This window comes from Cervus canadensis, chromosome 29 (assembly GCF_019320065.1).
Source record: "Cervus canadensis isolate Bull #8, Minnesota chromosome 29, ASM1932006v1, whole genome shotgun sequence".
NCBI classification, from domain to species: Eukaryota; Metazoa; Chordata; class Mammalia; order Artiodactyla; family Cervidae; genus Cervus; species Cervus canadensis.
Genome location: NC_057414.1, coordinates 27,427,519 through 27,499,006, shown reverse-complemented (window position 1 = coordinate 27,499,006; position 71,488 = coordinate 27,427,519). Strand labels below are relative to the sequence as shown.

Below are 71,488 nucleotides of genomic sequence, written 5' to 3'. Positions count from 1 at the left end.
TCCCCAGGTCAAAGGTCACCAACAAAGGACCCAAACGTTAAGGCGATGCTCTCCTTAAGCCAAAATAGTGACTTGTCTTGATAGGAACTTTGTTTGTTTGTTTCGTTTTGGAGGTTTAATCTAAACATCTGCTGATAAGCCTCTCCTCTTCTCCAGGAGTCTCCTCTGCAGACTTGTTACCCAGCAAGGAGACCAGGGGTGGGGAGGGCAGGGAGCTAGCTCCTCACTCTCCTCGGCGACCGAGGGGACGGTGGAGAAAAAGCAGCTGGAACAGGGGACACAGAGAGCTCCTGCCAGATGGGAGACATGCCCACCTGCCCTGGGGGCAGAGGGACCTGCCTCAATCAGCCCCTGCAGGCCCCCGGGCTCAGAGTAGAGCAAGGAGGAGCTTGTTCCAAATTTCAAGAGGGTGAAACAGGCCTAGAGTGTCAGGTGAGATGTCCTTGGCCTCTTCACTGCACAGCCCAGGGGACGTCAGCCACAGAAGTATTCAAGGGACAAGGCGCTGCTCTCGAGAGCATGGTTACTTAACGTGTGCCCACTCATGGGGAGGAAGGACGAGGACAGTGAAGGAGGAGGAAGGGAAGAAGGAGGAAGGAAGGAAAGAAGGGACAGAGGAAGGGAGGAAGCGAAGATGGAAGGGAGGAAGGGACACATTTTCCCTGAATCTCTACTTTGTGTCAGGCCCTGGACTGGGTGGGACGTTCAGGTGGGCAAGGCAGAGAGGCCAGAGAGCAGGGCGGAGCAGGTCCGGGGGGCGGGAGAGGGAAGCCGCCAGAGGAGGGGCTGAGCCCCTTGAAAGCTGCTATTGTTTGAGGTCTCTGCTCAGAGAAGCCCCGAGTAAAAAGAGCTTGTTAGAGAGGGCCAGGCTGGAGACAAGCGGCTCTCAGAGAGCCAGTGAACCGTGCGAAATGACTTAAACTAACATCCCTGACTGCACTGGGCCGGGACCCAGGAGTCAGGACCGAGTGCTCATCAGAAATTCATAGAAGGTGCCCTGCAGCTCGGCTTTCTCTGGCCGCCTTGTTCATTGAGCGGTTTTTTCTTTCCAGTCCCGCGGCCCTGAAAGGGAGACGGGGGCTGCCTGATGGGGAAGATCAAGTGGCCTTTGAAAACCTCTCTCGGAGTTTATTAAACCCCGGGGCCAGGCAGGCTGGCCTGGAGGCCCAGCCAGGCCTGGCTCCGCCCCCCCGGCCTCCCCGTGGGGAACCTGGCCTGTTCTCATGTCCCCAGATCGGAGGGCCCGCGCCAGGGACTGGGAGAGGGTCCTGAAGGCCCTGGAGAGAACACACAAATCTTCTCTGTGGCATGAGAGAGGGGGCCTGAGACAGGTGGACGCCCTTTGCCCCCGAAAATGACACGGCCTTCTCTCCCCGGGCCCCACAGGACACCAAGGGCCTCAATGTGCTTGACACGATGCCAGACGTTGGACAGAAGCGAGGAGCAAAGCCGGCCGGGGGCTGTGAATGCGACCGCTCTGGAATCAACAGGCTGGAGACCCCAGGCAATGACCACAGGGCCCTGAGTCTCTGAGTCCGGGGTGGGAGGGTGGGAGCAGAACCAAGAGAGAGCCACGCTGGACCAGAGCAGCTCCTTTGACCTGTTTATATCCTGGCAGATTCCTGGTCCGATTTCTTTTGAAAAGATAGTTCACTTGATTTAAAACAAAAACCATCAGTCAAACCCCCTTCAACACCTTGTTTTCAACTTTTTTGTCTTGTTTCATTTGCTGTGCCCGCTTTCCATATCATTCCAAGGCTTCTTCTTCCTTCTTCCTAAGGAAAGGGAAGCGGGCATAGGAGATTGCTTTCTCCACCCCCACCCCCAGTAGGAGACTGCTGTATCCCAAGATGACTTTTGATTTGGAAACCAGTCTGTCTAGCCCACCCTCTTTAACAACAACAACAACAATTCTTTTTTTAGCTGAGCTTTGAGGCATGTGGTAGTTCCCTGACACGGATAGAACCCGTGCCCCCTGCACGGGAAGCACAGAATCTTCACCACTGGACCATCAGGGAAGTCCATCAGCCCTTTATACTTCCCCTTCAAACAAGTTCAAAGTCCTTTAGTTTTTCCTAAGCTCCTCAGTAACTGTAGAGGATAAACAGATGGGGGCAGTCTGAGGATATAGAGCTAGAGTTCAAAGTCATATATGGTAACTGTCCCTGGCTCTGAACAGTGCAAGTTATGAAAAATGGCTGTGTTTCCCCTGCACTGTGGGCCTCTTTCTCCAGGGCCCAGGGGGCTCACAGGCAAGTTTGAATCACTTCCCTCCCAAATTAAGGCCAACTCTCATCCCCTGTTGGCATTATGGGCCAGCACCTTGTCCTACAGGTCCTGGAGACCACAAAGGACATTGGTTTGGGCAGTGATGGTGGTGGTCCTTTTAGCTTAGCCTTCTTGGAGTCAGACACCAGCCAAATCTGGGTAGGCAGGGAGATTTAAGCTCATGTCCTGGCTCTTCCTGACTGGGAAGGTGGGTGTCTGCAACACTCTGTTTAGACTGATCCCAAGACTGTCATTGTTGTTATTTTTCTGAGTGTTGCTATTGACTTGTGACGTCTGCCAAGGGTTCAGGTTGGAGGAATGATAAAAATCGGTGCTGTTTCTCCCACTCCTGAACCAGATGAAAAGAGGTGAGACTTACAGTGCTTATGCTGACTATATTTTTTCTGAATAAGAAAAAATGAAGTTGAACAATCTGACAGCGAGCTGGGGTATTTGAATCTGGGAAATGTGCCTCAAAGCTCACCTGTGTGTTTACTGCATGCATGTTCCTTCACAGAATCAGAGTTCTTACAGCTGGTAGGGACTCCCAAGAGAAATTATACCTTAGTGGTTTGCAAACTACACTCATACAGGCTTGCAATGATAAGCCTTTCTTTCAGGGAAATCTTGCACAAAAGCATGAACAAATGCACAGATAACATGGAACTGTTCCGGTTGAGAAGGGGAGTGGGATGCAGGCCCTCCCAGCTGTGAGCATCGTCCCTCCCACGCCAGCCTCTTCCTATCCCCATCCTCTGTTGGCTTCCCAGAAACTCCTGGGAGCCCATCTGAAGCTACTAATCTACTCCTCCTCTCCGCTTTTAGGAGGGTATTTTAAAACACTTTTGCAGAGGTGGAAGAGCTGTGACTCAGGAGTCTGAGTTAAATTAGACTGAGTTGGTGCCGTTATCCTGGCAGCTGAGTCACGCTGACACACCTCCACACACACCATTGCCCCCACCTGCTTCCTCAAACTCTCCCCAGTCCCCTTGTCCCAAACCACCGCCTGCTTTTTTTCTTTCTAACCTCACAGGTCCGGGCTGCTCCCACGCCTTGCTGCGCCTGCCCTAACAACATGGCCACATGCCCTTCTCCATGCCCACAGCTCGATAGGGATCCCACGTCTTAGACCTCAGCCTGGGCTATGTCATGGTGCCATCCCTCTTCCCCATCACCTGCCCACCTCCCCTTACTCTGTAGGTCCAGTGTGTCCGACTCTTTGTGACCCCCTAGCCCACTAGGCTCCTCTGCCCACGGGATTTTCCAGGCAAGAATACTGGAGTGGGTTGCCATTTCCTCCTCCAGGGATCTTCCTTGCCCAAGGATCAAACCTGGGTCTCCTGCATTGCAGGCAGATTCTTTACTGTCTAAGCCTCCAGGGAAGCCCCTGTAGGTCCAGAGTCACCTCTGATTCCCTGCGTGTGTGATGAGGAGGAAGCAACGGCAGCCCAGGACTGCAGAGGATAAACCCTTTGCTGCTGAGCTGGGACCAGTGCCTGGCTCTGTGCCCACGGCTCGCTCGGTTCTTCCCCATCTCCTCCGTCTCCGAACCTGTCCCTGCCCTTCTGAACACTCACTTCCGGAGGCGCCACCTGGTTCTCTTCCCTCCTGTTCTGTGTCCGGTTCATTTCACTCCCGGAAATGCCCTTCTGTCTGAACTTTTCTTCTCTGTTTCATTTGAAGGGCCTTTCAGCAGCCACTTTCTTCCCGGGAGCTTCCCTGGGTTGAAGAAGAGTAGAGCTCTTTTCCCCTAATATTTCCACCCATTCATCCATACTTAGCGCAAAACCCACCGGCACATCGTCCCCGGGCATCACGCCAGGGTTAGTTAACTTTGTTCTTGGGCGCTTGGCTCTGGTGTCTTCCTGATTTATTCTGTGGTTCATGCGCCCTCCGCCTGTCTCCACATGGCTGTTTGACACCGTAGCCCACAGGCGGGCATTTCATACAGAGACCACAATGAGGAAAACAAATAGACCCTGTAGAAGGTGGCCTGTGTGGGCTGGGCTGGGCCCGACGCAGGGATGGGGTGGGATGAAGGGGAGACTTGCGGTTCAGGCTCTTCTTCCTTGCTGGGGAACTTGGGGACTGTGATAGCTTGACTCCCGGGTCCCACCCAAGTCTGCCCTCCTGGGTTGTGTCAGGGACCCCAGCTTTGCTGACAGAGGTCTCCTCACCTCCCCACGCTGTCCCTTCCCAAAAGACAGCCAGGGGCTGGCTGCAGTTCAGTGCCTGTCAACTAATTTGCCGGGACGGAAACATTAAACACTCCGAACACTGCTTATTGGAGCTGGGTAAACTCACACACCACAGTTTACTTTGCTGTCAGAAATCCCCTCACTTACCACAGAGCAGAACCCCTCGAGGATGGGGACCCCCTCCTTCCCCGCCCACCAGAGGAGACCCCGCCTCTCTCTTGCAGCCAGAGACCCTTCCGAGCTTCAGCTCCCAGTTGACCTCTTCTTTCTCCTCCTCACCCCAGTTCTCCTCCTCCTGTCTCTTTCCATCCAACCCTGGATCCTTCCTAATCCTCCTCCGGACTTGGCGTCTCTCTGCAGCCTAAGGTCAGGGGCTCTCACCCCTCAGAGCAGAGCAATGGGGCAAGGAAGGATGAGATCCAGGCATTTTTACAGGGACACGGAGGCATTGGGGTGCACCCCCCTTTCCTTCTTCATTCCACGCAGCCCTGGGCTATAAGCCCTCCATTTAGAAGGGGCAGGAGTTGAGATGGAGGTGCAGAACTGGAATATGAGGTCGGAGGGATGCACAGGCTCCTGGGTGGGTTCCCGGAGGAGTTTTGAGTTAGGAAGGAGGGTGTCCCTGATGCTGGATAGCTTTGCACTCGGATGGTAAAAAGTCTGCCTGCAGTGCAGGAGACGCAGGTTCGATCCCTGGGTTGGGAAGATCCCCTGGCAACCCACTCCAGTATTCTTGCCTAGAGAATCCCGTGGACAGGGGAGCCTGGTGGGCTACAGTCCACGGGGTCGCAGAGAGTCGGACACGACTGAGCGACTGACACACCCATAGATGTTCCTCGCCGTGACAGCTCCCGCTCCCCTGCTGCCCCCAGCACCCCCACCTCTCCGAAGGCATGTGCAGCCCCGCCAAGGTTTTCTCTTTGGCTCCACTTGGAAGTGCAAACCTTGTGGGCTTGAGATGAAACATATGCTGCTCTGGAATGTGGCTGTGAGCCAAGGGAATGCTCAGAGGCCCCTGCAGAATTTGCAGCCATCTGCCTGGGGCCGTGGTTGGGGCGGGGTGGGGGAGAGGAGGTTTGCGTAACAGACCATTAGGGGCCAGGATAGAGCGATGGAGGCTTTGGGCACCTTCGTTCTCTCCACTCCACTTATGACCACAGCCTCTTTCAACACTCGAGTGGATCTCAATGTACTGGATTTCCTTCCCTGGGGAGACCCAAAGCCAGGCTCGACCTCAGACGCCGAGGGCCAGGGCTGCTGACTCCCGAGTGAACAGGTGCTGATTAGCGTGGCATTTTGCATATTTTCTCTGAATGTAACTCATTTCCAGCCCAGAGGCGCAAACAACTGCCCTTGCCATCTTTCCGTGGGACCCATGTTTTCTTCTCTCCCTCTGGGATTCCTTGTGAATTGCCATCCCTGCCCTCTGCGGCTTTTGCTCACCCACTCCCTCAGCTCCCCCGGGCCTCACTGGGACCGCTGGAAAACCCCCTGTTAGAGGGGTCCTCGCCTGCCCTCTTGAGCGTGGTCAGAGAGCAAAAGTTCAGGACCTGTCCTTAGCTTCTCTGAAGCACAGAAATAAATGGGCTTGTTGAAGTGTGGGTTCCTCACCCTTCTCCGTGGGACGCCCTGCCTGGGTTTTCTTGGATGAGTGCGGGGCCAGGCTGGGAAGTTTCTGGCAGGGACAGGTCACCAGGGATGGGTGGTCTGTCCTGACAGATGTGGCTGGCAGGGACCCCACCAAAGTCATGGGTCACAGAGCTCCATTCTGGGAAATTGCTGGCAGTGGGGGGGTGGGAGGGGCTGGCGGGTGAAGGTAGGGAATTCTCAGGGGTTGGAAAGCGCCTTGAAGATGTTTAAACTCAACACTATAAATTTATTACTTTTTTTTTTTTTAAATGATGGTGAATCTAAGAGCCAGAAAAGTAGAAAGTATTAGTTACTCAGCTGTGTCTGACTCTTTGTGACCCTAAGGGCTGTAGCCTGCAAGGCTCCTCTGTCCATGGGCTTCTCCAGGCAGGAATACTGGAGTGGGTTGCCAAGCCCTCCTCCAGGGGATCTTCTTGAACCAGGGATGGAACTCAGGTCTCCTGCATTGCAGGCAGATTCTTTCCCGACTGAGCCACCAGGATGGCTACAAGAGCCAGAGGGTGAAGGTTATTTTTCCGAGGGCATTCTTTGGGTTAGGGGCTGAGCTAGAGTCGGAAGCGGGGCCCTGGACTCCTAGTCCAGCGCTGCTTTCCCAAGACACCACCCCTTTGAGCTCTCCATGAGAAATTTCACCCCATTCCCAGAGCTGTGGAGGTGAGAGTGTTTGCATAGGACTCCAGTTCCCAGCTTTTGAGATCTGCTCCTGAGTGGGGTGGATTCTCTGAGTATGAACGCCTCCCATCCCTTGATGAACCCCAGCGCCACATGGGGGTGAGACACACCTCCAGGAGGGACATGTCTGCTTCTCAGGGAGCAGTTTCCCACATTCACCCCCTGTTCCCTTGTATGGGTTGTGTCCATCGTGCTCCAATCTCTGCCACAGTGCCTTCGACAAGGAGTAGATGCCTGAGGTCAGCGGGGCACTGGCAGGACTTACAGCCACTCAGGTTTTCCTCTTGAAAATTTTGAAATAAAGGGCTTCCCTGGTGGCGCAATGGCAAAGAATCCACCTGCCAATGCAGGAGAAATGAGCTTGATCCCTGGTCCGGGAAGATCCCATGTGCTGCGGAGTGACTAAGCCCATGTGCCACAACTACTGACCTCGTGAGCTACAACCACTGAAGCCCATGCATGTAGAGCCTGGGCTCTGCAACAAGAGAAGACACCGCAATGAGAAGCCTGCGCACCCCAACCAAGAGTAGACCCGGGCTCACCGCAACTAGAGAAAGCCTTCGCAGCAGCGAAGACCCAGAGCAGCCAAAAATAAATAAATAATTTTTTTTTAAAGCTTGGAATAAAAAATCATAGACTCTTCAGCCATTTAGTTGTCGAGAGCTGGACTAAAACTTCCTTTTCAATGAGGACTTGAGCCAGGACCCCTAGGGTAAAACCATGAGCAAACCAAGTAACACACAGAAAAGTTTGGACAGGAGACTCTATAGCCCAGGAGGAGAACTATGAGGCCTGTTTCTTCACTTATTTGTCCTCCAATAGATTTTTTTGTCTGCGTAGCATGTAGGATCTTAGTATCCCCACCAAGGATCAAGCCCACATCCCCTGCAGTGGAAGTGTAGAGTCTTAACCACTGGACCGCCAGGGAAGTCCCTATCCACTTTTTGTATGTGAATGGGTTTCTGCCCCTCGTGACCCAAAGCACTTTGACCAGAAGGGATGAGAAAGGGAGTGTTTTAGCATAAAAGTCCCCAAACAAGCCTGACTCAAACAAGACTGGACCAGAGCTGCCAATGGGCAAGATACATTCCCACTCTGTCAAAGCAGAGATGGGACTCTGGGGGCAGAATTTAGGGACCACTGCTTTCCCATGCCATGTTACTAGAAAAAGAGAACTCAGTTACAGACCACAACTTACTCCTCCATCTTCCGTCAGAGAGAAAGCTCCTCTGCTGTGAGGACCCTCTGTATCCTGTTTCACCTCCTAGAGAGTGTTGGAATGAATGTAATTCTTCTTGGTGGAGAAATATCTACTGTATCCACAACTGTCACCCAGTATTACTCTAGTCTCCCAGGAGGCTCAGTGGTAAAGAATCTGCCTTCCAATGCAGGAGACTTGGGTTCAATCCCTGAGTTGGGAAGATCCCCTGACGGAGGAAACTGTAACCCACTCCAGTATTCTTGCCTGGAGAATCCCATGGACTGAGGAGCCTGGTGGGCTACAGTCCATGGGTTCGCAAAGAGCTGGACGCTACTGAATAGGCATGCACAATGGAAATACCACCTTGTGTGTGTGTGTGTGTGTGTGCTGGGTGGTGGAAAGATAGTCAGGTGATTGCTGGAATGTGAATTTGAGGGTCAAAGATATGATTATGCCCATCTAAGTTGATTCAGGGACTTGGAGGTTTGGAAGAGGGTGACAGACTGTGAGTATACCTCACACTGGCTCCAAGCAGAGAGAGACCAGCCCCACCCCAGGTCCTACCTCCCATCTGGAAGACAGAACTGTATCTTGCAGCGAAGCTCCATCTGCGAGCCAGATGAGCGGTACCTGTAAAAACTTCCCACGTCAAGCCCCGTGGGGCTAAAGCCTCTTCCAGAGCCTGCTGACAACAGGAAAAACAATCCCAGAATGACATTTCCCGAAGGACTCAGAGACGTTTGCTGTCGAGAAGGGATCGAGGAGTTCGATGTTGTCCATGGACATCTCAGGAAGGACTCCTGCCGTGGGAGAGGGATGGGAGAGGCTAGGACAAACATAGGGAGAATATGCAAAAGCATATTCTCAAAAAGAGGTCCCTATCTCCATTGTAACAAAAATCCCTACCATTTACTGAATGCCTACAAAGTAGCAGGCCTCCTGCAAACGTCTGCATTTAGTTCTCACTACCCTCCAGAGTAAGCATGACTTTCCTCATTTCCCAGAGGAGGAAAATGCAGCTCTGAGAGGGCAAGTAGTTTTCCAATGACCACGGGCATGCCACCCTGCCTGCTGCTTCATGTCTCTGGAACAGAATGTCTTTCAGATACTAGGGGACCACTATGGGACTTCCCTATAGCTCAGAAGGTAAAGAATCTGCTTGTAATGCAGAAGACCTGGGTTCAATCACTGGGTCAGGAAGATCCCCGGAGAAGGAAATGGTAACCCACTCCAGTATTCTTGCCTGGAGAATCGCACAGACAGAGGAGCCTGGTGGGCTACAGTCCGTGGGATCACAAACAGTTGGACACAACTAAGCGACTAACACACATGGGGTAACAGGGATGAAACGGAGCTCTAAGAGTGTCAGTCAACTTCAGACTGTGGTCTTGGTCCTCTCGGAAAGTGAAAGTGAAAGTCGCTCAGTCGTGTCCAACTTTTTGCAACCCCGTGGACTGTACAGTCCATGGAATTCTCCAGGCCAGAATACTGGAGTGGGTAGCCTTTCCCTTCTCCAGGGGACCTTCCCAAACCAGGGATTGAACCCAGGTCTCTTGCATTGCAGGTGGATTCTTTATCAGTTGAGCCACAAGGGAAGCCCAACTGATGGTCTAAAGAAGGAAAGGCGAAGAGGAGAGTTCCTGAAACTAACAAGTGTATTTTTTAAAAATAAACTTGCCAAAGTCTGATGGCTCAGAAATGCAGGCCACACTTTGAAAGCAGGTCCTTAGAAAGCTGGTGTTTATCTGAGCTGCTCTCCAGCAATGGCCTCCGGGGCTTATAGCATATTCCTTGGGAAATCTTCTGTTGTGGTAAATCTTCATCTTCATCGTCTGGGGCAGTTTCGATCTTTTGGGCAAGAGCCAGAAGCCATTTCAGATTTGGGTGAGTCATCAAATTGGGCTGTATTATTTCGGGTCCAACTGAGGTGTGACCTTCCTTCACTGAACTACCTGGGGTCATCAAAAACACAAAGGAGCCCTTGTGGTTTGATGGAGCCAAGGATCCCACGAAGTGAAGAAGTGAAAGTCACTCAGTCGTGTCCGACTCTTTGCGACCTCATGGACTATACAGTCCATGAAATTCTCCAGGCCAGAATATTGGGGTGGGTAGCCTTTCCCTTCTCCGGGGATCTTCCCAACCCAGGGATTGAACTCAGGTCTCCCACATTGCAGGTGGATTCTTTACCAGCTGAGCCACAAGGGAAGCCCCAGGATCCCATGGTGACTTGCATGTACTTACAGGGGCTGTGGGGAGGCCTTGAACAAGATCTGAGGGTTCTTCAGAGGGAGAGACACGATCAGACCCAATCAGGGCATAAGTAAAAACATAGATGGTTCCATAAAGTGGCCTGGGAAAGATGCCACATTAATAAAAGGAAAAATGCAGAGGAATGTGTGAGGAGGGAGCCACTGAGAATACGCGAGCGCCTATAAACTTGGCTCTGCAAACCCCACCCCCCATCTCTGCTCCAACTTGTTTTTCATTAAGACTCACGACAAGCCCTAAAGAAACCAGACTGTTCGTGGAGGCAGCAGGGGGTGGAGCTGGGCACCTGGCTTGGGTCTCACCTCTGCTAATCCTCTGTATGTCTCCTGCCTGGTCTCTTCCCTTCCACACATCCCTGGGGCCAACTGCCCTAAGTAATGTTCCCTCTGGGTGTTGTACAAACACTGCCGTCTTGGCAGGCCAGGATGCCTGGTGTAAGGAGGAGGGTTAGAGTGGGTAGGGTGCAGGACGGCCTTCGTTTCCACCTGAAACACTATTTATATCATGGGAGTCATTTTCCCCTTCATCTCCCCCACATTGGCCTTAGGGACCAACCAGTCCCTTGGCAGCCAGCCAAAACCTTATCACATTTCCAGGCCGCAGCCCAACAGAAAGTGAGCTGGGACTGCAGTCAGAGGGTAGCTCTCAGGTGGAACTTGCCGAGAGTCAATAATCAAAAAGGCAAACACTGACAGCAGTTGAGGGGGAAGGAGGAGAACTGGTCTGCATGCTGGAGGTGCTCCCGGTTTATGGAGTGTGTGGGACAGACACTGACATAAGCATGAAAACAAAATTGAGAAAAGATAACGCAAAGGTCAGTGTATCAGCAAAAATTATCAAGTAAGCCCTTAGCTTTGAGGAGGTGGCAGAGAAAGAACCATGGGAATGAACAGACCAGCTTGAGTCTGCTGGGATCACTCATGGCAGTTTGGGGGAGAAGATAAGTCTTGCAAACTCAGGTCTCAAGTCTTGAGACCTGAAGCCCAGAAGACTAAGGTGGCTACATAAATGAGTTGCTGCTGTTCACTCGCTAAGTCATGTCTGACTCTTTGCGACCCCATGGACTCTAGCATGCCAGGCTTCCCTGTCCTTCACTATCTGCTGGAGTTTACTCTAGCTCACGTCCATTGAGTCGGTGATGGCATCCAACCATCTCATCCTCTGGCGTCCCCGTCTCCTCCTGCCCTCAATCTTTCCCAACATCAGAGTCTTTTCCAGTGATTTGGCTCTTCCCATCAGGTGGCCAAAGTATTGAAGCTTCAGCTTCAGCATCAGTCTTTCCAATGAATACTCAGGACTAATCTCCTTTAGGATTGACTGATCTGATCTCCTTTCTGTCCAAGGGACTCTCAAGAGTCTTCTCCAACACCACAGTTCAAAAGCATCAATGCTTCCATGCTCAGCCTTCTTCATGGTCCAACTCTTACAACCGTACATGACTATTAGAAACCATAGCTTTGACTATAGGGACCTTTGCTGGCAAAGTGATGATCTATGTTTTTTAATATGCTGTCTAGGTTTGTCATCGCTTTTCTTCCAAGGAGCAAGTGTCTTTTAATTTCATGGCTGCAGTCACCGTCAGCAGTGATTTTGGAGTCCAAGAAAATAAAATCTGCCATTGTTTCCATTTTTCCCTCATCTATTTGTATGAAGTGAAGGGACAGGATGCCATGATCTTCGTTTTTTGAATGTTGAGTTTTAAGCCAGCTTTTTCACTCTCCTCTTTCACCTTTATCAAGAGGCTCTTTAGTTCTTCTTCCCTTTCTGCCGTTAGAGGAGTAACATGCATATCTGAGGTTGTTAATAGCGCTCCCTCAGACAGTCTTGATTCCAGCTTGTGAGTCATCTGGCTTGGTATTTTGAATGGGAGCTGGTGGTTATTTGCTCTTGGGTGACAGTATTTGCCAGGCTTGGTAATGGAGGGGCACAGCTGAGTTGGGGAGACACGCAGGAGGCTACGTTTTGCTGAAGTGGAGGGTTGAATTAGTGTGAGTAACACAAGTAGTTCGTGTGAGTGGTTTGACTATGGGGAGAACAGTTGTCAGAGCAATTAAATTCTGAAAGTGTGACCTAGGAGGCCACAGCATTGCCCAAAGATTTCTGAAAATCTAGCTACGCTTCTGCCTCTGTTCCTGGAAGCAGAGACCCAGGTGCACTTTATCCTTGGAGATCTATCCAGCCTAGAAAGTTTGTCTCTTTGCTTTGAGTTGATGGGGAAATTCTTTGGTGACCCACCCCCAGCTCCTGGGGTTGTGATCTGATACAGAGCTGGATGGACTGTCATCTTTGCTTAAGAATTTGCGCAGGGACTCAAGGGGCAGGAAGCAGCTGAGATGCCTCCAGTTAGTGCTGCAACCTGAATACTCCCTAAAAGAAGCTCAGTGGGAGACCTGACAGGCACTGCATTGTTCAACTGTACAGCTGGGAGCAGCTGCAGGGCCTCCGGGGCTCCCCAGGCATGGGGATTGTGGTTAACCTTCAGCCCAAGCTCACAGACATCCGGTGAGATCAGCGGCGTGCCAGGCTGACTGGTATGGTACCCAGATTGGGCTGGTCAATGACAATGACAGAGGCCTTTAAGAGCTTGTATTCTAAACTAAAAGACATCACATTGATGTTGTGGAAGGTTGGAGAAAGGGAGATAGGAGGACTCTTTGGGGTGGAATGGGGGGAACAGTGTCTTCCTATCTTCTTTGGAATAGCTGGCCAAGTCCTCCTCTCTCCCAGCCCAATCTCCAGATGGCAATGGGCTGAGTCATTTTCCCAGTGACTTGGGAAATCGTCCCTCCCCAAGAGGGAGGCCAACCAGAAATTGAGTCAAAGAACCAGATTTACAGCTTCAGAGCAAGAAAGGACCTCAAACAGCAGCCTATTTGAGACTTCCACATTACAATACCTAGAAAAATGAGGCAACCCACTCAGAGTCATGTCCCTCATTCGTGCCAGAGGCAGAATTTCAAGGCCAGGGGTCAAGCCATAGCTCTTTTGGATGAGGACACTTAATCCAGCTCTCTGCGGGCTGGCAGGGGTCAAGATTAAGGCAAAAGGGGCAGGAATTGGGCAATACGGTGGGTCCATTTCAACATAAAGTGATCAGTGTACAAATGAGGTGCAAAATTAGAGGCTAATGAGCATTACAGATGGGGGGCAGAGTGAGCAGTGGGAAGAACAAATGGCTCTGAGTCAACGGACTGGGGTTTAGATTCCTAGTCTTGTCTCCTGTGTAACAGGGAAAACGTGACAGTCTTTCTAAGCCACCTATAAAATGGGGCTACATATACTGCAGGATTCTTGTAAGAAATAGCACATGTGAAGGTACTTTGTGTACAGGAATTGTTTAGGCAAATGTTAGTCGTTATTATGATTATCAGGATTGTCACGGGTGAGGCTGTTGAGTTTGAAGACTGGAATAGTTACTTCCCGGATGGCTCAGCAGTAAAGAATTCGCCTGTCTATGCAGGAGATTCAGGTTCGATCCCTGGGCCTGGAAGATCCCCTGGAGAAGGAAATGGCTACCCACTCCAGTATTCTTGCCTGGGAAAACCCATGGACAGAGGAGCCTGGTGGGCTACAAGTCCATGGGGTCGCGAAGAGTCAGACACAACTGAGTGACTAAACAAGAACAACAAATAATTAGAGTTAGGGTTCTCCTAGTTCTCTGAGCTTCTCAGCAGAAGAGGGAAATCTGAGCATTGACAAGGCTTCTACTTCATCTTGGGCTCATCCAAATTCAGCTGTAGGAGCAGAATTAGGGCAAAACCCAAGGCCTGGGTGGGAGCTCAGCTATACAGTGAGGAGCCTTCAGGATGAGGGTTTCTAGTCTCCTGTTTCTGCCCCAGGAGTTCTGGCTTCCCTGAGAAGTGCTTCTTGCAGAGGAATGAAGCCTGGTACCTCTCCACCTGAACAAGGTCCCTCTGACTATCTGGAGGGTAACAGTGGAGCCAGGAGACGAGAAAAGGAAGGAGTCGGGATGAGGGGTGGGGGTTGCCTACTGCCAGCCAGGAGGCCACATGCTTCAGTCAAAGCCACTTGGACAAAGGCATCCTGGCATCCTCTCTAGCAGGCCTGAGGCCACAGTCCTCCTGACCTTGAGTACCAGCACTGGGCAGGAAATTCTGGCTCAGACATTAAACAAGGGGAGCACCATGGGGTACCTCGAAGGGGAAGGCTTGGGAAAGGGAGGGCCCTGTTGTGCTCCAGCCCAGAGCAGCAGCAATTTTCATAGGTAAAAAGCCCTGCTGTGCAGGCTGACCTCATTCCTGGCACGTGCTCCCCGCTCGTTGCAGACGCCTGCAGGTCTGTTTTAATATCTGCAGCAACCACATTCCTAAACAGGGTGGGTAAGAGGCTTTCTGGACAAGACTGCTTTCCATCAGAAATTATTCAATTCACCAGGGTCAGATATTTTATAGAGAGCTGGATTGCTTCTTGTTTTTGTTTTTTAAGGAAGAAAATGAAAATTCAGAGGGAATGACTGAAGGCAGGAACTAGAAGCAGAGAAAGGTCCTGAGGACTGGAGAAGGGAAGGGGAACCTGGGGTCATTGGTGAGGGAGAGAAAGGGACAAAAGACAGGTAAAAGATCTGGGAAAGAGCCCTCTTTTGGGGTGGAACCCTGCCTAGACTTCCTTAGACCCTGATGGGTTTACCTGTCACCATCATTCATTCATCCATCCACTCAACCCACACTTAACTGCTACCCTATGCCAGATGCTGTGCCAGAAATACAAGAAATCGTATTAGTTATCTATTTCTGTGTAGCGAATTACCATCAAACTCAGTGGCTTAAAGCAATACATGTCTATTTTCTCATGGGTTCTGTGGGCCAGAAGTCTTGCACAGCTTAGCCAGGCCCTCTGCTTCAGGGGATCTCACACTGCTGTTGATCAAGGCTTTGACCAGGGCTGGAGTCTCGTCTGCAGGGTCCACTGGGGAAGGATCCCCTTCTGGGATCAGATGATAGTGGGCAGAGTTTAGCTGATCAAGAATTGTTGGATTGAGGGCCTTGGTGGCCAACTTGTCCTCAGCCAGAGGCTGCTCTCAGTCCTTGCCACAAGCACAAGCTGGAGGCAATAGAGTAGGCTAGCAAGTCAGGCCTCCCAGGTGGCTCAAAGGTACAGAATCAGCCTGCAGATGCAGGAGACGTGGTTTCAATCCCTGGGTCAGGAAGATCCCCTGGATCCCCTGGATGGCAACACACTCCAGTGTTCTTGCCTGTGAAATCCCATGGACACAGGAGCCTGGTGGGAGCAGTCCATGGGGTTGCAAAGAGTCAGACATGACTGAGCACTAAACAAGAGCAAGTCACAACTTTATGTAACATAATAATAGAAACGATGTCACATCACTTTCACCATGTTCTGTTGATTAGAAGCAAGTAATAGGTCCTGCCAGGCTCAAGGGTGGGGATTACACAGAAATGTGACTACCAGGACATGTGGCTTGTCCAGGACCATCTGAGAATCTGCCTGACACACAAGTCCAATGGTTTCCTGCCGTCAGAAGCCAATGACCTTCAGTTAATAATGACCATCAAAATAGTTATGGCAAATGTGGTGTACTTACATGCACTTATAGAGTGCCAGGAGTTGTGCTAGGTTCTTTTATATATGTTTGCTTTTAATCGCTATTTGAAAAAATTGAAAAGTGTTAGTCCCTCAGTCCTGTCTGACTCTTTGCGACCTCATGGACTGTAGCCTGCAAGGCTCCTCTCTTCTTGGAATTCTCCAGGCAAGAATACTGGAGTGGGTAGTCATTCCCTTCTCCAGGGGATTTTCCTGACCCAGGGATCGAATCCTGGTCTCTTGCATTGCAGGCAGATTCTTCACTCTTTGAGCCACCAAGGAAGCCCAATCCCTGTTTAGGAGGTACACTTACTACCTTCTCTCTGGGTGAGACGACAGAGTCTCAGAGAGATCACAGTAGTGAGAGATCTAGGAGATTTTGAACTCGCATTTGTCAGACTTTAAAGGCCTTGTTCCCACCCCGTCTTCTCTGCCTCTCAGATGAAGGGCACTTTAACCTGGGCAGGACTAGACAGTCCCTGTGACTGGGGCACCGGCGAGGGCTTCAGAGGTGACGACAGAGAAGGAGCACTGCTCAAGCAGTAAGCGGGACCCTAGAGGAAGTCCAGGGGGTGGAGAAGACACGATCCTTTGCTCTTGAGGAGCCCTTGAGGTTCAAGTGGGGAACCAGACGGAAGAGCAGACCCAGGGCGCCTGCTGGGAGCAGCAGCAAGTGCAGACTGAACAGCTGTTTGAAGGAGCTCTGAAGCCAGTGGCTGTTTAGATTAGTTTTCTAATTGGCTGAGTGTTACCAAAGCCTCTTGTGTATACAATGGGGATCGTTCATCTTGTCTATTTGTATATCCACTCATGTTCTGTCACTCCCTGATCTGCTCAGCTGTCTGCCTCTTACTGTCAGTTTTAGCCCCAGAGAGGGCTCAAATCTCCGGGAGGGGAGCTTTCTCCCCGGCTCCCAGCAGAGGAGGGCAGCAGGGGGGACACTCCCTACCCCCATCCCCACCCTCATCACTGCCCGCCCCTCCCCAGCTAGTGCCCTTCCCTGCAGGGCCCCCACACCATTCCAACCATCGTAACCCATCCATCTGCAGGAAGTGGGCTTCTGTGTGTCACCGTGCTGCTTTACAACAAGGCTGGACGCTCGGCTTTGTTACTGTAAATGGGAAACCCCAGAGAGAGGTCAGGTAACTCTCCGGGCATCACCCGCACCGTCAGGAAGTGGCTGAGCCAAGCCTTGAACTTATGGCCCACTCTTTGACTTTCTTGTGTGGTCTGTCAGTCTGTCCCACCAGACACGCCACATCCCTCAAGGAATTTTCTCGCTCAAGAAGCCATAAAGGGTCCCCTTGGCTGACAGGGTCAGTCCATTCTCACGCTTTTGCCCATCTTTCAGGACCCTCCAGTACTTGCCCACATCCCCTCCTCCAAGTCCCCATGAACCCATTTCAACTCTATCATGAGCTTCTATAGGACTGAGTCCTGGTTTCCTAACTCCTGGAAATATCTCAAGTTTGTTGGTTCCCTCTCAAATCAGATTGGTATCTTTAGATCAGGGACCAAGAGACCAACTTCCCCCACCATCCTCCCAACCCAGGCACAAAGTGTTTTTGCCTTGACTGATAATGAAGGAGGGAAGCATGACTACGTGGCTAGGAGGACAGCTAAGGAGATGAGGGATTATTTCCAAGGCAGAAATGAGTCTGCCCGTGGGGATGCCCACCCAGGTCATTACAACAAGTTCCCTATGTAGAAACCTCCAAGTTGCAAACTTTCAAAGATGTGAACGTGTGTTCCATCAACGTCAGGCTCTAGTGACATTGCATTTTGTCCTCTGTCTCCTGTTGCTGACGATCCTTCAGCTCTACCCTCTCCCACCCCATCTCCCTTCTCCATCAGTAACTCTTCCTGCCGGTTCACTCGAGGCCAGACCCCCTCTGCCAGCAGTTGCACTGTACTGCTGCACTTTTCAAGGTACTGGACTGGAAGATTAAAAATGTTTTCCTTGTGTGTGTGTGTTTGTTCATTATATATTATTTGTGGGAAAAATATTATAAACCTAGTACAGTACAGGTCCGTCTGGTCAAGGCTATGGTTTTTCCAGTGGTCATGTATGGATGTGAGAGTTGGACTGTGAAGAAAGCTGAGTGCTGAAGAATTGATGCTTTTGATCTGTGGTGTTGGAGAAGACTCTTGAGAGTCCCTTGGACTGCAAGGAGATCCAACCAGTCCATCCTAAAGGAGATCAGTCCTGGGTGTTCATTGGACGGACTGATGCTGAAGCTGAAACTCTAATACTTTGGCCACCTCATGCGAAGAGTTGACTCATTGGAAAAGACCCTGATGCTGGGAGGGATTGGGGGCAGGAGGAGAAGGGGACGACAGAGGATGAGATGGCTGGATGGCATCACCCACTCGATGGGCATGAGTTTGAGTAAACTCCGGGAGTTGGTGATGGACAGGGAGGCCTGGCGTGCTGCGATTCATGGGGTCGCAAAGAGTCGGACACGACTGAGCGACTGAACCGAACTGAACTGAACTGAGTATAGTACAGTACTGTGTAGCCGATTGTGTTAATTGGGTACCTCGATTAAGTTTGCTGGACTTATGAAGAGATTGGACTTACAAGGGAGTTCCATTCCAAGAGCTCTCTCTAAGTGTCTGTGAACAGGTTTTCTGTCACACATACACATATGCGATAAGGGGGAAGGGGTGGGGAGAAGCAACTCTTTACATATCGTGATGACATTCCTGTCATGGCCTGGGGAAGGGTGGCAAAGAGAAAGTCCGCTCCTCAGTAACACTCAACCAGATTCATTTCTTGGGAATATCGTTTAGAGAATTAGAGAAATTCTATACAAACTGGACGAACAGTTAGTGACGTGTTGGTTTCCCCGATCACTGCCAGTCTTATATAATATAACTACATGATGCATGGCTATAGCTACCATTGATGAAGCACTTCCTATGACATTTTACAAATGCTCTACAAAAATGATAAAGTAGCATTAGTATCCTTTCTGTTGGAAATTGATGCTCACAGAGATGAGGGAGATGGTTCAAGGGTTCAAGATTACACAGTGGGAGTCAGGATTTGAACCCAGGCTGCCTGACTTCCCCCCAAAACTTGGCCCTTAGTCTCTGATGCCAGAAGGCCTCACAGTTTTGGTGGTGGGTGGGAGGAGTATCTTTGTTTTTTGGTTTTTTTTATTTGCTGTAAGGGGCTCAGTAAACATGCCTGTTTCTCCTTTCTGGCTGGAACTTGGTGACAGGGAGAGAGAAGGTTTGGGTCCCTCCTTCTTTTCTAAGAAGAGCCCAGGGTGTGGATTTCCTCCCCGCCTAGTATAGCTCTTTGCTTTGCAGCTTTGTAGAAGTGGGCAGCTGGCAGGAAAGCTGCATTTTTTAGGCCCCAGGCTGCCTGCTTATCTCAAGGAGCCTTGATTTACGTTCCTCTATCTTATCTCAGTCCGGGGCCCCATGATGGATTTCACCTCCGGCATTTGGAGGGTTGATCCTTGCCAAGAGCACTCCCCAGTAGACAGATGGAGGAGACAGCTCTGAGATCCCCGCTCCAGGGCCCACCCTTGCCTCCCCCAGCTGAGCAGAGAGAAGAAGACACTGCTTTTTCAGATTGCAGAGGGTGAGGCAGGACTCAGACTCCGCAAGGAGAAAACTGCTTTCCCCTAGAGTTGGCCCAGGCCTGTCCTTGAGATGTGTTAGGGAAACAGGAAGGGAAGCAGAATAGTAATATTGATGTGGTACTTTCCTTTTTGTTATGATCCTTCATAGGTCTTTTCAAATTTAATCTTCATGATGACTAAATAAAATAGCTTTGTATTCTTACAGATAAGGAAGCCCAAGCTTAGCATGACTAGAGCCACCCAGACAATTAGTGAAGAACTGGGTATCCAACATGTGTCTTCTGACTTTATTATTTATCATTATGATTACTTTTTGGGGGGCCATGCCACACGGCATGTGAGATCTTAGTTCCCTGAGCAGGGATCAAACCCATAACCCAGCACTGGAAGCATGGAGTCTTAACCACTGGACCACCAGAGGATTCCCTGTGTCTTCTGACTTTAAATCCTGTGTGTCTTTCACAATGCATCAAGTGGAAGAGGGTTTTCTCTTTTGCAGAAAACATCTCCCACATGCCTTCTCTTCAGTTTTACTTCTTCAAAACAGAATTGAGGCTTAGATCAGGGTGGCCCATTCCTTGGCAATGCCGGAAGGCACGTAGATGACAGGAAGGGATGCTGTGTTGAGTGAGGGGCTGAGGGTCTAAGTCTGGCAGACTTGAGGTCAAAAGTCACACTTGGAAGGAAGAAGGTGTATGTCAACCCCTTCTCACGCCCGGAAGGGAATCAACAGTGAATTTCTCAACAAACAACCTTGAAGGCATCATGCTGGGGATGGCACAAAACCATGTAAGGCCAGCACTCAAGAGAAAGATCAGGCAAGTAGCATTAATGAGGTTCCCTGTGTGCCAGGCAAGGGGCTGGGGAAGTTACTTGATTTGGTTTGCATAACAGTCTTACAAGGGAGGTTTCATGAGCCTTGGTTCAGAGAAGTTAGATAATTTGCTTACGGTCTTATAGCTGGTAAATGGTAGCGCTATGACTCAAATCCAGGTTGCTGCTGCTGCTGCTGCTAAGTCGCTTCAGTGGCGTCCAACTCTGTGCAATCCCATAGACAACAGCCCACCAGGCTCCCCCATCCCTGGGATTCTTCAGGCAAGAACACTGGAGTGGGTTGCCATTTCCTTCTCCAATGCATGAAAGTGAAAAGTGAAAGTGAAGTCACTCAGTCGTGTCAGACTCTTAGCAACCCCATGGACTACAGCCCACCAGGCTCCTCCATCCATGGGATTTTCCAGGCAAGAGTACTGGAGTGGGGTGCCATTGCCTTCTCTGCAAATCCAGGTTATCTGACTCTAGATCTATTAGTAAACTGGAAGCCTCTCTTTCTCACCCTGGAGCATGGGGAAATGGCAGTTCTCTCCCCCAAACCCAGAATAGCACCTTACAGATGGCAGCCTAATCAGGTAACCTCTACATCCTAAGCTTCCCTGCACACATCCTAAAGATTTAGAGGGAGAAAATACTTAACAGGAGGGGTTCAGGTTATTTGTCGAAAGAACTCCAGACACTCCCTCGCTTGCCACATGTGAATCTTTAAGGATGGTGGTAGTGGTGCTGGTGTAATTGCTAGGTCATGTCTGACCCTTTGCTGCCCCATGGACTGTAGCCTGTCAGCCTCCTCTCTCCATGGGACTTCCCAGGCTGAATCCTGGAGTGGGCTGCCATGCCTTCTCCAGTGGATCTTCCTGACCCAGGGATCAAACCCCTCTGCATTGGCAGGCAGATTCTTTACCACTGAGGCACCAGAGAAGCCCTTAAGGACAGTGACTTTGCTTATTCATCTTCGCATTTCTGGTGCTTAACGCTGTGCTTGGCAAACAGTAGGGGCTCTTTAAGTGCAGGCTGACTTGGACTAGAACCTTGACATCTTGTGGCTCAAAATCAGAGAAGTTATACTGGCAGACTGGCCAAAAGTATGTGAATTCACGGAGCAGAGCTCAGGGAGAACTACAGAAGAGACAGGCTTTTAAAAGGAAAGATGACTTGGGTGGGAATTAGGTGGGAGGCTTGAAGGTAGCTATGGCAGAAAATGCATCTTTCCTGGGGTTGTGGAAACCTGGGCTCCAGTCCCAGCTCTGTCACTCACCAGCAGAGGGACCTTAGACAAGTGGCTTCCTCCCCACAAACCTGTTTACTGCTTTGTAAAGCGAAGGGTTGGACCAGTGTTCTAGGACGACTTTCAACTCTAACACAGCAAGAGTTTTACATCATTAGCCTCCCCACCCCAACAGTTTCCAGGGGAAGATAATGACAGTCACCTCTTAAAACAGGAAACAAAGACCTCTCTGGTGGTATAGTAGCTAAGAATCCGCTTGCCAAAGAAGGGGACATGGGTTTGATCCTTGGACTGGGAGGATTCCATGTGCTGCTGGGCAAAACCCCTTGCTCTCAACAAGGGAAGCCATGGCAGTGAGAAGCCCACACATCCCAAGAAAGTAGCCCCTGCTTCGCCACAACTAGAGAAAGCCTGCATGCAGCAGTGAAGATCCAGCGCCGTCAAAAACAAATAATTAAAAATAAGACAACAGAAAAAAGTTTCACCTCCAACTTAAATGAGTGAGGGGCCACCTTCCTTGAAAGGCGAGAACAGATGAGATGTCACTGGCCAGATTTCTTCAAGCCTGGAGGTGTGGCTACTTACAGGGTGGATGGGCCCCCTCTGTAAAGCTCATCTCTGTAGCCAATTGGACCCGGTCTTCAGTCCCACCAGAGAAGCCGCAGTGGCCAAGGTCAGCTCACCCCGGAGGAGGGTGGGGGGCAGGAAAGCACCGCTTTCCTGGGGGATTCTTAACTCCCCAGTGTGCTGGCCACCTCCCACCCAGGCCTCATTTGCACAGCTAATCTGTTGTGTCTTCCTCGGTAATTTAGCACTTTCAGACAGTTATGGTTAGAATCTGTTTATTTTTCTAAACCTCACAAAAGCCCCATAATAAAGCAAGAGAAGGAGAGGGGGCGGTCAGGGGTGTGTGAGGAGTGTGGAGTTTTGCTAGAAATATAAACGCAAAGTTCAAATGCTCTTCCCCATCTGTAGGACAGCTGTTGTGGCACCCCTCCATCCCCAAATTCTCGCACTCCATTTCAAGGATCCCTTGCTGACTTCCCTCCCACCATCATTCCTTTGAGGGAACGTGGCCTGGAGATCCAGCCGCGGAGGGCTGCCAGCTACCGCCACCTCACACAAGGCCTCATCGCTTTTGCCTAAGCCTTTCCCCTCTCCCTCCTCATTTTGGGATCAAGAACAGGGATGTTTCTTCCCTTTGATCACGGGGAGAGCAGAGGACTTGTGGGCTGGAAAAAGAGATTTCTCTCTTACATGGCTGAGTAGGAGGAAGCTTGGGGTCCAAGTGGGCCCACCCCTAACCTAGCCTAACCTGATATAATTGGACATTATCTCACCCGAACCTAACGCCCCAGGTGGACTTACTGTTTCCTTCTCCAGGAGGTTTCCATGTGTCTAATCGCCCAGCTCTAGCTAGAGTGGTGGAAGGAGACTGGAGTCAATGAACTTCCGCTGAATGAAAGGATGAATGAATGCAGGGATGGGTGGTATCTTAGAAAACTGATTGAAGTTTCAGCAAGAGACAGGAAGATAAGACCAAGATAGTGTAGCTCATTAGATGCCCTCATGCTTTTGGGGAAGAAGAAAGATTTGCACGGAAGAGACAGAAAAGAATGAGTTTAAATTGAGGCATAAAGGATAGAGAACTGGTTAAGTAAGATGGGAAAAGGCCCTTCAGTTCAGTTGCTCAATCGTGTCTGACCGTTTGTGACCCCAGGCAGCACACCAGGCTTCCCTGTCCATCACCAACTCCCGGAGCTTGCTCAAACTCACATCCATTGAGTCGGTGATGCCATCCAACCATCTCATCCTATGTCGTCCCCTTCTCCTCCTGCCCTCAATCTTTCCCAGCATCAGGGCCTTTTCCAACGAGTCAGTTCTTTGCATCAGGTTGCCAGAGCATTGGAGTTTCAGCTTCGGCATGAGTCCTTCCAGTGAATATTCAGGAATGATTTCCTTTAGGATTGACTGGTTTGATCTCCTTGCAGCACATCTAATTCAAACCTATAATTCTTCAAGGGAGGCACCAAAACCCTGAAGGGACAGCAACCCAAGTGACCTTCTTAAGATCACAGAGCCAGACTGAGGTCTTAGATCTCTTGATAGTTTTGTCCCTGAAAAAACATTCATTTCCTTTTCCCCAATGCTCACCTCAAATTCACTGATTCCAGAAAAGCCCCTTACCTAACCTTGGGATCCTTTTTTGGTGGGCTTATTAACCCAAAAGTAATTTGAACCTACTTGAGTTACCATTCTTGAGTCCATGTAGGCATTTGCCTTGTGGTCTCAAGGTCACCCCACTAAAACAGAAGGCTGGGTGAGGGTAGCCAGCCCTATGGGCCACTTTCACACCAGGCTGAATCCATGAGAGGTTTGGGTTGGTTGGGCTATTACCAAGGTGTCAAGTCTTACCCTCTAGAAGTTTCCAGTGATGTGCAGATAAGGGAATTTATGCAGTCTTGAATGAGATGTTCAAACACTGTTCAGTGTTCAAGGACTTCATAATTATATGAGTGTCCCAAATAGCACCCATCACCCCCAAATCCCAGACTAGGGTTTTCTAACCAAGCATATCATTAGAAGGAAATGCAACCCACATGAAACTGATTCACCAAGCTATAAGTTATCCTAATGTTTGACTCTAGGAATGATTTGATATGTATCAGCTCTTAGATTGGTGAGTTGGCCAAAACAAAATAAACAGCTTTGCAGAGAGACAGAAGCAAGTTTTTTTTTTTTCTTTTTAATATGTAGTTTTTTTTTTTTTTCATTTATTTTTATTAGTTGGAGGCTAATTACTTTACAGTATTGTAGTGGGTTTTGTCATACATTGACATGAATCAGCCATGGATTTACAGGTATTCCCCATCTCGATCCCCCCTCCCACTTCCCTCTCTACCCAATCCCTCTGGGTCTTCCCAGTACACCGGGCCCGAGCACTTGTCTCACGCATCCAACCTGGGCTGGTGATGTGTTAGAGAGACAGAAGCAAGTTTTAAGAAGAGGCATGACCTGCAGGCTCTTCCCCTAGATCTACCTGGGGACAGGAGGTACATCAGGGCAGGGAGAGCCCCCAAAACCCAGAAACCTACCTCAATTAATTAATGTCCATCCTGCTTGTACTTCTGGAAAGCTGAACCCTGCTACAGAAATTCACCCAGCCTGGGAGATGTTGTCATTACAGATTTATGACATCTGATCTCTGGTGCAGCCCCAAGTATACACGGAGACCCCATCAGGTCAGTCTCCATGGCCTTTCCAGACCTCAGCCCATCTTGGGGTCTCTTTCTCAACAATTTTCTGTTTTGCAGAGAAAAGGGGAGAATCCATCAAGACCATTTCCTCCATCGCCTGTCACTCTCTGCAAACCTGCCTGCCTCTGCACCCCTCCTCCTCATGGGCCACTTCTGAAGGGTCAGCCCAGCTCCAGAGCACTCTTCTCTGCCAGCAGCATCATCTTCAACTTCTTTCTGCCAGGCCTGCTTTCTTGGCTCCCTTGCTCAGCAGGTATGGTCCCCAAGATCCACCCCTGGTCATTCTCCTACAAGAAAATCTCAGAGTCCATTTCCTGGGGAACCTGACCTGAGAGAAGGAGTGTTTCAGGCACAAGAAATGTGCAACTGGTATCCCATCTCCTCCTCCATTTCATTTCCTCCTCTTTCCCCCTTTGAATCTTCAAATTCCACCTCTCCTTAGCATATATACATCTTCAAATCCTTCCCATATTAAAACATGAAAATTAAACTTTGCTTATATCTACAGGCTCTCTCTATCGATGGCCCCTCACATCCTCCCTTTTGGTCAAGCTTCTCAAAAGAGTGACCTGTCATCATGCCCTTCATCTCACACTCCCTCAACCCCGGGAGCTGGCATCCAGTCAACACTGAGGTGCACTCCCCCAAGTCACCACCAGCAGGCGCTCCTCAGTCTTTCTTTTACTTAACTGGTCAGAGGTTACTCAAAGCCACGGCTTCGCTAGCGGCTTAGATGGTAAACAATCTGCTTGCCTGAGGAGACTCAGGTTCAGTCCCTAGACTGGGAAGGTCTCTCGGAGAAGGGAATGGCTATCCACTCCAGTATTCTTACCTGGAGAGTTCTATGGACAAAGGAGCCTGGTGGGCTATAGTCTGTGGGTCCCAAAGAGTTCAATTCTTAGATTGGGAAGGTCTCCTGGAAAAGGAAATGGCCATCCACTCCAGCATTCTTACCTAGCGAGTTCCACGGACAGAAGAGCCTGGAGGGCTATAGTCTATGGGTTCCAAAGAGTTGGACACAACTGAGTGACTTTCTTCATTTTTTCATTCGTTACCATTGGCCTTTCAATCTTGACCTGTTTTGCTCCTTTGGCTTGTGGGGGTACTGCTGTTTCCTGAGTCTCTTTCCACGACTCTCCACCCCCTTTCCACCAGACCCATACATGTTGGTGGGGGGTTGCACACCTTCCCTTCTCACCACCCACTCCCCTCTTCTGGCAAAGCTGCACCCTCATGCCCATGACCCCGTATCTGTACTTCCAGCCAAGGTTTCTCTTCCGAACTCCACCTGCAGTTCTCTGAGATCAAGCAGGACTCTTGAGCAGGACTCTCTCTCCCCTTGAATCTGCTAACCCTTGGGCAGAGCCCCATCTTGGAGGAGGGTGTCGTCATTTCCCCTCAGGGCCGCCACCTCATCTCCAACTCAGCCCTGGCAATTCCGTCCCTTCAGCACCCCTCCCTGCTGCTCTAGCCCACTGACCCCATTTCTAGTCTTGGTCCAGCAGTCACTCCTTCGTATTCTTTTTTTAACACATGAATGTTCATAGAGGCTTTATTTCTAATAGCCCCAAACTGGAACCATCTCAGATGTCTTGCAATAGGTAAATGGTTAAACAAATTATGGTACATTCATACTAATGGTAATTGATAGAAAGAAATAAATTATTGCTACATGCAACAACTTGGATGAATCTCCAAGAAATTGTGTTGAGTGAAAAAAGTCAATCCCCAAAAGTCACATTGTGTATAATTCAATGTATGTGATATCTTTTAAATAACAAAATTTTAGAAATGGAGGGCAGACTAGTGACTGCCACTGAATACAAATGAGGATGGAGAGGTGGGTGGGAAGAAGGTGGGTGTGGTTATAAAAGTACAACATGAACGGGCCTTCCCTGGAGGTCCAGTGATTAAGACTCGGTGCTTCCAATGCAGGGGGTATAGGTTTGATCCCTGGTTGGAAAACTAAGATCCCACATGCTGTTGCTCATGGCCAAAGGGAAAAACATTTTTTTTCAAGTACAACGTGAAGGATCCTCATGATTTACCATTTTTCTAACCTTAAAAAAATAAATAACAACTTTATTGAGTTACAATTCACCCATTGAAAGTGTATACAAATCAATGATTTTTTAATATACTCACAAATATTTGTATCCATTCTCACAATCAAATTTAGAGCATTTTCATTACTCTAAAAAGAAACCCCATAACTACTAGAAATCATTCCCTACTTCTCTACAACTTCCCCCAACAGCTCTAGGCAAACACCGGTCTATTTTCTGTCTCTGTAGATTTGTCAATTTTGTGTATTTCACTTAAATGACGTCATGCACTATGGAGAATTCACTTCTTGATAGCTATCGCTACAGGCTCCTAGCTGGCTTCCCCTTAGCCGGTCTTGGCGGTGCTCCATCCATACCACACAGGGCAGTAAGAGCGATGTTGTTATGTTGTCGTTCAGTTCTTTACTTAAACTTCTCCAGTGGCTTCTCTTCACTCTTGGGATTGCATCTCAACCCTTCAGTACAAAAAGTCCTGTGGGATCTGGTTTCTGTCAGTCCAGCCTCATTTCTTCTTCCCACCCCTCGTCTTTATTCGGCAACATTGAAGTTCATTGTTCTACCTCCCAGAACCGGGAAAGTTTCTCGTGGCTCTGCAACTGTGTTCTTGCTCCTGCCTCTGTCTATGATCCTGTTTCTTGGCTTGTCTGCCTGGAAAACTCCTATTCATCTTTCCAGGTGCAACTAACGTGCTGCCTCTTCCTGGGAGCTTGCCTTGATTTCTCAAGGCAGCTGGAATGCTCTTTCCCTCATCTCCCTCTGCTGCACTTCACCCCTGCCCCCATGTGAATCAGGACCTCACTTTTAGTGCCAATGTGAACTTGGGGCCTTTGTCCACCTGAGTCTAAGCCTCTCGAGAAGAGGGCAGTATCCAGATCTTTTCATCTTTGTACCTTTTATACAAAGTGCAGGGTCTGACCTTATAATAGGTACTTGATAACTGTTTAATTGGTAATTATGCCTAGCTTTTATTAAGCACTTTTACTAAGGCCAGAAGGAGTGCTACGCCCTCTAATTCATTATGTGATTTGGTTCACACAATTACAATCACCCCATGAGGTAGATGTCCTTTTCCTATTTTATCTTGCTTTATTTTATTGTATTTTATTTTCCAGGTTGTGTCACATGGCTTGCGGGATCTCAGTTCCTGGAAGGGATTGAACCCCGAGCCACAGCAGTGAAAGTACTGAGTCTAATCCCTGGACTGCCAGGGAAGTCTCAATCCTTATTTTATAGATGAGAAAATGGAGGCTTAGAGGAGAGCTGCAACTCTTCCAAGCTAGGAAGTGCCTCAGAGGCAGTGTGAACCATGCTCCCACCTAAAGGTGCATGCATGTTGCTGTTTGCAGCCCTTCATGTGGTTAAACACTCAGCGCAGGGCTTCTGGTGTCACTCCCAGGAACTGCCTTCCACACTGTCCACCCTGCTCAGCCCATCAGTACTTGCAGTTAATGGGCCTCTACCTGTTACCTTGGGCCTTGAGGCTGGCACTTGGTGAATGAGATTTCCGCATTCCCAGTTCAGCCAGGCTTTTCTCCCAAGTCAAAATCCTTTCTTGCTGCTAGAGTCCCACAACCTTGCCCAGACTCCTCTAGATCCAATGCCTGGTTTTCTGGCTAACAGTTATGCTTCCTATGTTTTACACACACACACACACACACACACACACAATGGAATACTATTGAGCCATAAAAAAGAGCAAAATTTTGCTACTTACAGCAATATGGGTGGACTTGGAGGGCATTATACTAAATGAAATAACTCAGAGAATGGAAAACACTGTATGATATCACTTATATGTGGAATCTAAAAGAAAAGACAAACTAGTAATGTGACCAAAAAAAAGCAGATTTACACAAACAGAGAAAAAACTAGTGGTGACCAGTGTGTGTGAGGGGGCAATACAGGGATGGGGGAGAGGGAGGTATGACTATTGGTTTAAGACAGGCTCAACGGTGTATTGTACAACATGGGGAATATAGCCAATATTTTGTAATAATGTAAATGGAAAATAACCTTTGAAAGTTATATAAACTTTAAAAAAAAAGTTCTGCTCACTGTAAAAGAAAAGTGAAAATACACATAATTCATAATTCCTGTCCTCACTTCTATTTGGGGTGTTTTATTCTGATTTTTTTCTTTTACTATTAAGTCTATTATATATCAGTTTTGTTTTTTTTTTATTTTTTATTTTTTTTAGTTCTACCACTTTATTGCTACCAACCCATCTCCCTCCACCCTCATGCACACATGCTCAGTCATGTGATCCCATGGACTTCAGCCTGCCAGACTCCTCTGTCCATGGATTTTTCCAGGCAAGAATACTGGAGTGGGTTGCCATTTCCTTCTCCAATCAGTTTTGTTTTTCCCAAGAGTTAGAGAGTTTCACAAATAAAATGTTTATTTCTATATTCAAAAAATAAAAATAGACTAATGTTTTGTTATATGTCAATTATACCTCAATTTGATTTTTTTAAATTAAAAACCAATAAATAAAAAACCAAACAGACAAAAAAATATGAGTTCTGCTTCCTGACATCTGCAGATGTAAAGCCATCAACGCTCAAGGATGCTTGCTTCCCAGGCTTGCCTAGCCAGTAGGTCTGTGTTGGGCCTTCTGAGTTGGTGTGTACCCCAGGCCCGGCCACCCCCCCAGCTCCGATCCGAACACTTCCTGCATAGACACAGCACTCTTAGCATGCCTGCCGCCTAGCCCAGGGCCTCCTCGCTTTGCTCTGAGTCTCCTCGTCCTGAGTTAAGACCTTGTTTCCTCACAGTGACAGCAGCTCAGGGACCAGAGAGCAGGTGGAGACAGAGAATGAGGCCTTGGAAAGACCCATGAGTGCTGATCAGGGAAACCCAGGACAGAGGTCTCCAGTCGGTGGTCCTCCACACCCGCAACTGGAGAGTTCACTCCTGACTCTGAGCCACAGACCCACCCTGTGCTTTTTCTCCCTCCGTTGCTGTTGGTCTTTACGGCAAAGCTACAATGAAAGTACAAGGAACATATTCCTGACAACAGGATTAATACTTTAAATCCAGCTTTGATTGCCCTTAACGATCACTAATATCTGACTACAGAAATTATATTACAATATGCAGTCACTCATGAAGAAAACTTGGACTTCAGGAACACACTGATTAATCTCAACAGGGAAACTTTTAAAAGCTAATGCCTCATTTTGTAGGTCTGCACTTTTCCACATTTTATCTTGTTCCAATTTGGTTCATTTTTTTTTTTCATACAATAAGGGGGAATAGAGTTGGGATTGAAACCATGCCATCCTCGTCCATCACTGTAGACCGCAACAGAAGGGGTGCTGGAGACCTCATGTAAGGCATTCGATTCATCTTTATAACAACCACCTAAGATGAGAATTTTAGAGACAGGAGTCTGGTAACTTGCACCCTGTCCTGAAGCTAATAACAGAAAGGCCAGGACCTGAAACCAGATCTGCTTGGTGTTAGCGCTTATGGCCCTGGGCTCTGTCCACTGCCCCTTGCCCTGACCTGGGCTCTGGGCTTCCTTCCACACAGGCTTAACACCACCCACTCCCCCGCACCCTTCAGGAGTCTTGATTTCCTTATGTGGATTTCTTTTTTTTTTTTTTTAATGTGGATCACTTTAAAAGTCTTTCCTGAATTTGTTACAATAGTGCTTCTGTTCTATGTTTTGGTGTTTTGGCTGAGAGGCATGTGGGATCCTAGCTCCCTGCCCTGAGAGGAGAAGTCCCAACCACTGGACTGCCAGGGAAGTCCCCTGATTTTCTTGTGCATTAAACACAAATTCCTGGCGTTCATCTTGAGTCCCGTTGGCCTAAGGTGACTTCGCCTCTGCTGTTCCCCAGCTGGAACTCAAGCTCCAGGTAATGAACCTTTCCAACTGACTTACTGATGGTGAGGTGCCTGGCGCTCAGCTGTGCCGTCCTTCCTGAGAGGAAGACAGGGTAACCCCTGGGTTTCCCCAGTGTAAAGCCACTATGAACACGATGAGGACTCTTCTTCCGGGTCGCCCAGGAGGACATCATTCCAGAACAAGGCAGGGAGGTTACTATCTAATGGTTGTCTGTTGAGATTCGGCTGTCTGGATGGTGCTCATCCGCTTTAAACTGTCCTGACTACAGAGGGCCACCTTGAGTGAAAATGACCTGGAAGATTGGCGGGGGAAGCGGTCTTTTGGGGGAGGTGGAAAGAGTTCTGATCCTGCCTCCTGAAGACCCATTCTTTTTTTTTTAAATACTTACTATGTACTTTTTCTGTGCTAGGCAGTCTATTTTTATTTATTTATTTAGCTTTTTTTTTTTTTTTTGGCTACGCAGTATGTGGGATCTTAGTTCCCAGACCAGGGTTCAAATCCTCACTCCCTGCATTGGAAACTCCTTGCATCTTAAACACTGGACTGCCAGGGAAGCCCCATTCTTAAGATCTTGGGGAAGCTGTCTTCTCTCCCAGGACTCCCATTAGTTGAAGGAGTTTCTAGATCATCCCGAAGGTGCCCTCATATTGCGGCCATCCTCAGGGCTGACCTCACGCCGTTCTTAGAAGAGGCTGGGGCCGGGGCTGCCAGAGCCAGCCTCTATGGAGCTTGGGGGCTGGGTCTCCAAGCCCAGGGGTCCCTGATGTTCCAGCATCCTGGTGGAAGATGGCAGCGTCAGCCACAAGGATGAAGGTAGCCTGTCAGGGCCGGGGCCCCATGGGGTCTCTGCGGACGGCAGGGAGCACAGGCGTGCGTAAGCGTGCAGCGTGTTTATTTATTCTAGGAGCTGTTGCTAAGTCGGGGGTGTTTGCCAGCAGAGAGCTGCCTGAGTGCCGTGTTTGTTTACTTAGCAGAGAGCAGGGAAGGACAAGGCGAGAGACAAGTGCAGGCTCCGAACAACTGGAGCTGGTCCTGGGGGCTACGCTGAAGGGTCCCAGTCCTGGGTGCTGCTGGTTTGAGAGCGCCCCCTTCAGGGCCACTGGCCCAGGTGTGCCTTTCTTACCAGTTAGCGGGGATCCTCCGCCCAAGCAGCGTACAATTGCTAATCCCCCATCTTCCACCCGGAGAAGGCAATGGCACCCCACTCCAGTGCTCTTGCCTGGAAAATCCCATGGACAGAGGAGCCTGGTGGGCTGCAGTCCATGGGGTTGCAAAGAGTCGGACACAATTGAGCACACAACTCAGTACTTCCCTTCGTGCTGGGGGGTGTCCTGGCGGCAGGGCCCTGAGAGAAGGTGGAGGAGAACCAGGAGGGGAGGGAGTATAATGACAGAATAACTGATTCTAAGCTGGGCTCCACTGACCTTGGGCAGGTCACTTCACCACCCTGGGCCTGACCTGGTTCCTCGTTTGTAGAATGAGTGATTTCAGAGTTTCCTTGCAGCCCTGTGTCATTTCTTCTAAGACTTGGAGACACACACCAGCTGCTTCCCATCCCCTGGGACCTGTGAGCCCCGAGCCACTGCTCTCTCTGGTCTCACCCCACTCCCTCCTCACCCAAGAGCACCCCCGCACCCCCACCCCGAGCTTAGAGCAGCCTCTGAACCAGGCAGCGCATCTGTGTGAGGCTGAGGCCCACAGCCTCCTCGCCCCCCATCCATCTGTCCTCCAGGTTATATATTGGCCACAGGTTCTCTGACTTCAGGAGAGAGAGAAAGAAAGGGGACAAACTAACAAGAGACCCTCCCAAGACCCCGTCCGCCGTCGGCTACAGGCCAGGCAGGCCTATTCCCCCAGAAGCCAGAGTTGGCTGGAGTTCAAGCTTGGTTCTTCCCAGCTGGGTGGCCCCAGGGACTCCCCAGAGGCATCTCCCTCCCTCTGCACTGCCCCAAGGCCCCAGCAGTGTGTCTGCAAGTCTCTAAGGGAGCACGGCCCCCAAACACAGGCTGGCTGGCAGCCAGGGCTGGTGTTCTGGCTCCGACACCAGCCAGGAGGGGTGGCAGGAAGGCCCTGCTAATCCCCCGGGAGAAACCTCCCTGGCAAGCAGAGAGGAGTGAGTGCCTGCCCTCCGCCCCTGCCGGGGACCATGGACGCAGTACCCCAGGGTGTTCCAGGCGGGCTTTGGGTCTCAGCGCTCTGCTCACAGGTGTCGGGGCTGTGATCCCAGCTGAGCTTGTTGGGTAAGAAAGGGAGACCAGTTCTTCCTTTTCAGGCTAAGGCTCTTGTGTAATCTATGACTTACCCCGATTCTCAAAAACCCAGAAGAATTATGAAGAAAAGAGGACAGGTGGGTATATTGCCTTCTCCAGGCTCCAGGCTTCTCTAGCTTCCAACAGGCTGTGGGCTGTCCTGACAATGTTTGAAGAAGAGGCCAGGATTGCTAGGCTGGGCTACTAATTATACTTATTTATTTTTGGCTGTTCTAGGTTTTCGTTGCGGCTCGGGCTTTCTCTAGTTGCAGGGGGTAGACTTATTGCGGGGGCTTCTCTTGTTGTGGAGCACAGGCTCTAGGGCACATGGGCTTCAGCAGCTGCAGCTCCCAGGCTCTAGAGAGTAGCAGTGGTACATGGGCTTAGTTGCTCTGCAGCATGTAGGATCTTCCCGGACCAAGGATCGAACCCAGGTCTCCTGCATTGGCAGGTGGATTCACCACCACTGAGCCACCAGGGAAGCCCAGGGCTAGTAATTCCTTCTCCTTCCTTCTACCCATCACCCCACCACCCACCTCTGCCCCCCGCACACACACAAACACACCCACAGAGTCAGCCCTCTGCCAGTGAGGCTGCCTCTCTTGCTGGTACCACATAGAAACAGATGAAGAGCTGGAAAAATCACCCCCAGGCCAAAGAGAATCAGTGTGGAAAAAGCTGAGGAGAGAGTGAAACCAGATATGGAGAAGGCAGCCAGTGGGGGAGGTGGAGGTCCCCCCACCCCTGCACATCTCCTGCCAGTCCCTCCTGGAACTGGAGGGTGGGTGGGGGTCCAGGCCAGCCTTGGTCTGCCTTTCTCCCTGCGCGTTCAACTGACGGATCACCTGGGAGGGGCTGCCAGGCCCCTGCTTCTAGGACCCCTAGTCTCAGATCTGGGAAACAAGATTCTTTCCCAGAAGACGATTCCTCCTCTTGCTTGGCTGTCCCTGGTGAGTGAGGTCTCAAGGAAAGGGAAAGTGTTAGTCGCTCATTCGTGTCTGACTCTTTGTGACTCCATGGACTGTAGCCTTCCAGGCTCCTCTGTCCATGGGACTCTCCAGGTAAGAATACTGGAGTGGGTTGCCATTCACTTTTCCAGGGGATCTTCCCAACCCTGTGATCGAACCCAGGTCTCCTGTATTGCAGGCAGATTACCATCTGAGCCACCAGGGAAGGCCAGAGTGAGGTCCCAAGGGTCGAGCTATTTCTTGCTTTCTCCTACTTGTCTCTGCCTCCACTTCCCTTCCGGCATGGAACCAAAGTCAGGCATTGAATCTGGGATGTGAGTGGGCTCCCAAGAGCCAAAAGGAAGAAAATCTGGTGTTGGTTTGAGAGATCTCTACATTCCCAAGGGAGCCCGTGCCATGCACCTCATTTGAGCCTGGACGGTCATTTAAGGGCCACTTCCAGGCCTGACTCAGTGCAGACCTCAATGCAGGAGGGGCTGGCATGACTGAGGTCACTGACAAGGGTCAGTAGGTAGAATTCCCTTGGTGTCTGCCCCTCCCCCCTGCCCCCCAGGCACAATGTGGTTCTGATATTCCCAAGGGGAATGCTTTAAACCAAACAAGGCCCCCTGTGTCCAGGCAGACCATTCCCAAACCCATTTCTATCATGGATCATTTCCCTGAGACTTTTCAGGATGGGCAATCACAACTGAAGCTGGTTGTTTAGATCGGAAAATCTGGGTGTAGTGTCATTAGAGAAACCAGAAAGTCTCCTCACATGAACCTTTTCTCCCCCGGCCCATCCACTCCTCTCCCCTGAGTCATGACGATGAACAACTTGGCTTTCCTCTGGGCCAAATGCTCTCACAGGCTCTGTTCCTGCCGACCCTGCCCCTGTGAGATAACGGATACTCTGCTCCACCCAACAGAGGCCAGAACGCTCAGGGCAGCTGTGGGGCCCGCCTGGGACTGAGCACGCAGCAGGCAAAGGCAGGGCCTGACTTGAAATCTTGGGTTCTTTCCCTGGATCCTTTCTGCTGGCCGCCTGGAGACGGGGGCGGGATCGGCACCCTCCTGATCGTGAGTGGGATGAAGGGGCTGACTTGACTACCCTCCAGCTGGGCCTTTGGTGATGGCCTCAGCCCTCGAAGATCCCTGGGGAGGCCTTCCCACTCTCTTTCCTGGGTGTCTGCCAGGCCAAAGCTTGTTCTTTTTTCTCTCTGGGTCACCTGCCCCAAGGATCCCATGCTCCTTCTCTGCTTCTCCACTTTTTTTATTTTTTGGCTGCACTGGGTCTTCATTGTAGCATGTGGGCTTTCTCTAGCTGTGGCAGGCAGGCTTCTCTTGTGGTGGTGCTTGGACTTAGCTGCTCCAGAGCATGCGGGATCTTAGTGCCCCGACCAAAGATAGAACCCATGTCCCCTGAGTTGGAAGGCAGATTCTCAATCAACGGACCACCAGGGAAGTCCCTGCTTCTCCACTTCTTCCCCTGGGTATTCTTGCCTCTGCTTTGGAAGTGAAGGCAGGGGCCACCCCCGTGGAGGTGCCAGCCTTCCTGGACTGCCTGACTCTTGCACTGCCTCATGTGCTTTCATTTTTGCTGTGGACTCACCATGGAACCTGAATTCTGTTGGATGCTTCGGGACTTGTAAAGAACCCCCAGTACCTACCCCCCACATTCAGACTCACTATGTGACTTTGACCCTCAGACTCACTATGTGACCTCAAACAGTAATTTAGACTCTTCTGAGCCTTTCTGTTCTGGAGCAAGATAACCCAACCCAAATCTAGACCTGAGAGGCAGAAGCGAGGTGAGAGGCACGGAACGTATCCTTTTTTCCAGAGCAGAAGTTGGTTCCCATCCATCCAGTTCCCTAAGGCAACCGTTCCTTTCACCCAATGACCTTTGCATCCCCACCCCAGGCCTCTTAGGAAAGGTGATTGTGCAAAAGCCAAATTTATCTCAAGAAATGCAATGAATATCTTGGAAGGAGTGGGGTGAGGAGGAGGTTTTATCCAAAACACATGTTATTGCCACTATTCTAGTTATCTTGGATATTTCCTGCATGTTTGTCACCATGGCAACTGACTCAGCACGAAACCTTGTTTGCCGGCCCCCGGGGTCCAGCAGAGCGGCCATGTGGTGTCAATTTGGGCCTCATGGTGCTTTTCTGTCTCTCTGTCTGTCTCCCCCAGCTCGGATCTCTCTGTCATTTTTGTCTCTGTCTTTCCTCAGCCTATCTCTGGGCCTTTCTATTTTTCTTCTCCCAGGAAATAACTGCTTGTGCTTCCCTGCGTGCTGTAGGTGGAGACAGCCCTCCCTCAACTCCTCCTGGCATCCTTGGCTAAGGATGTCCCAGAAGGGATGGGAGCACGGGAAGTGCAGAAGCTTGGCCTTGGGCTCGGGAAAGGCTCAGCCAGGCTCTGGGCTCTTTGACAGACTGGCTCCCTGCCTGCTGAAGGCCCCTGGGAAGGAGGGGCGTAGGTTCTGGGAGACACTGGTTAGAAGAATGCGGGCTTTTTATTTTAAACATAGGTTTAAATTTAAAAAAAAAATTAATGAAGCAGCTCTTTTTTTTTTCTTTCTTTCTTTCTTTTTTAAAAAACTTATGTTTGGCCATACTGTGTAGCATGCGGGGTCTTAGTTCCCTGACCAGGGGTTGAACTGGTGTTCCCTGCATTGAAAGCACAAAGTCTTTTTCTTTTTTTTTTTTTTGACTTCTTATTTTTGTATTGGGGTTCTAGTCAAGGCCATGGTTTGTCCAGTGGTCATGTACGGATGTAAGAGTTGGACTGTGAAGAAAGCTGAGCGCCGAAGAATTGACGCTTTTGAACTGTGGTGTTAGAGAAGACTCTTGAGAGTCCCTTGGACTGCAAAGAGATCCAACCAGTCCATCCTAAAGGACATCAGTCCTGGGTGTTCATTGGAAGGACTGATGCTGAAGCTGAAACTCCAATACTTTGTCCACCTCAGGCAAAGAGTTGACTCACTGGAAAAGACCCTGATGCTGGGAGGGATTGGGGGCAAGAGAAGGGGATGACAGAGGATGAGATGGCTGGATGGCATCACCGACTCGATGGACATGAGTTTGGGTAAACTCTGGGAGCTAGTGATGGACAGGGAGGCCTGGCATGCTGCGATTCATGGGGTCACAAAGAGTCGGACACGACTGAGCAACTGAACTGAACCGAACAGCCGCAGAACAATGTTGCAATAATGTCAGGTGCATGGTGAAGGGACTCAGCCATACATATACGTGTATCCATGCTCCCCAAACCCCCCTCCCACCCAGGCCGCACATGACATTGAGCAGAGTTCCCCGTGCTCTACAGTAGGTCCTGGTTGGTTATCCATTTAAAATACAGCAGTGTGTCCATGTTGATCCCAGACTCCCTAACTATCCCTTCCTTTCATCCTTTACCCCAGCAACCATAACTTTGTTCTTTAAGCCTGTGAGTCTCTTTCTGTTTTGTAAATAAGTTCACCTGTATCATTTCTTTTTAGATTCTGCATGTAAGTGATGTCATATGATACTTCACTGTCTGACTTAATTCACTCAGTATGACAGTCTCTAGGTGCATCCATGTTGTTGCAGTTGACATTATTTCATTCGTTTTAATGACTGAGTAATATTCCATTGTGTGTGAGTGTGTGGTGTGTGTGTGTGTGTACACTACAACTTCTTTATTCTGTGTCAATGGACATTTAGGTTGCTTCCATGTCTTGGCTACTGTAAACAGTGCTTCAGTGAACACTGAGGTGTATTGTGTATATACCCTTTCGGACCAAGTTTTCTCTGGATATATACCCTAGTGGAATTGCAGTGTCATACGGTAACTCTACTTTTAGTTCTTAAAGGAATCTCCACACTGTTTTCCACAGTGACTGTACCAGTTTACATTCCCACCAACAGTGTAGAAGGAGTCCAGAAGCATGGAGTCCTAACCGCTGAACCACCGGGGAAAGTCCTAGGATTCAAGCTTCTGATCCTGACATTCCCTGTGTGTGGGAGTGTGTCGTCTCCACTTCCCAGAGCGCTCATTCCCTGGACTTGTGGAGAAGAGATAGGTGTAGAGTGATAGAGCCAGGGCAAGAGAGCTAAAAGCCACGCAAGAGAAGCAAAGAGAAGCTGAGGAGTTCCCCAGAAGGCGGGGCTGTAAGGTACCCGGGTACCCTGGCTTCCCAGGGCCCTCGCTGCCCCAAGTCCTTTCTCCTCGGGCTGTGGGTGCCACAGACCCATCACGGACAGCAGTGTCCCTCCGCGGGGACATGGGGCAACAGGGAGGGTGTTGACAACCACAGCCTGGTAGGGAGCTGGGCCAGCCGTCTGGAAAAGGCCATGTGAGCAGACGGAATATAAACAGGCAGCTCCACGGGAGGTGAGTGTGTCTCCTGGCTCCCCCACTCCCTTCCGCCCTCGGGTCTTCCTTCCCTCCCTGCCCAGGAGGCCTGGCAGCTCTTGCCAGCTGCTCTCTACCAAGTGTCTGCAGCCACACCCTCCGGAAAGGCCTTTCCAGACTACCTCCCCAGTTCGTCCTCGGCTGTTTCTGATCAGGCCTGGTGCCCACCCCATGAACAAGGTAGGCCTGGGCACTCTACTGACCCAGATATTCAGGCAGGACTGGCACTCCCCACGGGACTGCTTGGAGGAGAGAGAAGTGGGGTCAGACTCAGAATCTGGTGGCTGAATCAGAAACTGCCACCATCGTGGCTCCTGCAGGCTCAGCCCCCAAGAGTGATGGGACCCGGGATGAAAAGGAAAAGGCTGGCCAGGCAGCCACTGGGCGGGGCCCTGAGGGCAGCAGTCTGCTGTCACACGGCCAGCATCCAGGAGAATACAGTGCGTCAGCCTTCTCTTGGGCCAGTGCCTTTCAAAGAGGTTCAGTCTTGTGGATGGACCAAACCAGCAGGAAAACAGTCAGCAAGGACAACATCAGCAAGGCTCTGGGGATCAGCCAATAGACTGCAGGGGCCCTCTGGGCTCTGAGAGGGCCCCAGGGGCCGGGGGACAGGGACAGGTCCCAGAGAGAGGGCCTGCTCAGCATTAGGTGGTGGGTCAAAGCGTCAGTCAGACTGGACAGGATTCAGGAGAGGCTCTGTCCCCAGGGAGGCCCTGAAAGGCCAAATGGGAAACTGAGACAAGACCAAGTTAGCCGAGGCTCGGGGGACACAGTGGGTGGGCAGGCCGAGGAGTGTCCAGTGTGGAGAAGCAAGCAGACACAGCTGGACGTCCGGCTCCACCACTCAGCCTTGGACAAGCTCGAGAATTCGCTGAACCTCGGTGTGCTCATTTGTGAAATGGAAAACATACCGATTTTGCAGATTCAGGGAGGCCTGGCGTGCTGCAGTCCATGGGGTCGCAAAAAGCTGGACACCACTTGGTGACTGAACAACAACAAGTAAGGAGTAACTAAGATGTTCCCAAGCGGCGCTAGTGGTAAAGAACCCAACTGCCAACGCAAGAGGTGTATGAGACATGGGTTCGATCCCTGGGTTGGGAAGATGCCCTTGAGAAGTACATGGTAACCCACTCCAGTATTCTTGCCTGGAGAATCCCATGGAAAGAGGAGCCTGGTGGGCTACAGTCCATGGGGTTGCAAAGATTCCATGGGGTTGCAAAGATTCAGACAGGACCGAGCGACTTAGCACGTACACACAAGATATTCTTTAGAAACAATAGTGTCTAAGAGCCCATGGGAGGTGGCTGACAGAGCTCTTGCTTCCCCAGAAGGGGAGATGGTTCCACACCCTTCCCCTAAGACTAATGTGCTTCTTGGTTTTGTTAGGATTAGCCCAGAACCTGTCTGGACTCGAGTGGGCGGGGCCAGTGCTGACAGCTGAAAGGAGACGGCAGGGTTCTGAGCCCAGATATCAGGGGTGAGGGCTGGGATGGCTGACTCCCACCTGGTGCACAAGAAGGCAGTTATAAACAGGAATAGTTTGTGGGGGAAGTCCCTGCCAGTGTGCTGGAAACCAAGCTGCAAGCATTCAAATCTGCTCCTCTTCGCTGGGGCCATGCAAGCCTCGGTAAGACAGGCGGGCAGAGGACCCAAAGCCACGATGTCCAACAAACACATCCAGAAGGATGGGGGACCCAGCGTGTGGTGGGGTGGACGCCTGATCCAGGCAGCAGGAGCCAGGGTGGGAAGCCAAGGATGGGGACGGAGCGGCCTGGGCGTGGGACAGAAAGCAAAGGCTGCAGGCAGGCAACTGGCCAGGCTGGGGAGAGGCACGCCGGGCCACGTGGCCTCAGGGATGGCCCCTCTTTCCAGTCTGTGACTCCAGCTCCACCCAAAGTCCAGGGCAGTGGCCTTTGGTCCTCACACAGCCCTGCTATCTGGAGTGAGCGAGCAACCCTCTGTTTTCCTGCTGGACGAGTGATGCTGGGGACAGAGAAGGGGCTTGTGATGAGGCGGCTGGGTACTGGTGCTCCGAGAGAACAGGTGGCCAGGGGCAGTGCAGGGCACACAGGAGAAGGGCAGTGAGACAGCTGCCTGGGGCTCCAGGCCTGGGGCGGGGCTCCAGCTCACCCCACGTGGGGCCACAGGGATTTGGGTGGAAGGCAGGGGCTTGCACCCCTCCCGTCCTCTCAGTCTTCCCCACAGAGACCACAGCTCAGGACTCAGCTGTCCCCTCCCAGTGACTCAGGCCTGGCTGCTGTCCTGCCCACACCCAGGGCGGGTCCGGTGCCCCAGCACAGGAAAGGCTGTGGTGTGGGTGCAGAGGACAGGGCGTGGTCGGGGGCCTCGGGGTGGAAGGAGACGTCCAGGCCGAGAAGCCCTGGCACCTTCCGGCCGGGTCACCCTGTGCCGCCTCAGCAATGTGACTTTGGGCTGCGGTGGGAGTCTGTCCCCCTCCCTCCGCATGGAGCATAGCAGGCCACTTGTTTCTCATTAGCAAATGGCACTATGTCATCACCATGGGGTGGATGTGCATTTTTGTCCTATTTGCTGGAACCGTGGGTAGATAGCGGTGGGGACCTACAGGCTGGGCCAGGGATGGGGCTTGAGGGACCCAGGACGGGGCTGCGACCACGTGGGGCAGAGCTTTCAGAGGCCTCAGGAAGCCACGGTTCCTGCTGGAGCCCAAGGGCAGCTCTGCAAAGACACGAGGAAAAGAGAAACAAATGAAGCTGTGCGTGCATGCTCAGTCGCTTCAGTTTTGTCTGAGTCTGTGCAACCCCATGGACTGTGACCTGCCAGGCTCCTCTGTCCATGGGATTCTCCAGGCAAGAATACTGGAGTGGGTTGCTGTTTCCTCCTCCAGGGGATCTTCCTGACCCAGGGATCAAACCCACATCTTTTCACATCTCTGCACTGGCAGGTGGGTTCTTTACCACTAGCGCCACCTGGGGAGCCCCCAGTGAAGCTAGGATTACAGTTATTGGCCATGATTATTGTTAATAGTCGGAGAAGGAAATGGCAACCCATTCCAGTATTCTTGCCTGGAGGATCCCATGGATGTAGGAGCCTGGTAGGCTGCAGTTCGTGGGGTCGCTAAGAGTCGGGCACGACTGAGTGACTTCACTTTCACTTTTCACTTTCATGCATTGGCGAGGGAAATGGCAACCCACTCCAGTGTTCTTGCCTGGAGAATCCCAGGGACGGGGGAGTCTGGTGGGCCGCCATCTACGGGGTTGCACAGAGTCAGACACGACTGAAGCGACTTAGCAGCAGCAGCAACATTGTTAATGGTAATGACTAGCATTCATTCTTTAAGGGCCGGCCCTGAGCTATGTGGCTGGTATATATTGTTTCTTTAATTCTCCCAATAATTCAATGTTACAGGTGAGGAAACTGAAGCTCAGAAAGGTTAAGTAAAGGCCCTCATTGTCATGGCGATCAAGCATTAGAGCCAGGATTTGAACCCAGTCTCTCTGATATTTTGACATCGTTTGCATTATAAAACAATGCTTCTACCAAGGTCTGACCTTTTTTTGCCCTGGGCACAGTCCGTTAAAGCTTGAGAAGACTTTCTCAGAAAAATGTTTTTATAAAAAATGGAATAGATTCACAAAGGAAACCAATTACATTGAAATATAGCTGTCAAAACATGAAGAAATGTGATATAGTATCATATGTGCTTTTTATTAACACATTAAATAGCAAGATCTAATAACTATTGTAGTTTCAGAATGCTGATAGATGCAAAAATATTTCATGATATCAGAGAAAACTGCCGTGTGATTTCTATTGATGGCAAAGTTGTGGGTTTTAATAACACAGATATTCTTTTTTTAGTTAATTAATTAATATTTTTAGGTAATTAATTACTATTCTTTTAAATTAAAGAATATTCTTTTAATTAGTTGGTTAATTTTCTTCTTAGTAATTCTTTCAGATAATTCTTTTAGATAAACCAATTAACTCTCTTCAATTAGTTAATTAATATCATTTTAGTTAATTAATTTTCTTTTCAAAGTTAATTGATTAATTAACTAAAAAAAGAAGAATATCCATGTTATCGGTACCCACAACTTTACCTTCAGGAGAAATCACACAGCAGTTTTCTCTGATATCATGAAATATTTTTGCATCCATTGCCATTTTGAAATTAGGATCGTTATTAGATCTTATTATTTAATGTGTTCATAAAAAGCATGTGTATACTATGTCACACGTCTCCATGTTTTGACAACCATATTTCAATGTAACTGGCGGTTGTGCTGGGTTTTCGTTGCTGCCTGGGCTTTCTCTAGTCGTGGTGAGCGGGGACTACCCGTCATCGCAGCGCACAGGCTTCTCATGGGGCGGCTTCACTTGCTGCTGGGCACGGGTCCTAGAGCGCAGGCGTGGGAGTTGTGGCACGTGGGCTTAGTTGTCCCAAGGCATGCGGAATCTTCCCAGACCCAGGATCAAACCCATGTCCCCTGCATTGGCAGGCGGATTCTTACTCACTGTGCCACCAGAGAAGTCCATGGACAGTCTTAACTGAAGGCAATGTCATGTTTCAGTTAGAGAACTGTGAACATAAAGGTGTGATTTCACTCCCCCCCATCGTGTTCCCAGGCCCCCAGAATTCTGTGGATGAGTCAGAGGTCAAGACTCCAGATTAAGAACCACTGCTTTAGGAACAGAACTAGAAACCTCTCTTTTTGCCCTGGTGGTAAGGGGTGTGCAGACCACTTCCAGACTGTGGAGCTCTGTGCTTGCTGGGGAATCTTGAGTGGCTCCTCAGCCCAGCTCTAAATAATCTGTCCTTGTGACCTACCTGGGCTTTAGGGCTTAGAGAATAAAATTGCAGAAGACCCAGTTAAAATTGATTTACAGGTCAATAATAGTATCTGTTTAGTATAAGTATATCCCATGCAATATTTGGGACATATTTATTGTATTATTTTTCCATTGCTATGCAACAAAGGTAGCAGCTTAAACAATACAAATTCATTAACTCCAAGTTCTGTGGGTCGGAACTCAGCCCATGTGACTCAGGTGGGTCCTTTACCTAGAGTCTCACAGGCTGCAATCAAGGTGTTGGTCAGGCTGCATTCCTTTCCACAAGCTCTGGGATGTATCCGCTCCTCCTCCTTTGAGTCTCTGAGTTCAGTTCCTTGTGGTTGAAAGATGGAGAATCTGGTTTCCTCGCTGGTTGTTAGCAGCGGGGTGCGATCAGTTCCTTGTTGTTCTTCAGTTGCTCCATTGTGTCCGACTGTTTGTGACCCCGTGAGCTGCAGCACCCCAGACTTTTCTGCCCTCCACTATCTCCTGGAGTTTGCTCAAACTTATGTCCATTGAGTCGAGGATGACATCCAACCATCTCATCCTCTGCCTACCCCTTCTCCTCCCCACCTCCATCTTTCCCAGCATCAGGGTCTTTTCCAATGAGCCAGCTCTTCCCATCAGGTGGCCAAAGTATTGAAGCTTCAGTTTCAGCATCAGTCCTTCCAGTGAATATTCAGGGTTGATATCCTTTAGGATTGACTGAGCCTTGCAGGCCATCAAAAAGACTGTGGTTTGTATCCTGGGTGAGAAGGGAAGACTGTGGAAGTTTCTGAGCAGAGGGCTACCATGATCTGCTTCAGGTATTAAATGGTCTTTGCAGCTACTCGGCGGTGGGCATGATGTGTGCCCAGAGCTGCCTGACAGGGTGTGGGATACACGGTCACTGCCCGGTACGGACTCCATCCACAGAGAACTACAGAGCTGGGGAGACACGGCAAGGCGGTGTGTCGAGCAACAAGAGCCGGGACTTTAAGACAGAACTCTGGATTTAAGTCTTCCCTCTTCTGCTCCTCAGCCTGGAAAGTTACCCAAATTCTCAGTTACTGCCGTGACCACATCTGACCACATCTGCCTGATGGGGTGATTTTGAAGCCTGGCTCATCACATAGTGCCAGAGCCAGAAAAATAGAATAGTGGCTATGCTATTATTGAATAATAATATGGGGTAGTTTTAAATTCTTCATCAAGGATCAGTTGGTAAAGAATCTGCCTGCAATGTGGGAGACCTGGGTTTGATCCCTGGGTCGGGAAGATTCCCTGAAGAAGGGAAAGGCTACCCACTCCAGTATTCTGGCCTGGAGAATTCCATGGACAGTCCATGGGGTCGCAAAGAGTCGGACATGACTGAGCGACTTTCACTTTCACAGAGGACGAAGATCATAGCTGATAGTCTGAGTGGGCCTCCTCAAGGCAGGGGAGATGCCTAACTACCAGAGGGATGGGGATCAGGAGGTAGAGGAAGGGACCTGGCAGAACCCAGGGGCCAGAGTAAGTGGTGGGTTCGTGGTCACAAAGACACACAGGGTGAGGTCAGCGGGACATTGCAGACGGAAGCTGGGAGAGGGGTAGGCTTGGGCAGGTGCAGGATCAAGTTGGTGGGAGGGCCTGACTCTGAAGAGTATGAACGGGCATTGTCTAATTGGAGGTGACAGGGAGCGGGAGAGGGACTGGATTTGGGGCTGGTGGGGAGGAAGGGAAGAGCACGACAGACCCACAGCCGGGCCGGAGGGGTTGGGATAGAGTGGGCCTTGGGCAGGTGTCCCAAGGCCCAGGATTGCAGGCAGAAGGAAGCAGACCTGTTTGTCCTGAAACCTGATCTTTCAAGCAGCTGTCCCCCTCAGCCTAATGGACCATAGGAGGGGGTGGGGGATGGACGGGCTGTCCCTTCCCAAGGCATCATTGCCACCAGCATCCCACCAACTCTCTGAGAGCACAGGCATCCCAGGAGAGTCACAAAGTGGGGTGACAGGGTCTCTGCCCTGCTGGGTGAGACAAGATGGTTGGATGGCCTCGACTCCATGGACATGAGTTTGAGCAAACTCCAGGAGACAGTGAAAGACAGAGAAGCCTGGCTTGCTGCAGTCCATGGGGTCGCGAAGAGTCGGACGCGACTGAGTGACTGAAAAACAGCCATCGCTGGGTGCGGCCCCCAGTTTTTCTCTCCCCACGTTCCCTGACCTGGGGTCTGTGCAGCCTCGTAGGGCTCCAGGCCAGTGATTTCCGACCGGGTCATCCCCAGTCTCCAAGTGTCCCTGGAAGCAGTCTTGGAGATTTGGGGGAGCTATTTTAGTGTTTATAGACATGTCTCACAGAAATCATACATTTTCTGTCATAAGGCTAATTCCTATTCATCCTTCAGAAACCCAACTTAAATATCCCCACTCTGGGAAGCTTTCCTGACCTTTCACATGTCAGGTTCCCAGCAGGAACAGATGGCTCATTGCAACTGGGTAACTGAGAATTTAAGAAGGGACTACTGAAAAATCTATTGGCAGATATTGCATTGCTTATACGCAGACTCAAAAAAAAGAAAAAAGAAAAAAAAGATACAAATGGACTTATTTCCAAAACAGAAACAGACTCACAGCCTTAGAGAAGGAACTTATGGCTACCAGAAGGGAGCATTCAGGGAGAGGGATAGACTGGGAGTTTGAGATGGACATGTACACACTGCTATATCTAAAACAGATAATCAAAAAGGACCTACTATATAGCACAGGGAATGCTGCTCAATATTCTATAATTACTTAAATGGGAAAAGAATTTGAGTAAGAATAGATGTATATGGTAAAAAAAACAAAAAAACAAAAAACTATTGGCAGGATTAAGGGACACGAATGACATCTCAAGAACTCACCCACCCGAGCCCTAAAGAGACAAGGGAAAGAGGCAGTAACCGGACCCCTGCAAGACCCGTTGTGACAGAAGGGGCTGCCTGGCAGGCTCTGTGGCCTTTGGAAGAGGTCACAGCCTCAGCCAGCCCATGGTGGCTGATCAGGGAGGCAGCTGACACTCTGCCCAGGCCAGGGGCTCCCATTGGCAGCACCCACCTGGAGGCTGGTGGAGAGCCACTGATACAGTCCTTCAGGTCAGACCTCGAGGTCCAGGGCTGGGCGATCCGGGAGTAATGTGGGTTTGGAGGGACTGGGGACAATATCCAGCCTACTTCTTGTGTTAGCTCGGGCTACCATAATCAAATACCATAGACTGGATGGCTTAATAAATAGAAGCTCATTTCTCACCATTCTGGGTACTGGAAGTCCAAGATAAAGGTGCTGGTCAATCTGGTCCCTGGCGAGGACTTTCCTGCTGGCTTGTCGATGTCCTCACATGGCCTTTCTTCAATGCACACACATGGAGAGAGAGAGAGCTTTCCTTTATCTTCTTATAAGGGCACCGATCCCAGCCTCATGACCTCATCCAGCTCTAGTCACCTCCCAAAGTCCCACCTCCAAATACCTTCACGTTGGGAGCCGGTAGGGTTTCAACATATGCATCTGGGCGGACACAGGCATTCAGGCCACAGTACCTCCTCAGGGTGGTTCTGTACTGACTTACTGTGTGACTTCAGATGACTTACTTAGCTTCTGTGGGCCTCAGTTTCTTCATTTGTAAAAGTAGGGTACCTATGAAGATTTAAAAAGATATCAGGGGACACGTAGTTTTCAAGGTAGAAGCCCAGTGTGTTTCCGTTTGCTGGCAAAGCAATAAAGCTATCATTTCCCTGTTGGTGTTGCTCAGTCGCTAAGTCGTGTCTGACTTTTGTGACCTCATGGACTGTAGCATGCCAGACTCTTCTGTCCTCCACTGTCTCCTGGAGTTTGCTGAAATTCATGTTCTTTGACTCTGTGATTCTATCTAACCGTCTCATCCTCTGCCATTCCCTTCTCCCTTTGCCTTCAATCTTTCCCAGCATTAGGATCTTTTTCAGTGAGTCAGCTCTTCCCACCAGGTGGCCAAAGTATTGTAGCTTCAACTTCAGGAACAGTACTTCCGGTGAATCTCAGGGTTGATTTCCTTTAGGATTGACTGGTTTGATCTCCTTGCAGTCCAAGGAACTCTCAAGAGTCTTCTCCAGAACCACAATTCAAAAGCATCACTTCTTTGGTGCTCAGCCTTCTTTATGGAGCAACTCTCACATCTGTATATGACTACTGGAAAAACTATAGCTTGACTATACAGACCTTTGTCAGCAAAGTGATGTCTCTCCTTTTTAGTACATAGTCTAGATTTGTCATAGCTTTCCCTCCAAGGAACAAGTGTCTTTTAATTTCAGGGCTGCAGTCACCATTGCAGTGATTTTGGAGCCCAAGAAAATAAAATCTGTCACTGCCTCCACTTTTTCCCCAACTATTTGCCATAAATTGATGGGACTGGATGCCAGAAAAGAGAAAAGAAAGGACTTTCCTGATGGTTCAGTGGTTAAGAATCTGTCTTCCATCACTTCTCAGCCTTTTGGCTAAGATCAAGTGTAGCATCTGTTGTTATCATTTTAATATCTGATACATCCTCTATCCGAGGACAATATATTAAGTGGATTTTTGGAGCAGGCTTCGGGAGTTGATGATGGACAGGGAAGCCTGGCATCCTGCAGTCCATGGGTTGCAAAGAGTCAGACACGACTGAGCAACTGAACTAAACTGAACTGGAGGAGGGAGTTGGAACAGGAGTTTGCTCCGTCCACTCCACACATCGACGTGGTATTGCAGTACTTCCAGGAATGGTGCACCCCCTCCAGGGAATTAAAAAAAAAATCTGTCTGCCAATGCAGGGGACATGAGTTTGATGGATTCCACACGCCTGGGGCAACTAAGCCCATGCGCCCCAACTACTGAGTTTGAACTCTAGAGCCTGTGAGTTCCAACTACTGAGCCCACACACCAGAGAGCCTGTGCTCTCAAACAGGAGAAGCCACCGTAATGAGAAGCCCACGCACCACAACTAGAGAAAGCCCCGAGCAGCAACGAAGACCTAGCATGGCCAAAAATAAATAAATTTTTTAAAAAAGAAAAAACAATGAAAAAAAAGGAGGGGGGAAACAAAAAAAGATATTGCACCTCCAGCCTGGACTGCCTTTTGAGCAGCCTGAGAAATCCCACCATTTTCCACTCTGGCCACCACCCTCCACCCCACCTCTTTTCTTTTCTCTACCAAGTGACATGGGATTACGCCATTCCTCTGCTCAAAGCCTCACCACAGCTTCTTATTTCACTTAGAACACAATGCAGCTTCCTTATGGGGCTGCGAAGTCCGCCACCATCTCACAGCTGTGCTTCCGTTCTCAGCCAGGACTGGAGTCCTCCCCCTTATCCCTGCCAGGTTTCAGATCTGAGCTTAAATGTCATTTCCTCAGAGGAGGCTTCCCAAAGCCCCCGAACTCCCTGTAATGTTCTCATGGTGGCTGTCCTTTCCCATCACAGCAGTGATTGCATCCGGGGAAAACATTTTGCAGCTCCTCATGGGATGGATTGGAGCTTCATCGTGACAGCAGGAAACTTGACTGGCTTCCCCACTGCTTAGTCCCCGGTGGCCCCGGTGCAGCTCTTTTCCAGCACATATTTGTTAGAGAAATAACAAAGTAAAAGGTCTTTCCTGGAATGCCAGCAAGCTCTCTGGGGAGACAAAGACTGACACAGAAAACTGTTCCGCACAATGCAGGATAATTTGTGTCTAGCCCATCTCCAGAGAGCCTGGCCCTCACCCTTGAGGCTTCAGGAATTCAGAGAAAGGAGGAAAGGGTATTAGCTACCTCGTGAAGACTCGGCTTGAGGTCACTCCTTCCAGGGAGATGGAAGACAGCAGGAAAAGTCACATTTGTCATGTGTCCACAATGTGCCAGAAACGTATCACACAACATCTCTTTAAATCTTCAGTTAGATCTTCCAGTTTTGCAAATAAGGAACCTGAGGCCCAGAGAGGTTAAATAAGTCACCCAAAGTCACACACCAAGTCAGTGGCAGAGCCAGGATATCAAATGAGGCAGGCCAGATGTCAAAGCTTGCATTTTTGCAACCAGGCTTAGGACAGGAAGGGAGGTGGTAAGAATTTACTCAGGTTGAGTGGGCAGTGGTTCAAATGGGGCTTATGACAGAATAGCATCTAAACTATGGTAATTCTGAAAGCTGGGCTCGTTCTGATGCCGAGCCCAGATCTTAAATGTTATCAGGTACATGTGGGTTCTGAAGGGTCCAACAACAAAGAGGACAGCTAGACCCACCCAGAGCAGCTGCAGGCCTCAGAGATGGCCCAGAATTGGACAAGCCCTGGAATGAGGGTCTGGGCAGCGCTCCCAGCATCTGACCTTGGAAGGCGGCTGCAGAGCTGTGGTTTGGGAGGTTTTCCTTCCTCAGCTAAGACCCACCGGAGCCTGTTATAAAGACCCAGGTAAGGGAGCTAGGTGGTGCGGGGCGGGCAGTTCCATCTTGATAAGGTGGGGGAGGAGAGGGAGGGGTCATTCCTGCCAGGCTGACCTCAGCGGGGTAATGTGATCAGCCTGTCATGGTTCTGAGCCCTGATTTGGGAAGAACAAAGAGGCCAGGCCCCTCTGCCTCCTCTAGCCCAGGAATGCAGCTGGGGCCAGGCCGTGACCAATCAGGAATGCAGGTTGGGAGTGCGGCACGAATGCAGTTTGTACAGCCAGGCGTTCCTGCCGCGATGGGAGCGGGCTCACAAAGCCGGTGGACAGGCCCCGCGCTTCCAGCTTTGATATCCCAGCCCTGCCTCCGGGGAGCCCCGCATCCCGGAGCTGTCTGACCCCACTGCCCCATGGTGACCCTTTGCGGTGGTGGGGGGGGGGGCAGAGAGTGAAAAGTCCAGATGCAGACACCCCAGCCCTAACAGCGCTCCCAGGTGCTTGCATCTCCTTGTCCATCTCCATCGATCTCAGGAAGTCTGAGAAATAGGCCCTGGGGAAGGGGGGCGGGGAGGGGGAGCTCGGCTGAGCCTTCTGCCTGCTCCTCAAGGGTTTGAGAGATGGATGCATAGACAGACAGACAGATGTCCCACAGGAGAGGCTGCCAGGCCTCTGCATCCGCTGCTAAAGATAGGTCCTAGAAGCCTCTTGAGGCCACCCTTTCCAGGGAGATAAATAATGTTGGGGTTGGAGGGGGGGTTGCTGACCCCTGGGCTGACGGTTGAATCCCTTCTGCATTCCACAGCTCTTCACCTCTCCCTGGCAGCCCAGTTCCACCAGTGTGGGGTCCTCTGGGCCTACCCTTCTCTGCCCTCCCAATTATCCTCTGCCCCCTCCCCTCCTGCGCTTCCTCTCTTCCTGGGTATTAGCAACCGCAGTGCTTCACCCTTCACAAAGCACATCCATATACACTAGATCATCTGATCCTGAGAACCCTACAAAGTAGGTGCTCTTGCCCTCATTTTATGCAGGTAGGGAAGAAGGAACAGAGGAGGAAGGAGTTCTGGACGCAAGAGGTTTAAGGATATGAGAGGGAGTACTCATATGGATGATCCAGTTGCCTTAAGGGACGGCAGGAGTGGAAATGCAGAAGCTACCATGGAGCCAGTGGTTAAAGGAGCCCACAGTGTGGGGACCAGGAGCTTGAAGCTTTCTCTCCCCAGTGTCTGGAGCTCTGGCAGCACCTAGTAAATGCTCGCTGACTGATTGAGTGTGCCCAGGGTTCTCTTGATCTCCCTGCCTTATACTTGCTCTTATGAAAAGACCTGAAAGCTACACTGACATGTAAGTAACTGATGATAGTTTTCAAATGATGCCCCTCAAAGGAGTCTGTTCTTGTGTCACAGATGCCATCCCAGTGAGCAGACCCTGGAGACTCTGCAATGGGAAGACCCAAGAGATAAGGACAGAGGAGAAGAGGGCTTGCCAAAGCTTCAGGGGCTCCCAGCTGGCAGTGGTGGTGGGGGGTGGGGGGTCAGAGAGACTTTGATGGAGCGGAAAGGAAGCCTGGGAGGAGTTCTGGTGTCCCCTCTGAAGTCCCCCTCTCAGAGCTGCAGAAAGTAAGAGGCTGGGGGACCTTAGAAATGATCTAGACCTTTGGTTAAAAAGAAAGAAAGCAGGAACTTCCCTGGTGGTCCAGTGGTCAAGACTTTGTACTTTCACTGCAAGGGGCACAGGTTCGACCCCGGTCAGGGAACTAATATCCCACATACCATGTATTCCGACCAAAATAAATAAATGAAATCTATACCATGGCCAAAATGCCCTATATTTTTTTTAAAAAGGAAGGAAGGAAATCTTCCTTATTTCTCACGCTCTGTGTATTGGTTTCATTCATTCAAGCCCCCTGGTAGCTCCTGGGTTTTTGGCATCCAGGTTTCCTAACCAGAAAGAAAATAAGGCTGCTCTCTCCTGGAGGAGGTTGGTGTGCAGGATCCTGGGAATGGACTCCACTCTGGTCCAGTTTGAGGGACGCTCACCACCCTAGGACCCTGGAAGCAGCATGACCCTGCATATATTTGGACAACAGGTTAAAGGATGGAAAAGGAGGGAACGGTTCCCCGAGACAGAGGGTCATCACGTAACTATCCTCCGTGTGAACCCTGAGCTGGACGTTCACCCTGTATCAAGTCCACTACAAAGCAATCTCATTATGGCATTTAGACACATTCTGTTGTCTACTGACAGGAAAATAGGTGAATAAATTATGGTACCTCTCACAGAATGCTATGCAGCTGTTAAAAAGATTGTAGAAGAGCTGTACATCTTTAGATGGAAAATATCCATAACATATTAAATAAAACATGTTTCAGAACAGTCTGTATATAGTATTTATGTATAACAAAGCTATATATATATATATATTTAAATTTTACTTTTAAAAAGTTGGAAAAACTTTGTACCAAACTGTCAAATAGGATGACCTCTATATATGTACATACTTTAAAAAATTCTTTTAACAAAGGTATATATTGTTGTTGTTGTTGTTTAGTTGCTAACTTGTGTCCAATTCTTGAGTGACCCCATGGACTATAGCCTGCCAGGCTCCTCTGTCCATGGATTTCCCAGGCAAGAATACTGGAGTGGCTTGCCATTTCCTTTTCCAAAAGATCTTCCTGACCCAATCCCGACCCAATCCATGTCTCCTGCATTGGCAGGCAGATTCTTTACCACTGAGCCACCTGGGAAGCCCAAAGGTATGCATTGCTTTTGTAATAAAAAAATAAAAAATGAATATACTCAGGAAGGAAAAGGCCCAATGCTCATAGTCTGCAGGTAAGGAACATGGAGGACAAAGTAATTAAATGACTTGCACAAAATCACAAAAAAATAAGAGCCTGATGTTCAAACTGCCTAGGAGGTGGCCTTCTTTCAATATCTGTCCAGTCTAGCAGCAATGGACGGAGGTGGTGGGAACCCACGGGGATCCAGTCCAGACGGCACCAGGGGCGGGCCCAAGCGCAAGGGGGGGAGCCTGACATGGAGGAACAGAGTGGGTGTGGATTCTATAACTTGCTGACGCTGTCAGCTTTTGCCCACCGCCCCTCCTCTGCCAGCAAACAGTGGCCCGGGGACACATGTTTACATCTGAATAACAGGAATGGATTAACCCAGTGTCTTGCTGGAGAGGGGGAAGCCTGGGTCTCCAGGAACATGAAAGGAACTCAGTGGCTCCAGGGATAATGAGAAATGAAGAGGCTCAGGTCTGAATCAATTAGAGTCTCTATCTGAAATGTAAACCAGGTTCCTGCCCAAATGCCGCTTTCCCTCATCCTGGTCCTGGAGTCCCAGAGGAAGAACCAGAGAACAATGCAGCCTTTGGAGTGGCTGCCTTTCAGAGGCCATGGCTGTCTATCCATGGAGGCCCCGGCCCACATGGGGAGCGGGGGCAGCTCAGCCTGCCCTCCTCCGTGCTCCTGGATTCCGCTGACACTAAGCCCTCAGCTGCCAGGGTTGCCCGTGCTGACTCCCAACTCCAGAGCCTGTGCCCGGCACTGGGGGACAGACAAAAAGATCTGGGGGCCCCGCTAGGCATCAGATGCTCAGGCCCTAATGGCAGCAGAAGCCCTCAGCCCTGATCCCCATGGCTGGGCATCTCCCCACTGCCTCTGCCCCTTTCCCACATTCACAGTGCTCAGACTTACAATGTCTGACCAGGCTAACGTGGTCTGAGGTCTCCACCAGCCCTCTTTCTCCAAGTACCCTCTGAGTGTCCACATCAGAAGCTTCCCTCCTGACCACTCCCACGATCCTCTCTCTTTATTGTCTCACTTTCTCTGAAATCAAGGATGAGAGGAATTCCAGTTCTAGCATTTTCTGGCTGTATCACCTTACAGCACCTAGGAATATTTTCTTCGTGAGCCTTTCTGGGCTTCGGTTTCTCATGATATAAAATGAGGATCAAGGCGAGGAGTCCATGAGTAAGTCATGTATAGAAAGAAAGCTGAGTCCATAGGAGATCTTTTTCTCCCGCCCCTCTGTGGCTCATCCCTACAGCCAGTGAAGTGAATTAACATGATCTGCTAGAGGACAGGGGAGTAGATGCATAGAGAGACCCCTGGGGAGCTGGGATCAGGAGAAGGTGTTTCCTGGGAGCGGAGGCAGAGATTCTGGTTGACAACGACCCCGTAGACCAGTCACCCCAAAGAAGAGGGGGCGGCTGGATGGTCTGTTGCCAGGGCTCTCCACAGAGGAGATCAATATCTCAGTCACCAGATGTTGGGAAAGAAGAACGCAGGAGAATGGCAGCGGTCTTCAAGCACATGCAGTAACCACAAGATGAGGCAAGCGGACATCAAACCTGATCATAGCTGACGTATAGAATCACGAGGGTTCCCCACGTGTGACCTGGAGCAGGGACTTCTCGACCGTCTGCTTTGTGAGGGGAGTGAGACAGCTGCCTGAGGGCAGTGTGTGTGTGTGTGTGTGTGTGTGTGTGTGTGTGGTTTTAGGTCTGGACTCCGAGGAGGACTTCTTGTAGCCCTGCCAAGCCCCACTTTTACATATTAGGCTTCTGAGCCCAAGACGTGTTGGAAAACTCCCCTGGGAGCAGGAAACGAGGCAAAGTGATGAGACAAGAAGTTTGTGCACAAGAAAGGTTCATGGAGAAGGAAATAACCTAAGAAGAATGAAAACAAAATGGTCGGTAGGTTTGGTGGGCAGAAGAAAGGATGATCAAAAATACAGACAAGGAGGCTCTGGGAAAATTAAGGCCAGCCTGGGTACCACGTACCATGTGACCTTGGCCATGGCTCTTCTCCACCTCAGTTTCCCTATTTGCAAAGGAGGATAGAAATGCTTTTCTTACAGGGCTTGCATGTGGGTTGAATGAGCAAATAAACAAAGACACGCAAGTTATTAACAGAAGGGTTGGGACATGGAGAGGAGCATGGTGAAGAAAAAAGGCAGAGCCAGAGAGAGACAGAGGAAGGTCCAGTCACAGGGCGGGGGGACACACATGGAGACTCGGAAATCTCAGGTGGTTCCTGGGAACCAAAATCCCCCACCCAGGGGTCTATCTCCAGAACACACACACACACAGACACACACACATGTGACTTCTTGTGGGGATAGTCCTTCTGTTTTCTCTACCCTAGTGCGTTTTTTGTTTTCTGAATACTCACTACTTGGAGACACTGTGTTGAGAACTTCACGTCTTATATTATGTAATCTGCAAGACAGCCCTGAAAGGTAGATAGGTGCTAAGGCAGAGAGAAGTTAGTTACAAAGCTGGTTGAGGTGAAGCCAAAAATTAAGGGACCCTCACGTTTTCATAGTGACCCAACTAGTATATGGTTACTGTTCGTAAGCTTAAAATAGTATCTGACAGATCATAAAAGCTGAATAATTGTCTTATCATCTTCACCATCATTATCATCACTATGGCTGTGTCTCGGCAGGCAGGATAGAAAAGTGGAGATCATATCCAAGCATAGGCTTCAACTCCTGGTTAAAGAAGGCAGATTGAACACATTAACTTCATTCCTTAACTTCCTTAACTTCATTCCTCCTCAAATCCCACTAAAACAAAGATTAAAGGAAACAAATAAACAAACAAAAGTATAAACCCACAAAGACATGGGAAAGGAGACAATAGCAACACAATTTTGGAGGCTAGAAAGCACATGTAATAAATACCACATTAATAAGTGGAAACGGTCTAAGCAAGATGGAGAAAGTTAAATCCTAACTCAGACATGAACACTGCAAATTGTATCTCAGAACTTCCAAAGACTCAGGAATTAGTGATATAAGATAATTCTAGAAAGCAGAGGGGCAAAGTTAGCACTGAGAACAAGGAGATTAAAAGTTGGCTCAAGCACCTCTCTGGTGGTCCAGTGATTGGGAATCCACACGCCAATGCAGGGGACATGGGTTTGATCCCTGTTCCGGGAAGATCCCACAGGCTGTGGAGCAACTAAGCCCATGTACCACAACTCCTGGTTAAAGATGACCAGTCACATGACCCACACTGGGTCACATGTGGGTCACTGAAGCCACACGCCTAGGTTCCGTGGTCCTCAAGAGAGAAGTCATCGCAATGCGAAGCCCGTGCACTGCAACTAGCAAGTAGCCCCCTCTTGCTGCAACTAGGGAAAACCCATGCACAGCAATAAGACCCAGTGCAGCCAAAAATAAATTATTTTTCTGAACGTCAGCTCATAGAAAAATTTTTGTTCAAAAAGCCGACGAGACCCAGATACTTTCCCTTACTCTACATTCCCATCCCTAGCACAGACTGGACCTCTCTAGAGAAGAGGAGATCAAACAGATAGTTTCTAGACTGAGGCATATCATGCACAATGAGAGGTACATGAACACATAGGAATTAAGTGCCAGTTTACAGACTGAATGTGGAGACCACCAGTCTTTTTCCCATAAATGGTGAAAGCCAGGCTTATACTCTCCAGGGAGGAGACCAAATAAAGTTTTTCTGAGAAATATTATCAGATGACATTGAGAGTTTTCCAAAGGGAGACTTACTTCCCTGGTGGCCTAGTGGTGAAAACTCTGTGCTTCCAATACAGAGGGTGCAGGTTCAATCTCTGGTCAGGGAACTAAATCCCACATGCTGCAGGTAGAGTTTGCACGCCACAGCTAAAAATTTTGCATGCTGCAATAAAGACTGAAGATCCCATGTGCTGCGAGAGCTGGCACAGCCAAGTAAATAAATAAATATTTTTAAAAATTAAAAAAAAAAGAAAATGAGATGGATAAAATACCTAAGAAGTTTCAGCATTTGAGATAAATGAGAAGCAACACTCAATGTGGGAAGAGTTTGGACTAAATAAGTGACAAACACATAGAAAACGAAACAACTAAACAAACAAACCAAAATGATTTTTAACACTAAGAGAAAAATTTAGCAGAAAAAGGAAAACAATCATTATGTACTTATGACTTGGCTGTGAATAGTGTTTATATATTCATAATAAGGTAAATATTGAATGTTGATCTAACCCAAAACATGATCCAGTTATATTGGGAAAAGACAGACTGAGTGGGTCAGAAAACGTGTGTGGGTGTGTGACCAGGGCAGGGGGATTTGGTCAAAGACAGATGAATCCTTTTCTTCCATAATGGGGAATAAAGCAATGCCTACGTTAAAGTTTTTAAGAAATGCCTAACATTGAAAAATTAAAAGTAGTGGTATAATCTTGCTACTTAACAATATGAAAGTAAAGAATCAGTTAAAAGGAGTTGAAGAAGGAACTGGCTGGAACAGGGACTCTGCTCTATTTCTTACCAAGCCTTGCAGAACTCTTGGTATGTTTAAATTATGTGCCAGGAAAATTTTATTAAAAAAAAAAAACATGATAAAGAACAGAAGTAAGAGCAAGAGGTGGAGGAAAAGAAGAACTCAGAAGGATCCAGTAAAGACTGGGTTCTGTTGTATTTGGGGCAAATGATTTAAATTATTTAATTTATCTGATTTCCTCCTCAAAAAATGAGAATAATAATCCATAACTGACAGTGTTCTTTTTGTCTCTGGTATATAGTAATTAATATTATTGGAACCACAGACAGAGTCATCAAAGAATTAACCCTTGTTTTCCTGTCTGGACAATGGAGATCATCACCTGCCTCATTAAGCTGTTAAGAGATTAAATGAAGTAACTAAGGTCAACCACAAATGCTTTGGAACCAGGCAGGACAGGACTTTGGTCACATATCCAGCCTGGTGCCTAGCGGTGATGCTGTTGTGTACAGAGGGCTTACTCCTTGAGGAGCTCCATACATGGGCTTATCCCTCATCTTCCCAGGCAGGATGTCCTTAATCACCAGAACAACCGGGTATGCTGTTCAAACAGACAAACACCAACCATCATAATGCATGTGAGTAATCACATCTGGGCAGGGTGGAACAGACCAGAAAGACAGTGCAAGTCATTCATATACAGTTTGTCCACTTCCGAAAAAGATTAGTGATGAAGCTGCAAGAATAACCCAGGACTTAAAGATGAGAATCTGGGGACTTCCCTGATAGTGCAGTGGTTAAGACTTTGTGCTTCCACTGTAGAGGGTGTGGGTTCAATTCCTAGTCAGAGAACTAATATCCCACATGCCTCATGGCACCTCCGAGAAACTTGAAACAAAAAAAGACAAAGAATCTGGCTTCAGATCTCTAGTTCACCCCATTAACTGTAGCCTACCAAGCTTCTCTGTCCATGAGATTTCCCAGGCAAGAATACTGGAGTGGGTTGCCATTTCCTTCTCCAAGGGATCAGAAGTAGAAGTAATAGTAGTGGTAATATACACACAGAAAATAAGACTTAAAATAGAAGTAAAACCCCCAAAACCATATAGGGAGGAAGAGGAAAACAAAAACTTATTTAGTTTAGTTAGTTTAGTCCTAGACTTCCTGGCAAATAAACAAAAATTTAAAACACTGTGATTCTCATTGATAAAAAGCAAATGAAAATAGGACACCTCTTTCTGGGGCTAAATTCAAAGTAATTTGTCCTATCCTGGAAAAGAATCCCAATGACCCAGAATGAATAACATTGTACAGAATTCTTATGATAACTTCTTATGATAATCCTCAATTAAAATTGATATCAAGACATTAAAACAGTGTTTAATGGAAGCATTTCTCTGGGAACAACACTTCTGAAGTCTAGAATGTCTTCTCATGGTGAAAATCACAGTTTCTTTTCACCACGCTTTTAACAGAAACAAGGCTGGCAGATTTCTAATCCTCATGACAGCCCAGAAGGTAGATGTTATTTCAACATTACCCTCTTTTTACAAATGAGAAACAGAAAGGATGGGCAATTTTGCCAAAGCTACACAGCCAGAGGTGGTGGAATCGCCATAAGGTTCAATCTCTTTCCATTAAACCAGACCATCTTAAACTTAATACCTGGATTAGTTTTATGATGTGATTGACCATCACACCCTTTAACCAGTCTTCAAATACCAGTGGTTTCACCGGGCTTGTCTTCAACTGGACCTTAGTTCAAGATTCAGTTCCCACATAACTATCCAGGGCTCAAATATCCTCTTCTAATTGAAAGGAGACCCTACAGGTTCTTCTCAGCTTTCATCTTATACAACTTTTTTTTTTTTGTAAGCATTTGATGATATGGAACATTCTTTCTGTTATAGCAATAAAATGAAACACATTGCATTCAATAAAATTGTGCACTCTTTCTTCCTAGCAAGTCATAGTTTTGTGTTTCCTGGGCAATATTTTACTTGGGGAGCATCTGGAGTTTTCAAGCACATCCACTCCACATGAATGACTGGTTTTTTCCCTGTGGTTATGAGGAATCTGTCAAAGCCAATGTAGGTTGTTTGAGGTTTCCACCAGCTCCTCATTGGCCTTGACTCAGTGGACAGAAAATGGATCACAGAAGAAAAAGATGGGTTTCCCTGAAGTCTCAGCGGGTAGAGAATCCGCTTGCAATGCAGGAGACACAGAAGATGTGGGTTCCATCCCTGGGTTGGGAAGAGCCCCTGGAGGAGGAAAATGGCAACCCACTCCAGTATTCTTACCTGAAAAATTCTATGAACAGAGGAGCCTGGCGGGCTACAGTCCATGGGGTCACAAGAGTTGGGCATGACTGAGCAACCCAGCACTCATGTAAGAACAGGACAAATCCCTAGCTGTCAACATTTATACTAATCTAATTTTGGGCACCACCATGAATATCAAAGTTCTCAGGAATCAGAGCTAATAACAGTTTAGAACATTCTGAACCACAACACCATTTTGATTTCTTTTTCTTTTTTCTCTTTTGTCCTTCCGCACATTTTAAATTTAAAACTTTAGTATGATTTTTTTTTATTTAATTTTTTTTTTTTTTTGGCCACACCATGCAGAATGCAGGATCCTAGCTCCCCAGCTAGGGATCTAATCTGCAGTGGAAACTTGAAGTCTTAACCCCTGGATTGCCAGCGATGTTCCTTAAATTTAAAACTTTAAAAAGTAAACCCCAATAATCTGCTCTAGGATTATCTATGGATGAATATTCTTGCTTTAAAAATAGGAGGGGAAGGAGTCCTCTGACTACAGATTTGATAGGCCTTCTGTTTGCCACAATCTAGGAGTAGATATATCAAAGGGACCAAGGGTCCTAGAATACCATGCTGAGTGACTCACTGCTGTTCTATAACAGAATTACTATCTGGGGCAGATTTGCTGTCATTCAGTCACTAAGTCATGTCTGACTTTTCAACACCATGACCTGCAGCGCGCCAGGCTTCCCTGTCCTTCACTATCTCCTGGAGTTTGCTCAAATTCATGTCCATTGAGTCAGTGACGCTATCCAACCATCTTATCCTCTGTTGACCCCTTCTCCTCCTGCCTTCAATCTTTCCCAGCATCAGGTTCTTGTCTAGTGACCTGGCTCTTCCCATCAGGTGGCCAAAGTATTGGAGCTTCAGCTTCAGTATCAGTACTCCCAAAGGATATTCAGGGTTGATTTCCTTTAGGATTGATTGGTTTGATCTCCTTGCAGTCCAAGGGAGTCAGGAGTCTTCTCTAGCACCACAATTTGAAAGCATCAATTCTTGGACGCTCAGTCTTCTTTATGGTTCAACTCTCGCATCTGTACATATCATCCTCCAAAATTGAACTGTATCACCTAGGATAATCCCACAGATCAATCAGCCTAGCAATTTAGGAGTACATTTATAATTAATTTCCTTCTAGAGTAAGAACATTGCTCCAGGCTAGATCTCCTAAGGGAGCATTTTTGAGATTTTTTTCTATTATATGACTGAGTACAGTGATTAATGGCAACATTCCCCTCTGGACATTGTCAAGACCCAAATAATTTTGATCATTCTTTATGGCCATGGGTTTCAAATGAAATTTATATATCCGGAGGGAAATAGGCGACATGCCATGGGAACCTATAAAATTGCGGGATAAATACACTCATTTTCTGAGAGTATCCTTTTCATAAAGACATACAGTGAAACTTTAGTGAATCGTGTGAGTAACTGAACAGATAGTAATTTGTTAGATGCAATTATAGAGTATAAAAATAGTTTCATGAAATTTTAAGATAAAGTGTGAAACTTTAAAAGGATTTCATACTAGTGATAAGCTACCTGTCTCTGACTTCTCAGGGTACACAGATCTTTCACTGATCTTGGGAAATGGTCACTCAAAATGAATCCACTTAGAATGAGGACCAAAACTATTTCATAGTAAATAGCAGGGGGAAAGGGTAGATTCAAATTTTACATTGAAAATTATGCAAAAAATGTGAAAAGTAAGTTCATTTTACCCCATATTTAACAAAATGTTACGTTCTAATTGCAACCATGCAGTATTTTAAAAAAAAAAAGCAAATTTTTTTTGTTTTTTTTTAAGCGAATCTTCACTTTGGGAAGATTTCTGACGGGATATAACATGGCCTGAGACATCACTTTCCCTTTTGACTTTCACAGCAAGATCATAAATAAAGTTATGTTTCTCAAGGGAATTAAATCCTTTGTTATTCAAAAATTATCTTTCAGGGACTTCCCTGGTGGTCCACTGACTAAGACTCTAAGCTCATAACGCAGCGGGCCCAGGTTTAATCCTTGGTCAGGGAGCTAGATACCACATGCTGCAACCAAGAAGTTTGCAGGCCACATTTGAAGATCTCACTTGTTGCAACTAAGACCTGGTGCAGCCAAATAAATAAATAAATGTTTTTTAAAAAACTTCTATTGCAGAGCACCTATCAAGTTAATAATTTTGTCAGTTTTCTCTGTAATTATGAGTGACCTGTGGTCTTCTCAGGGCTTTGTATGAGTTTCAGTGGTTTATCCAACACCACTTTCATTGACTTCATAAAATCCCTGCATTTTGTGCCAGACTTGCCATTGTCTTTGCCTTTTGGGGTCAGATACTCACCACATCTACCACTCAGACCACCAGGCAGGCTTGTGAACACGGATGTAGATGCAGCTGTGGGGGATGAAGAGATGAATGCTAGGTTTAGGAGGGAGGCTGCTTATATGAGTGGTCCATTCATTAGAGGACATGTTCACATTATAATGACACTTGTCTCCCCTACATAGCCTCAAAACTATGTAGGGACTCAGACAGAAACATTAAAAAAATAAAGAACCCAGTGCACATGCCTTTCAATAAAGGCTGCTCTGAAGAGAAAGGTAGGGTAATTTCTACAGTGTGGAACTTTGGAAATTCACTGACCACTTGTTCATGGACTATAACAAAATAAGATGTGTGTCTAAGGAAAAATCCATAGAAACTTTTACTTGTGGGTGCTCCTCCAGCCTTTCTGTGTGACTCTCCATGCAGGTGAGAGTCCTGGTTAGACACCTTAAAAACAACATCAAACTTGTAACCTGCTCAACTGGTTTCCATACTTACGGATCTAGTCCCATTCTTCAACAAAGAACGTCATCGCTCCAGGGTCTCTTTATGGAATATAATATTGAACTACCTGCCATCTGGCATCTTTGAAAGGTGACACTTATGGAAGATTGTCTGAGAAATACTGAATTTATCCATTTCTTCAAATGTTAAAATTTCTATCTTTTTCAAGTGGAGATGCCAGTTCTGGTCTATGCTGTATCTACCGCTGCAATTTGAGACAAGTCTAAGCAAATTTGGCAAAACCGGTGAGACAAACTGTCTAGAAATCTATTTTGGTGTGAAGGACCAAGGCACCTCCCAGGAAATAGTCCTAAGGAAAAAGAGAGGAAGTCGGGTTTGACCTCGTCACAAAGCTCCGTATCACAAAGGTGAAGAGAGAGGACTTCTGAATCCACCCTGTCGGGCCGGGAGGAACAATCATGTGTACAATATTCTTTGGGTTGGCCCCTGCTTTGTCTGGGCCTAAGAAATGAAAAGAGGTAGCTTCATGTAAAAAGTAAAAGAGTTGTTTTCATTAAAATTTTGGTCCATATCAGGACTGCATTGTGTTGGTGGATCTCTAATGAGATATGATGTGATGGAGAGAAAGACATTTTCTCCTTTTCAGTGGGGGGCCTACTGAGAGCTCCGTCTCACCTTGAACTTGAAGGGAAAAAGGTCAATGTCCAGCAGACTATGATGCTGAACAGGTCAGGTGTTCCCTGTGACCTTGCTGGGAACCAGCAGAAAAGGCAGTGGACCTGGGACTTAGGACAAACTGTTCCCAGAAGAGGTGGCACTGCCCAGCTGACTGGACTAGCTTGAGAGGACATGCAAAACGCTCCCTGGGTTCTTTTAGGAATAATTATGGGAAGACTTTGTAGAGAACTAGAAGTCCTGCATCAGCGGGTCTGAACAAGAGCCAGGAGGATGTAGACCGTTTTTGCTGAGTGTCACCACGTGTCCCCCAGGGCGGATGTCACAGAGCAGGATGGTGTAGCGGATGCTGTCAGCCCCCTCCCATACCTCCTTGACTACTTCAAGGCCCGCTGGCCCACAAGTCCCTGGCAGCATCTGCATCTCTTTGCCTAAAGGCTTTCTCTGCCTCCTTGAGCTTGCTCTGTTCCACCTGCCTGGTAGGCTGAAAATGCCTGGGGATTAATGCTTCTAGGAGCAGCCTTCAACCAATGACTGATGAGAGTTGGTATACAAATGCCCCAGCTCCTTCCCCACCCAGGTAGGATAACTCTGAGGCTGTTTAACAAGCCCCACATTTCCAATGGGAAGGTTTTAATCTACTTTTGTAGCAACTAACTTGATCATACATCTTTTGCAGGGCTTCTTTTCCTTCTCTGGCTCACTTGCCCACCCACTACCACTGTTACTGGGATTGTATCTCAAGTAAATGACATGCATTTGAATCCTTTTCTTAAGGTCTATTCCTAGAGGAACCCAAACTAAGACAGATGGGTTACACTTGGAGCCAACTAAAGCAACACAAAGCTACTCTTTCAGGTTGCTTTATCTTGAATATTCATCGACCTGCTTTTTTTTTTTTTTTGGCCACACTGAGTCTTGGGGGATCTCAGGCTCCCCACAAGGATTGAACCTGAGCCATGGCAGCAAAAGCCTGGAATCTTAACCATCTAGGCCACCAGGGGACTCCCCATCAGTGTGTTTTTACAGAGGTGCATTTTAATGTTAATGCCTTTAGTTTTTATTGACTATGCCCAGAAGCTGCCACAGGAGTCCAGTACCTTCGGGAGCCAGCTAAAGATGTTACACAACACTTCCTATATGACATTCATTGTGAGAATTACTTCTAAAATTTTAAGATGGAAAGGGTTTTTGCTTAGCCTGAGAAGCTGGTATCATCCCTGCATTCTGATAAGGAGAGCTAGATACTAGAGCTAGATACTCTCTCTCCCTTATAGGAAATTCAGAAGTCAATTTGGGGTTCAGTTATAGTAAATATATAGAACTTTATCACCTGCATCTATATACTTCTCTTCCCTAGTCTGGATGTCAGTTAAGGTATGTTTTCTCTGGTCCGGATCATTTATTCCCATTTATAGTTACTTTAATTTTTTTTTTTTTTTTTTGGCTATGCCAGGTCTTAATTGTGGCAGGTGGGATCTAGTTTCCTGACTGGGGATTGAACAGGGTCCCCTGCACTGGAAGCTTGGAGTCTTAGCCACTGGACCACCAAGGAAGTCCCTATCTCTCCTTTTTATATACATCTCTTCGTAAGCTGCCTCAAATCTTCTGCAGAGTTAGTGGGAATATTAAACAAGGTGGTTAATAAGCATTTAATGAATTACATTTGAATGCCAACTCTGCAGAGATACAGTCCTGGAAACTGATGTATGAATCTCCCCTCCAGAGCATCTTACCCCTTCAGTTCAGTTCAGTTCAGTGGCTTCAGAAATGTCATGTCAGAAAAGACCCTGATGCTGGGAGGGATTGGGGGCAGGAGGAGAAGGGGACGACAGAGGATCTTACCCCTTAGGGCAGTGCATCTCAGACTTTCTAGATTCTGTGATTGTTTCTTCAGCTGACACCTTACAGGAAAGGCAGATCAAGTCAATGTGAACAGACATCCGGTAGAGACGTGTGGACAAGAGGGTGGGACCCCTCACTCAGCTTGGACCACCGCCTTCCTCATCTGCATGAATCACCTCCTCCTAAGCCTTAGGTCCCTGCCGGGAGCAGGCTGACAAAGAGCTCTGGAGAAAACCCAGCAGGGTGTGGGGCTTCGGACCCCAGGGCTGGGGCTGGGCCACAGTAGCCACCTGCTGCCGCCCAGGAGAGAGGGACCCCTCCCTTCCGCGGGCCTGTCTGCCCACCAGCCGAGGGCTGTCCAGGTGCTGACTCACAGGTCAAGAACCAGCCTTGGGGCAGGGCCCTCCCCTGGCCACCTGTTGGTCTGTCTGGACTCTCTCCATGCCCACTGGCCATGGCTTCCATTCCTCCAGGCTGTGGTGGAGATGGCGTGGATGGGGCTGGGGTGGAGGTGAAGGGCCTGGGGAGTCTGTGGGGAGGGGGTGGAAGGGGATTGCCCCACAGGCCCCGGGTTCTGCCTCTTTTCTGGAAGCTCCTTCTAAACTGAGACGCACCCCCCCACCCCTCATCCTCACCCCCAACTGTTTGTCTAATGAGGAAACCTTTCTGACCCAGCCAGTTAAAAGTCCTGGCCCTTCGCCTCATTACTGCCAAGCCCAGAACTAAAGAGGTGAAAGCTGGCAGCCTTGGGCTGCCTTCAACTTGGCAACTACCCCTCGGGGTCTGTGTCTCGGAGGCCCGGCCTCTCAATAGGGCTGTGTTCTCAGTCCTGGTTAAACAAAGCCGGGCCGCCTCCCTCCCGGGCCTGAGCCCCCATTCTCGTCTTTCTTGCGGGATTAAGAGCTGCTCTCTTGTTTGGGTGACACTCTCCCTTTGAACTGCCGTGGCTTCATCTGGTTTCAGGCTCAGCTTCCTGCCAGGAAGTGGATTTACCCCTGGTTTGTTGTTACTCTCGCCACAGGTCCATACCCAGGGGGAGTGGGGCTCTTTCTCCCCAGAGACCCCCGCCTCATGTGTTCCCTCCCCTCCCCCTTCTCTCTCCAACCTAAGTCCCTAAAGTCAGTCCCGGACACCTCCTCTCCCCTCCTCTGAATTCTCATGCCACACGGGCAAAGGTGGAGGCTCCAGAGATGGGGAGCCCAGGTCTGCCTGTCTAGGGGCACCAAGGGGAGCAAGATGGAGATGCTAAAGGCTGGGTGTGTGCTGGCCAGGCTGAGGGAGGAGAGGGCCCTGAACTGAGCGGGGAGGCTGGGCTGGGTCCCTCTCTGGGACTGGAATCCGAGAGCCTCTCACTCTCTTCTTTTTAAAATATTTATTTATGTGGTTGCACCAGGTCCGGCCTTCCTTAGTTGCAGCATGCGGGATTTTTGATCTTCATTGCAGCATGCAGGATCTTTTGTTGCAGTATGCAAACTCTTAGTTGCACCATGTGGACTCTAGTTCCCTGACCAGGGATCGAACCTGGGGTCCCTGTATTGGGAGTGTGTAGTCTTAGCCACTGGACCACTAGGGAAGTCCATCTCAGTCTCTACTTGAAAGTCCCAGAAAATGCTAAACTTGTACTGAAAGCCAGATCTCTTTGAGTGCTAATTCAGGGCTATTTCTCTCATTACTTTTAAAATGTGTATTTTACCTTTATTTGCAATAGACAGAATCTTACAGACACAGTCCTTGAAGTGTGGAGAGAGTGTGTGTAATGTAGAAGGGGGTCAATTGATCTTATGTACATTGACATCCAGGCAGAAGACAAATCTTTTCTTGTCTTATGTAGAAGTATATAAGATTTCCTTCTTAAATAGAGGGAAGGCTATTGTCCTTATTCTAGAAAGGATCTTCCAGAAAACATCAAGAGAGATATAAAAGTATAGTTCAGCTGATATCCCTTGTAAGGTACAAGAAGTGTCTGTCCAGCAGCCAACATAACACCTTCTATTTTATTAATAATCAGGGAAGGGTGAGCTTTGGCAGTAAGAATCCACCTTGGCCCATATTTCTGGAAATCCTCTTCAGGGGCGTGGATTTTGGGGGAGAGAAGTTAAATAAAGGTGGTGATCTTGCCTGGGGCAGGGGACCATCTCTCAATCAGGACAGGTGTTTTTTCTTGTTTGTTTCTGTTTGGTATTACCTTCCAGCCCCCACACAACCTGTTAAGTGAGAAAATCAGCCCCTAAAACGCAGAGTGAGGGCTGTGCGGGGCACTGAGATAAAAATAGATTCCAGCATCGGGCTGGGGGAGAAGAGATATGGGTTGTGGGTGACAGAAAGTGGCTCACGGGAGGAAGAGGACGGTGTCGGGCCGCAGAAGGTTCTGGACAAAGGAGCCGAGAAGGGAAGTGTGGCCGAGTGGATGAGCAGGAGCCCAGAGAAAGCCAGCAAAGCCACCCTCCAGGCCCGGCCCTCCCCTGGCCCAGGCCCGGTCAGCTGCCCTCCTCACAAAGCCTGAGCTGCGCTGCTGGCTGTCTGGGCTTCCCATCCCCGAGGTCCTGACTGTGGCCGCCGGCCCTGGGAGCCTCCTCCGACTGCCAGAGGCCCTGAGTTTGTCCCAGTGCCCAGACCTAATGAGCAGCTCGTTGGAATCCGACGAAGGACCGGGGCGCAAGGAGACATGCTAATTAACGCGATTGCTGTTCTTTAATTAAGCAATCATCCCCCCAAAGAGGGCATTATCATGCAAATAGAGCCCTCTCGGGTGAGGTAAGGGCTTTGGGCAACAGCTGAGGTCTGTTAATAAGGCCCCAGAGCGCTGGAGGGCAGGGATCCAGGATGCCCCATTGACTGGGTGGCGGAGCCCGGGAAGCGATCACGCCTCACCGCGCGCCCTTTGTCTCTCCCGGCCTGGGCTGCGGAGCAGTGGGAGGCAGGGGCACCACCCCCCCCCCGCCCCCTTCCAGCCCCAACCCCCGCCCCCGCTCTTCTCCTTCCCCTCCATCTCTCCAAGAGAGGCTTTCAGAGCTATGCAGGCTGGAGAGGTTTGTAGGACAGGGTCCGGTTTGGTCCTTTTGTACAATCAACGCCCCAGTTATCAGAGCATCGGAAGGGTTGGAATGTGTGGGAATGGGGGCTCCTCTGTGTTCATAAACACGGAAGATTCTACAAAGGAATGAGCACCATCCAGACTCTAATGGAACAGAAAGAGACTGAAATGAGTCACCCACCTGGCCGACTGGGTCAAACCACTTTCTCTCCAAGACTCAGTTTCTCATCTTTGTTTTTTATTAATTAATTTTTATTGCAGTATAGTTGCTTTACAATGTTGTGTCAGCTTCTGTGAGCTCAGTCATGTCTGACTCTTTGTGACCCCAAGGATTCTAACCCACCAGGCTCCTCTGTCCATGGGATTGTCCAGGCAAGAATACTGGAGTGGGTTGCCATGTCCCCCTCCAGGGGAATCTTCCTGACCCAGGGATGAACCTGAGTCTCCTGTGTCTCCTGCACTGGCAGGCAGAATCTTTACCACTGAGCCGCCTGGGAAGCTTCTACTGCATAACAAAATGAATCAGCCGTACAGTATCCATATACCCCCTCCCTTTTGGATTTCCCTCCCATTTAGGACACCACAGTTTCTCATCTTTGGAATGGGATGCTCACACATGCCTGACACAGTTATCACGTGAGTAAGAGGTTGTAAACGCAACAGTTCAGGGTTTCTTGCCTAACCTAATGTTTCCTGAATGGGGTGGCCTACTTCCAGAATAAGGTGGCAGATAAGATGTATCTATGTATTCTTATTTGCTAAATCCAACAACCTTATCGCTGGGGACACTGGCTTGTCTCAGAGATGTTTGGGCTGTCACGACTGGACAAGTAGGGGCTACTGGTGTCTGGTGGATGGAGGCAGGGGACACCGCTCAGAGGGTGCCCGGGACAAAGACTGATCTGCTCCAGAATACCCACAGTGCTCAGGCTGAGAAGCTCTGACATCAACAGCTCCCAGGAAACCTGACTTAGAGGAAGAAGTCATGAAGCGATGGTGCACTTTCTGGAGCAGGTCCACCGCAGTGTGGTTGCAAGTCACCTCGGGACCAGCTCTTTGGGTGTTTCTGTTTTCTCAGAGGAAGAATTTGGATAGTAATTCTGTTTTAAGTAACGGAACAGACAGGCTGAGGCCGAGTGGTACCGGCTGGTGCTGAGAGGCCCGTGCAAGAAGCGGGACCAAAATCAACTATGAACCTGAGGAGCCTCAGAGACAACACAGAGTCTGCTCAGAGCTAAGAGGAAATTGGGCCTTCATGAAAAGAGGCACCAGGGCGCAGCCTGTGGGCACAGTGAGGCCCCCGAGAGCCGGTGTTGGTGACTCCTGGATGGTAAAGAGGGAACGCTACTCACACCTTTGTTGTTGGTTAGTCCCTCGGTCATATCCCACTCTTGTGACCCCATGGACTGTAGCCCACCAGGCTTCTCTGTCCATGGGATTTCCCAGGCAAGAATACTGGAGTGGGGTGCCACTTCCTTCTCCAGGGGAATCTTCCTGACCCAGGGATCTAGGCCACGTCTCCTGCATCTCATGCATTATATTGGCAGGTGGGTTCTTTATCACTGAACCAGAGTTTCGGGTGGGGCTGGTGCATTGCTGTGGGGGAGACGAAAGGCAGAAAGTCAACAAACCAGGCCATCCAGCAAGGGGGAAGATCAAGCCTTTTGCTCCCAGAAACCTTGGACCCTTTTCAGCTTGGTTTTCAACTCGCTGCAAAATAAATGTTTTGTGTTACAAGGAGACGGAGATACTATCTCATCAGCCCTACTAGTTTAGCACCGCCTCTGCCAACCTCTCACTCGACGTTTGGCAGGGGAAGGAGCGAGGCGAAAAACAGGACCAGGTTCTGTTTGCAAAACATTTTCATCAGTCAAAAAACTGCCAGGGTTGTGAATATTACGTAAACCCCGACTCACGGAGATGGATACCTTCCCTTGCTCTGCTGATCCGCTGGGTAACAAGAGTTCTGTTACTTTGGGAGTGACAGCTGTAACATTCTGCAGGCTCCTCGGAACTGCTCTGGCTTTTTCTGAACAAAGAACAATCCACAAAAACGCCCATGGTTTGCAGTGGATAGGAGTCTGTTTACAGGACCGAGGGCTTGGGCCCTCTCTTCAGTCAGGAGGGACCCAGTGAGATCGCCCATTTAATCACCTCCCACCTACACGTGGGGCTGGGTGGCCTAAAGGCCTTCTGCCAGTGGATTTCGTGAAAGTGTGGCCCAAGTGTCAGACCTTTTCAATGAGTTCCCTATGGGCCAGCTCTGTTTTTTCCATTGCAGGATTTATAAGTGGGTTTGAAATGAAAGCATAGTTCTGCCTTGCCAGGAACAAAGGTTTTCACTGTGTTTCAGTCACTAGCCTAAGACACCATAATATAAGCCAGGCTCCCCAGTCCCCACCTCGAGCAAGTCCCAAAGTGAAAGTTCATCCAAGAACAATAATAATAATGGTATAGCCCAAACTTACACTTACTACGTACAAGGCATTGTTCTAATCCTCACAAAACCAGGAGGCAGGCATTCCTAGCACCATCATTTTTGAAAGTGGAGCTCTCCTGCTTTCCTCATTCTTAAGTCAGGCCAGTGTCCCACCCTCCCCTGTAGCTTCTCTTCAGAGCTCCAGGTCATCTCCTTCATTCTGAATATGACCAAGGTCTTCTGTTAGCTTTGAAATAGTCCGTTTGTGTGCTAAATCATTTCAGTGCTACCCGACTCTTTTTTTTTTTTAATTTTTTTTTTTGACAAATATCATTTGTATTGCTTATATGTGGAATCTTAAAAAATGGTACACATGAACTTAAGTACAAAACAGAAATAAGAGTCAGAGATGTAGAAAACAATCTTATGGTTGCTAGATGGGAGGAGGGATAAATTGGAAGACTAGGATTGAAATACACATGCTGCTGCTGCTGCTGCTAAGTCACATCAGTCGTGTCCAACTGTGTGCAGCCCCATAGACGGCAGCCCACCAGGCTCCCCCGTCCCTGGGATTCTCCAGGCAAGAACACTGGAGTGGGCTGCCATTTCCTTCTCCTACCCGACTCTTTTAAGACCCCATGGACTGTAGCCCAGCAGGCTCCTCTGTCCATGGGAATTCTCCAGGCAAGAATACTGGAGTGGGTTGCCATTTCCTCCTCCGGGGGATCTTCCTGACCCTGGGATCGAACCCGTCAGTCAGGTGAGTTCTTCACCACTAGTACCACTTGGGAAGCTCTGAAACAGTCCAACCGAGTTCTTTCCGTGGCTTTCTCCTCAAGGACCATTTCTTTCTTGATCTTTAAACCCCTAGCCTCAGTCTTCACCAAAACCGCTGGAATGCTTGTTTCTATGCTGCTTTGCTGGGTTTTCTCATTGTGGAGACCACATTTTAAATGCTATGAAGCCTAAGAGTTAAGTGTGTGTTTGTTCTGAAGTTCACCTGCTTGGGTTTCAGTCCAGTTCTATATCTCTAGCTGCGTCACCTTAGGTAAGTTACTCAATGTCTCTGAGCCTTGGTTTCCTCATTTATAAAACGGGAATAATATACCTGTTTCAGGGGAATGTGGAGTGAGTGCTATCAAACTGTGGCACATAATAGGTACTAGCTAAGTGTGATGTTATCACACTAAAAAAGACTAAATGTCTCAAGGGCAGAGATGCTATTGTGTCTTTCTATGAGTGCTAAGCTAGTGATAAACAAATAGAGAAAGCTTGATAAGTCTTTGTGTGGGTCTTTGACTGCTCAAAGAAATGGTGAGAAGATACATGTGTCTTCCTGGGACTCCACCCAGGAAAGCAGCAAAGTAGGAAGTACACACAAAGAAGTGTAGAATCTTGATAATATCTTGTAGGCACTTGGTAAATATCATTGAATAATTTAATTACACTTAATCAGCTCTGTGGAGAACTACGGCAGTTTCAATGTTTACAGGAAGAGAAAGGAATAGAGGAAAAGAGGACAGTAGAAGGATGATGATCGATTCATCTTCTTCTAGCCTTTGCCTTGTTTTTTCCAAGTGTTTGCTAAGCTCAGCACCTTCTGAGCCATCTCTGAGGCAGCCATGGGGTGGAAGTGTGCACTGACCCAGGCTCAAGAGGAAACACAAGGCTGACTCTCCAGACTGGGGCTGCTAATCTTGGTAGAAAGAGGATTTTGAGAATGGCCACCTT

General features: G+C 48.9%; 1 long non-coding RNA gene and 1 pseudogene across 1 annotated transcript; one reads left to right on the top strand and one right to left on the bottom strand.

The window, feature by feature from the left end:
• Positions 1–43,689: 43,689 nt before the first annotated feature.
• LOC122431121 lies at positions 43,690–48,359 on the bottom strand. The gene is made up of 4 exons (XR_006266448.1): positions 48,263–48,359; positions 46,528–46,694; positions 46,311–46,407; positions 43,690–44,084 (listed from the first exon to the last, which is right to left on the bottom strand). It is a non-coding gene; the product is annotated as an uncharacterized LOC122431121 (long non-coding RNA).
• LOC122431516 lies at positions 47,508–47,623 on the top strand (annotated as a pseudogene).
• Positions 48,360–71,488: the final 23,129 nt, after the last annotated feature.